Below are 72,089 nucleotides of genomic sequence, written 5' to 3' on the forward strand. Positions count from 1 at the left end.
CTACATATTTGCTCTTCTATCTCCCAAAGAGAAGAGATGTACATTGAATCATAGAATCAAAGAATGGTTACAACGCAGAAGGAGGTGATTTAGCCCATCGAGCCCGTGCTGGACAGTGAATATGTCTGGCATGGGTTCAAGCCCAGGTTCCAAAATGAAGGAAGAGTTTTCTAGCACGTGACTCCATCCAAGAACATAAGATGGGAATGAGAAAAGGCCATTTGGCCCATTCAACTCAACCTGCACAAACCATTTCCACCTCCTTCTTTGATCATGACCCATAACATTACACTTCTATTGGATCAAGAATCTGTCCATTTACTCACTAAATTCTTCAACTCAGCCCACGTTCATTGTGTTGGGTAACAGTATATTCCAGAGGCTAACAGCTTTAACTACAAGGAAGCTATGTTAAGCTCCTTTTTCAACTCTCTTCTTACTCCATGCTGTCATAAAGATGGCAACTCATGCTGTACATGTATTCACAGGGAGGAGAAAATTGGTTAAAATAAAATGACCTGATAAATTAGGGGCTCAGGGCCATTATGCAGGAAAGGTAGGGAAGTGACTATCGTAACAACTTGTTACATTTACATTGCTGGTTTGGCACCTGTGCCAGCTACTTAATGTAAATAAATGGCAATATAAATGGGCTGGGCTGCTGTCTCTGGGAGCTGTGTGCACACCACCAGAAGAGGTGATTTCTGTGAGTGCTTCAAGTGGCAATTTTCCCTGGCTTTGGAATGTTTGCAGAATAATACCGCAAATATTAATTTGGGGAATTGGGGTGGACCTTACAAATGTTGCCCATTCAGATTGGCACGTAAGTGATATTTGCAAAGCGCTGAAGACCTGCAGATCAGATCATTGTCGAGCTGTTTTTCGTTTGCATAAAGCTTTATTTGTCCTTATTTTTGTATTGTTAAGAAAAAGTGAAAATCGGAGCAAACTTAGAAACCCTGAACATCAGCTTCACACTTACTTCCTAGAGCAGCAACCATTAAAATAAGGAGGCACCTTGGAGCATGAAAGTTGGGGATGAGAGCTTGAGTTGAGCACCAGGCAGGCAAGGGCCTCATTGAAATTCAAAAGTCAGGGTCTGATGATGTCATTCAGAGCCCAACTATATTTTAACTCTGGGCAGCCGTGTTTGGTGCCAGGAGCAGCAAGCTTTGAAGAGGGCTGAAAATGTAAATAATTCCCACAAGGAAACCTAGGGCCCTGGGCTTCCCTCCCCTGACCGCGATCGTCTCTGCCCTCTCCCCCACCCTCCCAAACACCCCACCCCTTATTGGTGAATAAGTGTCGTCGACAGTGCTATCAAGCGACACTTACTCACCAATAACCTGCTCACCGATGCTCAGTTTGGGTTCCTCCAGGACCACTCGGCTCCAGACCTCATTACAGCCTTGGTCCAAACATGGACAAAAGAGCTGAATTCCAGAGGTGAGAGTGACTGCCCTTGACATCAAGGCAGCATTTGACCGAGTGTGGCACCAAGGAGCCCTAGTAAAATTGAAGTCAATGGGAATCAGGGGAAAAACTCTCCAGTGGCTGGAGTCATACCTAGCACAAAGGAAGATGGTAGTGGTTGTTGGAGGCCAATCATCTCAGCCCCAGGACATTGCTGCAGGAGTTCCTCAGGGCAGTGTCCTAGGCCCAACCATCTTCAGCTGCTTCATCAATGACCTTCCCTCCATCATAAGGTCAGAAATAGGGATGTTCGCTGATGACTGCACAGTGTTCAGTTCCATTTGCAACCCCTCAAATAATGAAGCAGTCCGAGCCCGCATGCAGCAAGACCTGGACAACATCCAGGCTTGGGCTCACAAGTGGCAAGTAACATTCGCGCCAGATAAGTGCCAGGCAATGACCATCTCCAACAAGAGAGAGTCTAACCACCTCCCCTTGACATTCAACGGCATTACCATCGCCGAATCCCCCACCATCAACATCCTGGGGGTCACCATTGACCAGAAACTTAACTGGACCAGCCATATAAATACTGTGGCTACTAGAGCAGGTCAGAGGCTGGGTATTCTGCGGCGAGTGACTCACCTCCTGACTCCCCAAAGCCTTTCCACCATCTACAAGGCACAAGTCAGGAGTGTGATGGAATACTCCCCACTTGCCTGGATGAGTGCTGCTCCAACAACACTCAAGAAGCTCGACACCATCCAAGATAAAGCAGCCCGCTTGATTGGCACCCCATCCACCACCCTGAACATTCACTCCCTTCACCACCGGCGCACCGTGGCTGCAGTGTGCACTATCCACAGGATGCACTGCAGCAACTCGCCAAGGCTTCTCCGACAGCACCTCCCAAACCCGCGACCTCTACCACCTAGAAGGACAAGAGCAGCAGGCGCATGGGAACAACACTACCTGCACGTTCCCCTCCAAGTCACACACCATCCCGACTTGGAAATATATCGCCGTTCCTTCATCGTCGCTGGGTCAAAATCCTGGAACTCCCTTCCTAACAGCACTGTGGGAGAACCGTCACCACACGGACTGCAGCGGTTCAAGAAGGCGGCTCACCACCACCTTCTCGAGGGCAATTAGGGATGGGCAATAAATGCCGGCCTCGCCAGCGACGCCCACATCCCGTGAACGAATAAAAAAAAAACCCCTGCCAGCACCACCACCTAGACTGCCTAGGACTGTTCCCACAGGTCCATGGGCACGGCCTCTTCATTGACGTCAGGTTCAGGTGGGAGTTAGGCCTGGTATATTTAAATGAAGCCCGGGAGATAAAATATCCCGGGTCTCACATCGACAAGCTGGGGTGAGTCTGACGCTCGACTCGTAGGCCCTTCACTCGCCTTTCGCCCCGAGTTAAAATCGGGGCTAACGTTTTTAATCTGCTGTTCCTTCAAATCAAGATTAAAAGTTTACAGGAAAAATATATCAATGATCAACTGTAACATGCAGTATTTTGTTTTTTCAGTGTTAATGAATAAACACTGATTCAAAACTTTTCACCTGAAAGTCTGGAACTCTTAATAACCAACAAACAACAGGAGAACCGCATGGTGCTGACACTGATTATATTAATGACAACTCTACAGCAATGGCACTGACAATAAAACACTTTTATTGCAGCCTCATAAAAAGGTTAAAGTACCAGTCTGTAAATTGACACTTTAATAAATAATACATTGCAACACAATAAAGAACCAATCCCAATCTCACAACAAGCAAATACAAAAAAAAAATTAATAGCATATGGTAGAAAGAGGTCATTTCAAATGCTTGCATCAAAGCAGACCTTATAATCTCACTTATCGTTAATAAAGGCACTTTTTACACAATGGTTCTTCCTCTGTCAGCTGTACTCCTAAGCATAAGCAAACCAAGATTTGGGATGCTGACAGTATCTTAGGCACAAAAAACTGGCTGTATGACTGTGCCATCAGGTTAAGGCCACTAGTTTCAGTTAAGGTAACACAGAGAGTTCGTCTCGTGTGCTTGCAGTGTAGGGCTCTGCATAACATGGCAGAGTCCAACCTATCCAAAGTAACTAGCTCCCAACACTGTCTAACAATGGGAGAGTTCAACACGGAGGTCGTTGCCCTGAACAGGATTCCAGAGCAAGCACCACAGTGAAAGTGTCTTAAGTGACAACTCTCCTCTATGTGAGTTGTGGGAGCAGGGCTTCTTTAGGGTTCAGCAGGCTTCAAGATGATGAGCCTGTGATACATCTGGAGATTGCTGATAGGAGATTGACCCTCTTTGGCAGATTCAATAATCTGATGGTGGTGATGGTGCTGGTTGTGATTTTGCTTATGTCAGACACAACTGACAAATGAAAACAATGATGCAAATATAATGAACTGGCACTTTCTTGCTTTAGTTTTTGAAAAATGACTCAGACATCTATGAATACCCGTTTGCCCTCTCAGATGGCATAAAAGAGTTTTCCCCGGTGTCCTGGCCAATATTTATCCCTCAACCAATATCACTAAAAGAAATTACCTGGTCATTATCACATTGCTGTTTGTGGGACCTTGCTGTGAGCAAATTGGCTGCTGCTTTTCCTACATTACAACAGTGACTACACTTCAAAAAGTACTTAATTGGCTGTAAAGGCCTTTAGGACGTCCTGAGGTCATGAAAGGTGCTATATAAAAGCAAGTTCTTTCTATAAAAATAACTAGAAGTTACAATATGAAAATGGGCCATTCGGCGCAACCAATCCCTATCAGTATTTACCCTCCATGTGAGCAAATAGTTCTAATCACATTTACCCACCCTGTTCCCAGATCCTTTCAATCCCGTTTCCTTCATTCACCTATCCAATCTAATCTGGAATGTTGACATAGTTTCTGCCTCAACCACTAACTCTGAATTCCACAGCCTCACAACTCTGTGTGTGAAGAAGTTTCTCCTGCTGTCTGTTCTAAATCGCTTACATTTAATCTTGCATCTATGGCCCCTCGTTCTTGGCCCCTCAACCAGTGGAAGTAGTCTGCTTCTGTCTATCCTGTCCCATTCCATCATAATTTTAAAAACTTCTATTATATTGCCAGATAATGTGCATTGTTCTAACGAAGAAAGACCCCATTGCTCAAGTGGTTCTTCATAGCAGGCATTATCCTAGTGAACCTGTGTTGTACTCTCTTTAAAGCCTCAATATCCTTCCTGTAGTGTGGACCCCGATACAGTACTCTAATCGAGGATTTTATACTGGCTCGTCATTACCTCTTAGCTTTTATATTTTAGACCTCCTGAGATGAAACCTAGAAATCTATTAACTTTTTTTTGTACGAATAAGAAAACGATATCCAGAGATGCTCATGTCATTATGAATTGCTCTAAGCAAATGAAAAGTCACTTTATTGAGCTTCATATGACAGTCATTAATTATTTTTGCATAGTGGGTTTCCTGTTACCCATCATTAATTCTGAATAAGAGTTGCGTGTTTTCAAGTCTGCTAACTCAGGCCCACTTCCACCTCAAACCTAGATTAATTATTTCAGGACTGCAATAGTATTTTTGCTCCAGCTTCTTATAATTTGAGCTGTGAGAGGCCGAGTAAGTGAGGTGCTGGCAAAGTGTTTCTGCTGAGATAACGTAAGGGAGTGTATTTGGCCTAAACAAAAGTTGGTGATTTTGTGTATGTGATGGTTGTACTGATTAAACTTTTTTTAATTAAGTAGATTAACTGGACTGGATTGTGGTGTTTGAACTGAGGGTGTGTGACGTTTGAACGGAGGCAGTAGATGGGAGTCGCCAAAAGAGATGAATGGAACCAGAGTGAGTCATCATGTGGAGTTAGGGCTGCCGACCATCCCGCTTTGGGTGGGAGTCTCCCAGAATGGGCGATTGGTCAACCGAGCGCTGCTGCTGACCACCCAGGAGAAACGATCCTTGTGTGAACGGTTCGTGCATGTGTAGCACCGCGACTGTCATGGCGCGCAGCCAGTCCACACGGTCCGGGCCCTGCTGGTCTCACCGCTATTCGGAACGCATCACTTCCTCACCGGTTGTGAGCATGGCGGCTTCGCAGCCAATCAAAATCACCGGGAAACTCCATGAGTCCTGATTACTGAAAGAGAGAGAGAGAGAAACCTAAACTAGGGGGGATGGAATGTGGGGGTGGAGGGTGTTGGGGGAGAGAGAGAGAGAAACCCAAACTAGGGGGGATGGAATGTGGGGGTGGAGGGTGTTGGGGGAGAGAGAGAGAGAAACCCAAACTAGGGGGGATGGAATGTGGGGGTGGAGGGTGTTGGGGGAGAGAGAGAGAGAAACCCAAACTAGGGGGGATGGAATGTGGGGGTGGAGGGTGTTGGGGGAGAGAGAGAGAGAAACCCAAACTAGGGGGGATGGAATGTGGGGGTGGAGGGTGTTGGGGGAGAGAGAGAGAGAAACCCAAACTAGGGGGGATGGAATGTGGGGGTGGAGGGTGTTGGGGGAGAGAGAGAGAGAAACCCAAACTAGGGGGGATGGAATGTGGGGGTGGAGGGTGTTGGGGGAGAGAGAGAGAGAAACCCAAACTAGGGGGGATGGAATGTGGGGGTGGAGGGTGTTGGGGGAGAGAGAGAGAGAAACCCAAACTAGGGGGGATGGAATGTGGGGGTGGAGGGTGTTGGGGGAGAGAGAGAGAGAAACCCAAACTAGGGGGGATGGAATGTGGGGGTGGAGGGTGTTGGGGGAGAGAGAGAGAGAAACCCAAACTAGGGGGGATGGAATGTGGGGGTGGAGGGTGTTGGGGGAGAGAGAGAGAGAAACCCAAACTAGGGGGGATGGAATGTGGGGGTGGAGGGTGTTGGGGGAGAGAGAGAGAGAAACCCAAACTAGGGGGGATGGAATGTGGGGGTGGAGGGTGTTGGGGGAGAGAGAGAGAGAAACCCAAACTAGGGGGGATGGAATGTGGGGGTGGAGGGTGTTGGGGGAGAGAGAGAGAGAAACCTAAACTAGGGGGGATGGAATGTGGGGGTGGAGGGTGTTGGGGGAGAGAGAGAGAGAAACCTAAACTAGGGGGGATGGAATGTGGGGGTGGAGGGTGTTGGGGGAGAGAGAGAGAGAAACCCAAACTAGGGGGGATGGAATGTGGGGGTGGAGGGTGTTGGGGGAGAGAGAGAGAGAAACCTAAACTAGGGGGGATGGAATGTGGGGGTGGAGGGTGTTGGGGGAGAGAGAGAGAGAAACCCAAACTAGGGGGGATGGAATGTGGGGGTGGAGGGTGTTGGGGGAGAGAGAGAGAAACAAACTGGGGGAGGGAGAGAGAGAGAGAAACACAAACTGGGGGAGGGAGAGAGAGAGAAACACAAACTGGGGGAGGTAGAGAGAGAGAGAAACACAAACTGGGGGAGGGAGAGAGAGAGAAACACAAACTGGGGGAGGGAGAGAGAGAAACAAACTGGGGGAGGGAGAGAGAGAGAAACACAAACTGGGGGAGGTAGAGAGAGAGAGAGAAGCAAACTGGGAGAGGGAGAGAGGGAGAAACAAATTGGTGGAGGGAGGGTTCATGTTGACCTGTGATGTGCTCTATTGTATAATGTGTTTTATTATGGGAGTCAGGCAGGTTTGGTGCTGCTCCCTGAGGACTGAGCCTCAACTCCCTGAAGCTGGGTTTCAGCAGTGGGGTGTGGGAGTCAGTGAATTGAATGAAGTTTGGTTTTGGTTTTATTTATTATTTTTATAACTTGCTGTGTAATATAAAAATTGTACGAAAACTTTAGTTACCGATGATGTTTTTGTTGAATCAGTGGAATTTACTTGGTGCTTCTCATTGCGGTCGATACTGTAGAAACATCACAGAATAGTTTTAATTCAGACATTATTTATCCTTAAATCATTTTATTATTTTGTGTTCTTTCTTTGATTTATAAATTATGTTGTAGTTCATCTCACTATAAATCAAAAGGTCAAATATTTTATCCGGGGTTTGGTAATACTGAGATACCCAACTAAGGTAAACGGAATAACTTTTGCAATCTGTAGGCAAATGTCATGTGATCAACTGTCATATGATCGGATGCCATGTGATCAAATGTCACATGATCAAATCTCCAGGAATATACCAAATCAGAGTTGGCAACCCGATATGGAGTAAAGTACATTTGTGCTAAGCAGGAGGCTTCTTCGGTTGTGAGTGGCTGACTGGCTGACTGAGAGAGTTGACAGAGACCAGCTTCTTCCTGCAAGACACTCCCTACGATCTGAAACACAGAAGTGGTGTTTAGCTGTGCACATAGTGACATTTGCCCTTGTAGAAATAGTTGCTGAGTGTAAGGGCATTGCAATATTTTGAAAAACCACATGAGGCTGAGACAACGGATCATGAGCATTCCCAGCTTTTACCACCTTGCCTCCAAATTTGCCATCTCCCACAGCCTCCCCTGTCTGTCTGCCTATGATGTCTAAGACCTTCAACTCCTGAGGTCTCAAGAGTTTTGAAAGATGCCACTCCTCCCCAATTGCATGTCTCATTCAATGATTATGGGCCAGCTTCTTCTTTGGAGGGAGAGAGCAGAATGTTAAAGGCATACGTGTGTCATGGACACTCAGTCCATATGAGTGCATACATGCCATGGTGGTGATAGGTGGAGATGCATTGTCCTTTGAAGCCCTTGTGCAGGTAATGTGAATTGCTGGTTCATATGGTGCTTGAGTGTTTGATAGGTTTCCCTTTGCATTATTGTGTTTCCCAGGTGCTGAGAGATAAAGAGATTGATAGTAAGGAAGTGAGTGAAGGCAGTATGAGTGGTAGAAGATTTGTAAAGGCAACAGTGCCTTGTCTTGCCCTAGCTACCTTGTGAGGTCACTGAATCTCTTCCTGCACTGTGTGGCTGTTCTTGGGGTGGTGGAGATAGCACTGACTGCCTTTGCCATCTCCCTCCATACAGCCTGAACCACTCTCTTATGGGGCTTTCTGTCCGCAGTGCCCAATAATCTTGCTCATTTGGTGATGATGTCTGCCGAAAGGACCATTACAGATGTGTCCAAAAATCTGGGAGCTCTTCCAGCTGCTAGCACCCCTGAGGCTGCTGCTGCTGCTTGAGACATTCTTGCAGTAAAGTGATGCTGCCATTTGACTGTCCGCAGCCTTTTAAAGGCTGCACCAGAACTGTATTTGCCTCCCTCCCAGTGGCAGTAAACCTGTCAAATACTACTGATCCAAACCCACTCTGCATAGCAAATGTGGACCGTGGTAGATTCATGTGGGTGGGCAGTATTCCCGCTCCACTCTTAATCCACCAACAGTAGGAGAATTCAGCCCAAGAATTCCACAGCCTCACAACTCTCTGTGTGAAGAAGTTTCTCCTGCCCTCTGTTCTAAATCTCTTACATTAATATTGTATCTGTGGCCCATCGTTCTTGACCCCTCAACTACTGCAAATAGTCTGCTTCCATCTACCCTGTCTTACCCTTTCATAATTTTAAACACTTCTGTTATATCGCCCCATAATCTGTGTTGTCGTAACGAAAAAAGACCCAATTTTTCAAGCCTTGAATCTGTGTTGTACCCTCTCTAATGCCTCAATATCCTTCCTATAGCATGGAGCCCCCAGTAAAGCTCCCTCTACTCTTCCACAATGCTATTCCTTTGCTCTAGCCCCAGAAGACCATCGCCTATTAATATTTTTCATGTCCCAGTCCAACCATACTTATATCTTAGCAAAATTAACAACTTTGTGTCAAATTAAGTGGAATGTTGTATTATGAACTGCACCTTGCAGGAACTGGGTTGAGACCGTTCCATACTAATTACTAATAAGGAATCTTACAGCCACATCATAGAGACATTCATCTCACCAGTCTAGGCTAAATTTAGTCCAAGTCAAAAGGCAAAGCACATGCAACAACCAGTTTCCAGTTTTGCAGACTTTCATTCAATTGCACTAATTGTAAGCCATTGTCTTGTTAATGGTTAGGAATGTAAAGCTTTTAACTCATGACAAACACAGAATGACTTCATCTGAAACACAACGCTCAAGATGTCTCTACTCTGTGTGTGACACACCATCCATCAATACTCCAATACATACAGACAACCACGGTCTTTCAAACATCTGCTATCTACTCACATTGAACACTTCACTCAGAAATAAATGCTGGCCTTGCCAGCGACGCCCACATCCCATGAACGAATAAAAAAAAAACATGCCCTGACCCTGTCATTTGTTCCCAGTTGAGGGTCACTACCATATTGAGGATGGGTTCCAACTCCCGTAGCACACGCTATTGGGAGTTTGCCTCTGGGTTGAGGGGGGTTGAAAAATGGCACTACTGCAGTAATTTATCTGGCTGCAGCAGCTTAAAAGGGCAGGCTATCCATTTTAAAACTAGGAGCAAAGACATGCATCGACCAAAAGAAGCATGCCAGGGTACTACAGCAGTGTACAGTCCCCTCCACCCCTCAGGTTTCACACTACTTTGTAGAGATTTTACTGGCCCAAATAAGGAGAAAGGAGGGGGCCGTTATTTGACACCAAGGGAAGGAAGACAACCACAGTGAAAGGGGCAGCCTTGGCAGACAGTGCCACCTCTACCAATGCCTACTTGGCAACTCAATGTCAGAAGAAGTTCAATGATCAGAGAGTAAAGAAACATCTGCCCTCAGCTGAGGAGCCTTGGGATCGAGATCTCAGGGGTTCCTGAATTTAAAAGAAGATGCTTGTAGAATATCAACCATATGTATAGTCAAGGTAAGAGGAGACAATCACATCATGTAACAGTGCGATGCAAGAAGCATGTTTCACATTTCCAACCACCCTGCCCTCACTGTGTTGAAGGGAATCTACAACTGACCAGAAATGTCCACCAGTTACCACGGGACCCTTGGAATCTCATTTTTCCCTTGCAAGTGTGCCTTCACTCACAGCCTGACATGAAGGGAAAGCAGTAAAAGCCTCACATGATATGTGTAGTTGCTCATTTCCTGCATTTGTTATCAGCCCCATTAAGGAATGCTTACTGACACCTGAGTTGCGTTCCTCAGCGAGCAGACGGACCTTCACACCGTATACAGTACTTTCTTCTTAAAGTAGAAAGTAGCCAATAACCAATGGCAGACAACAGGCGCTGATGGTGGTACCCCCAATCTTCAGCCTCTCATCCCACACTAGAAGGAAGCCCTGGAATCCCTGGGCAGGCAAACAAGAGAAGCAGTGGGAGATAGGGAAGTAGGCGGGCTGATGCCAGCTACGGATTAGTTTGAGCCATCATCTTTTCATGTCTCTAGTCCCTGCAGAATACATATATCTGTCATCGCAATGTATTCTGAAAGTTAAGGTACTGAAAGTACCGTAGACATTGTGCTTCCCATATACCCTCTACCTCTCTTTTCGTGCTCTTCTAGGTGTGTCACAAGAGGCAAAGGAAGAGGAACCTGACCCCTCTGCTTCAGGGTCACCCAGCCCCTCTTCATCAATCCCATTATTCATACTTTCCCTCCCAAGCATCAACCAGAGACACCTATCTGGGGGCAAGTATTAGCCTAAGGGACGTGTAAAGGATGATGTGCAGAGCACGAGTGGCCTGACGTAGCTGGAGATTGAAGATGACGAGGCAGCCATTGCTGACTAGGGAGTAAGGAGATGTCTGACCTCAGCTGAGGAGCTTCAGCACCCAGATCTCAGGGGTGCGTTTAAAAGAAGGATGCCTGCAGATCATCAAAAATATGTACAAGCACTCTGAAAGGCATAGAAGTTGAGGGCGGTTGCCATTTTCACTAACACTGGCACTGTGGTGTCTCTAGTCGAGGTAGGCGTCAGGTCTGAGGCACAACTCCTGTATGACCTCGCGAGCAGAGTGCAGCCTTCTGAAGCACTGCTTGTAACTGAGGTTGAGGTCGATGTGCCTTGGTCTGTAAATACAGGGGCCTGGGTACCTGCAGGTAAGTGTCAGATCTGCCTGGCCTCTATGTGTTGCATCTCCTCATCCTCTTCTTCCTTTCCACAGCATGGATAGAGGACAATCCCTAAGGGAGATACCATTGCCTCCTGTGGCGAATGCCCAATGATACAAGAAAGAAAACCCCACAGCACTAAGAGCAATACTGAACCTATCAGCAAGGTTTAGATGGAAGAAGCAAAAAAAGAAAGAATACCAGTGAGCATTCCCAAATAAAATTACTTGGTACAAGTACAAAATCCTCACAAGGTTGTCTTTAAATCCACTTTACCTGTCGGCAGCTGCCCAGCGACACTGAATGCCTCTTTTATATAGTGATGGATGGGCCACAGGCAGTAAGGTAGGAAAATCAGTCACTGGACATTACAGGACCAATTAAATTGCGCACGCAAACAGTGAGCAGTATTTCAGCAGGCGGTTTATACGGGAGGTGTTAGAGGGAGGGATTCTGTGTAATGCCTCACTGACTTAGCTTCCTCTTTCCTCGAAAATATACGGCAAATGAAGGGAAATCTAGCCTACAAAGCATGTTTTCTCATTTATGAATTCGTGACCAATATTTAATATGTTATGCAGTTGTTAGTTAACGAATCTATAGCAGGGCACCTGGATAAGAATCAAAAGCATCCAGTCTCAGCTTAGAAGCAAATCATCCCCCAAACTGATCCTGAGTAATCAGCTTCATCTGATGGGCGTGTTTAAAAATAAGAGAAAAAAAAGACTTGTAACTTTAGAAAAGTAAAATAAAGAACAAAGGTGTTGATCAAATGTCACACTTCACCCAGTGAAGAAGACCAAGCTTTTTGTACCTTGTCTTTAACAGTGTGGCATGTTTTTGAGTGAGTTTACATTAGATGTCACAGGGAGGGGGTGTTTCCCATACAGATGGTGTTTTAATAGCCTCTCTATGGAGACTATTACTTACAAAATAAGCTTAAATTAACACAGCTTGTCTTTAAAGAATAAAGCCAAAACAAATCTCTCTGTGATGCCTTTCAGCACTGACACTCATGCTTGAAGCCCATGCATGTAAACACCTTGCATCCTCACTTTAGATAAACAGACCAGTCCTGCATTCTGGAAGACCAGAAAGGTGAGATGTTTCTCCGGGATATATTTCAATAGTCTTTTTACCAGCTCAGATAACCTTAATATAAACAGATTTCAACAAGCCAACTAGTACCTTAAAACTTTAGCATTACAATACATTAACTGTATTACTCGGTAGGGAGCCAAGCAGTTCTTAAACAAACTCACAAATGACATCCTATGTCACTATGACCGTGGTGAACTATCCCTCCTCATCCTTCTTGACCTATTTGCAGTCTCTTTGATACGGTTGACCACACCATCCTCCTCCAAAGCCTCTCCTCCGTTGTCCAGCTGGGTGGGACTGGACTCGCCTGGTTCCATTCTTACCTATCCAGTCGTAGCAAGAGAATCTCCTGCAATGTTTTCTCTTCCCACTCTCGCACCGTTACCTCAGGAGTCCCCCAAGGATCTATCCTTGGTCCCCTCCTATTTCTCATCTACATGCTGCCCCCTCGGTGACATCATCCAAAAACACATCAGATTCCACATATATGCTGACAACATCCATTTCTACCTCACCGCCACCTCTCCCAACCCCTCCACTGCCTCTGATTTGTTACGCTGCTTTTCTGATGTCCAATATTGGATGAGTAGAAACTTTCTCCGATGCTTTTCGTCCATGCTTTTGTTACCTTCAGACTCAACTAGTCCAATGCTCTCCTGGTCGGCCTTCCATCTTCAACCCTCCGTAAACTTGAGCTCATCCAAAACTCTGCTGCCCAAATCCTAACTCGCACTAAGTCCTGTTCACCCACCATCCCTGTTCTCGCTGACCTACACTGGTTCCCGGTCCAGCAACACCTCGATTTTAAAATTCTCATCCTTGATTTCAAATCCCTCCCATGTCTCGCTCCTCCCTATCTCTGCAATCTCCTCCAGTTCTGCAACCAGCTGAAAACTTTGCGCTCCTCCAATTCTGGCCTCTTGCGCATCCCCAATTTTAATCGCTCCATCATTGGCGGCCGTGCCTTCAGCTGCCTCGGCCCTAAGCTCTGAAATTCCCTCCCTAAACCTCTCTTCCTCTCTACTTCTCTCTTACTTTTGGTCACCTGTATGTGGCCCGTGTCAAATCTTGTCTGATAAAACTCCTGCGAAGCACCTTGAGACGTTTTACTACATTAAAGGCGCTATATAATTGCAAGTTGCTGATGTTGTTTTGGAAGGTGACTCAATGGTGATGATTTTCCTGCCATTTATTTCCCAGGCATAAGGCGCATGATAAATGGGCAGAGATCTGTGATGTTGGTGTCTAGCCCTTTACATTGTCCTGGGATTTCCTGGGCTTCTTCCAAGGGGGTGAAGTGCCTGTACCTAATAAGTGCAGATGAAGCATTGTCCTCTCCTACCTTATTGTCCTCTAGCATCGCTGGCCAGTTGCCCATTTCAAAGGTAGCGCAATAAAAGGGGCCAAAGGCCCTGCTCTCCGCCCCTCTCTCATCCGAGAGGGACACGCAGCAAATGCAAAGACCCGAAAGGGGAGTCTGTTTCCATTGTAAAGAGACACTGGGTCAAGAATCTCCTGGCTGCCGTTATCTTTTGGACCGGGAGTGCTCAGCAGGTCGTTTGAATCAGCTGGAGGTCTCTGCCTATGACAGCCATTGCAGCTGCTCCATACCTAAAGGCCTGTGGCAATGGTGGACTTTCCTCCCCCACTTTCAGGCATTAGGCTCTGTCGGAGGCAGTCCCGCACTGTCTTGGAGGAGCGCCAGGGCCATTTAGATGGCCTGACCCCATAAGTCCACGGGGTTCATGTCTGTACAGGCCCAGTACACTTTGGGTGCGTGGCACTTGACTAGCACCTGGGCGCAGGGGCCATAGGAAAATGCATCCAGGCTCCAGATGTGCTACAGTCCATCCGAACTTGAGATTTCTCAATCCATTTATGTTTTTTGTTTTGCCCAGTGAAATTCGAGTAAAATGCTGAGATTTAAGTATGACAGGAATATTCTGTAAAAGCGGTCACCAAGATACGTCTTTCTGCCCCGGTCAGCAAAGACTTCAGGAGAGTGACAAGGCTCTCCTAAGAACATAAGAAATAGGAGTAGGAGTAGGCCATTCGGCCCCTCGAGCTTGCTCCGCCATTCAATCAGATCATGGCTGATTTTCGACCTCAACTCCACTTTCCCGCCCGATCTCCATATCCCTTGATTCCCTCCTCTCCTTAAACCTCCTAATTAAATAAAACCGCTGATTTTAAGCAATTATGACAGAAGCATAAAGCGTTCTTGTTGGACTGATCTGTGTTTCTTTTGCAGCAGATACACATTTTCTATAATTCCCCATGTCCACATACTTCACAGAAAGTTATTTTATTATACATATTGTACATCTAAATAATAAGTAGGAATGGTGACTTTTGCTGGTAATGATTATCATGTGGTAAACTTGCACTGATTAGAGTACAGCCTTTTATCTTTCAGCGAGGGTCCCATCACACATGAACTGCGTGCAATATTCCAGATGAGGCCCACCACAACATCTGCCACTGGCAAAAAAAATGGATCAAAGCAGAATAAAACCTAAATCAAAAGCAAAATACTGCGGATGCTGGAAATCTGAAATAAAAATAGAAAATGCTGGAAATACTCAGCAGGTCAGGCAGCATCTGTGGAGAGAGAAACAGAGTTAATGACCCCCCCCTTAAAAACTGTTTAATCTTCAACTTCTTCCTGTTCTGACGGAAAGTCAACAACCTCAGACCGTTAACTCTGTTTCTTTCTCCACAGACGCTGCCTGACTTGCTGAGTATTCCCCAGCATTTTCTGTATTTATTTCAGAATAAAACCTACACATTCCACATTTTTAATGGTGAAATATAGTGGGTGTTAATTTTCAACTGCCTGAGAAATGGGCGACCAGCAGTGGGGATTCGGAGTGGGGTGAGAAGTGGGGGAGGGGACCCTCAGCCACCCCTTGGATGCCCATCTGATGTAATTTTCAAGCGGGCCTGTAAATGGGCCCACCTGAAACAGGCTGCTGAACTATGCAAACCGGGGTCCTACGCCAGTTGTAGGACCCTGCTTGCAATTTTCAGGTACAAACGGGTGGAGTGTGATCTGCCAATTTATAGCAGACAGTGAGCGACCGAACCAGCTGGGCTGCTCCAGAAAAGGCCGAGTGCTTTCTTTGCTGGGAATTTCTGCAGGGCTATAAGGAACAGGGATGCTCCTCCTGACCCCGCTGGGTGGGCTCCCCCCGCCTCCCAGGGCACCTCACCACCCCTTTTTACTACTCACTTCTGGCTCGACTCGCCTATAGAGCCGTCAGATTTCTCCCCGCCCACCCTTGTGTGATGAGCTGTCCGCTAATGCTCAGGGTGTGCTGAATTATGCTGATGAGGCCAGAGCCTGAAAATGGTTCCGGCCTCCCGACGCTGGCCTCGGGCAGGCAGCATAGCCTTTCCGAACCCAATTCACGCCCGTTTTGAGTGGAAGTTAAAAATGCCCCCCAATTGCTACCTGGGGGGAGTCATACTGAGCATTCTGATGATGGTTATAAACCACCCTGATTTCACTTTCGTAGTCTGTGACATTACCTGAAGCCCTTGAAGAGAATACTGCTTCATAAATATCCCTGAGTATCTCATTCCCCAAATCAAAACAAATAATAAATTACAAACACTTGCCCCAAAATTGTAAACATTTGTACAATTCCAAGTTCCTTATCAACCAGAATGTGCATGAATAACTTGCAAAATCAACAATAAGATGTATTAATTTATATAAGGTTAAATTCACTGATCCTGCGTTTTCAGCATGGAGCTATACTCAAAAAGTAAACTTGAGCTCATCCAAAACTCTGCTGCCCATATCCTAACTCGCACTAAGTCCTGTTCACCCATCACCCCTGTGCTCGCTGACTTACAATGGCTCCCAGCCTGGCAACACATCAATTTTAAAATTCTCATCCTTGTACTCAAAACCTTCCATGGCCTCGCCCCTCCCTATCTCTGTAACCTCCTCCAACCCCACAACCTTCCGAGATCTCTGTGTTCCTCCAATTATGACCTCCTGTGCATCCCTGATTTTAATCGCTCCACCATTGGTGGCCGTGCCTTTAGCTGCCTAGGCCCTAAGCTCTGGAATTCCCCCCCTAAACCTCTCCGCCTCTCCACTTCTCTCTCCTCCTTTAAGATGCTCCTTAAAACCTACCTCTTTGACCAAGCTTTTGGTCACCTGTCCTAACATCCCTTTCTGTGGCTCGATGTCAAATTTTGCCTAATAACCCTCCTGTGAAGCGCCTTGGGACATTTTACTACATTAAAGTCGCTATATAAATGTAAGTTGTTATTGTTGTTGAGAGTGCAGTTTGGAGAATCGATGCCAGTGTTGTAACCCTATCTCTGATCCACAGTCTCTTCAAGTGCAGATTTGTAGTTTAAAGTTCAGATCATGGATGAACCAGATACTAAAGGTATAGCCACAGTTCTGGATTTTCTCAGATGGAGATCAAGAGATGCGTAAGTTGAGGTCAGAAGCAAGTGGGCTCTGGTGTAATCCAAAAAAAAACGATGGCTTTAGTTCTGCTGAGTTTGAGCTGGAAGGAAATTGCTACTTATCCAGGGCTTCAAGGGGGAAAGCACTGGGAAAGGGGAATGAGACAGCTTGTGTGGTTGTTTGAAGAGAGCTAGTGGACTGTGCCACAGTGAGCATAATGGCGTTTACCCAAGTTTAAATAGAGGGAGATCGTGGCCTGTCCAGAGCAGATAAGACCTCGAGATGCTGAGCATGGTAGAAATTTACTGGGATACTTGGGATAGATCGATGTGGACCTGGTGCAGTGCATCTGGGAAGAGGGAATGGAATTTTGAGAGGCAGGAACCAGGGAGAGGAGGGGAGCATGAGATGAGGTAGGGGAGCAACACTTGGTAGAAAGTAGATAGATGGAGAGGCAGAGGAGCTTGAATCTGGAATGGCAATCAATGTGTATACATGTGGACAAGGAGGAATTAGTAGTTCAACATTAACAGATTCAGCTGATGTGTATGGAGAGGTTGGGAACACTTTGGTGACTGCAGATTTTGATTTAGCAACCATTTGGAGAGCAGTATCTGGGCGTACCTGGGCAGCTGAGTCAAAGCCTCCTGGACATTGGAGCTTGAAGCTTGCATGGAAACTATGGCCAGGATCTTGCTCAGAGGTTGTTCTCCAGGGCCTGCCTAGAAGGTAGAGATTTAGAGTGGGCATGATGGTGGTGCTGGCCAGGATTCAAAATCTGGAGGTGAGGGTTGACCTCCAGACTTTGAGGCATCATACAGGTATGTAATTCATTTACTGACCGTCTTTTATTTTGTCTAAGAAGTACAAGGCCCATCAATTCCTGAATTCCATTTGTAAAATAATGGCCAGTATCATGCAAGCTAATGTGACTAGACTCGTAGGTGAAGAGGACCGTCAGTAGTGTAACAGTGAATTACAGGGAAATAACCTGTACTGATTTCAAGTTGTTCAGTTTATAGGAGCATAGCCTAGAGAAAATAAAGACAAAAAGATACCACTTACAGTAGAAGAGGCTTAGTGCAATTACCCTCAGAAATTCCCAATTTAATAACACAAGATGATGAATAAGATTGAAATAAACTTGAATTGTGTGTGAGAATCATATTTAAGATTTACCATGCACAATATATTCCCTGCTGTGATCGCCTCTACCATGGAAAGGAATTGGAAAAATGATCGTGCCAATGGGACACTTTGTGATCTTTAAAAGCAGACCAGCCCTTACAAAATTGATCCAAACTCAGCGGATTTGAGTATCCACTAACAAACACAAGTCACAATACTAAGCTCCTGAACTTAGATGAGGTCGCATTGTTTATACTGATTCCGGCCTAAAACAGTGTACAATATAAAGATCTCATGAAGAACCAAACCTTTTACTCTGCTGAATACACGCTATTGTAGGAATATTTTACTTCAAAGTAAAATGTTCAAGTGTGTTTTCACATTGCTTCTTTAATTTTTAAGCCAAGTTTGGGGAGGAATAGCTGCAGATGGCGTTGGGAGATAGTGGGGGAGACTTTCAACTGTTAGCCGCTCATTTCTCACTTTAAAGTCTGGTGGGGGCCATGTGTGTCCATTTGCCCACCTGAAACAACATTCAGGCAGGCCTTTAGATGGGCAGAGTGTCTATTGACACCACTGTGTCAGCCAATGAATTGCACCGTGTTAGCCAATGTGTTGGAGGCAGAGCAGGACTCACAGCAAACAATCTATTTTACAGCAAACAAAGTCTATTTACTCGGCAAACAGACTCTGTTTAAACAGCGCACTACAGCACTCTGCAGAGTCTATTTAAAAAGAGTCTCTATGAGCTACAGCAAACAGAACTCATGACCCAAACTGCAGCAAAGTCTCCCTATAAGAGCTGGGCGATTTCTCCAGCAAAATGCAGTGAGTGGAGGATAGTTACATACAAATTATGTGCATAAAATCAATCCCAGTCACTTACAGCAGTGCGGTCTCCAGGTGTGATTGATGGGGAAATTACCCAATCATCTCCATTCTGGCCGGGAATAATGGACCTCTGGAGGCTGCTCCAGAAAAGTACATTATGTATTTTTATTAAGATTTTTGTGGGGCCGGAAGGAGCAGGAATTCCTCTGACCATCTGTTGGCCCATTCTCATGCTTCCCCCTGCATCTGCTACCACACCCCCACTCCTCCTCACCCCCAAAAGGCCTTACTTGTCAGCCAGCTGTGTGCTTCTTTGGTGCCTGCAGCTTGCCACTGTTAATGAGGCCCAATCCGGAAAGTGGTTTGGGCCTCCTGACTGCCGTGTTCGGCGGGTGTCATGTTCAGCACGTGCCGTGTTAGGCGGGTGCTGTATTCGGCGGGTGCTGTGTTTGGTGCGTGCCGCGTTCACGGGTGATGTGTTTGGTGCGTGCCGCGTTCACGGGTGATGTGTTTGGTGCGTGCCGCGTTCACGGGTGATGTGTTTGGTGCGTGCCGCGTTCACGGGTGCTGTGTTTGGTGCGTGCCGCGTTCACGGGTGCTGTGTTTGGTGCGTGCTGCGTTCACGGGTGCTGTGTTTGGTGCGTGCCGCGTTCACGGGTGCTGTGTTTGGTGCGTGCCGCGTTCACGGGTGCTGTGTTTGGTGCGTGCCTCGTTCACGGGTGATGTGTTTGGTGCGTGCCGCGTTCACGGGTGGTGTGTTTGGTGCGTGCCGCGTTCACGGGTGATGTGTTTGGTGCGTGCCGCGTTCACGGGTGATGTGTTTGGTGCGTGCCGCGTTCACGGGTGATGTGTTTGGTGCGTGCCGCGTTCACGGGTGGTGTGTTTGGTGCGTGCCGCGTTCACGGGTGATGTGTTTGGTGTGTGCCGCGTTCACGGGTGATGTGTTTGGTGCATGCCGCGTTTGCCAGGTGGTGTGTTTGGTGCGTGCTGCGTTCACCGGGTGGTGTGTTTGGTGTGTGCCGCGTTCACGGGTGATGTGTTTGGTGCATGCCGCGTTTGCCAGGTGGTGTGTTTGGTGCGTGCTGCGTTCACCGGGAGGTGTGTTTGGTGTGTGCCGCGTTCACGGGTGATGTGTTTGGTGCGTGCCGCGTTTGCCAGGTGGTGTGTTTGGTGTGTGCTGCGTTCACGGGTGGTGTGTTTGGTGCGTGCTGCGTTCACAGGTGGTGTGTTTGGTGCGTGCCGCGTTCGCAGGGCGACGTGTTTGGCATGTGCCGTGTTGGGCGGGTGCCGTGTTCGGTCTGTGCCACGTTCGGCAGGTGACTCGTTTGGCGGGTGCTGTGTTTGGCACGTGCCGGGGCCGCATTGCCGATATCGCTCCCACTCAGCGCCCAAACTCCAAGTCTCCCACAAAAGAGACCGTTTTAATTTGTTCACTCAGGCTATTATTTTATGATGGTGGTGACATGACCCCTTTGCTAAGTTCACCTCCAACATAACACTGTTGCTTTACAGGGCCAAAGCCTATGCATTACTGGAAAACAAATGACAAAATATATTTGCTGTGGCTGGCACGCCATATTATTGGGGATTTGCCTTTCCCTACCCCCTATGTAGAATGGCACGCAGGTACAGGTACAATCATGCACTATCTTTATGATGTATCTCCTGGACCTGGCCTCATAACTTTTTTCATGTCACATCTGCGTTCTGGCACATTCACTATAGCACGCATCTCATTTAAAAATAAACACAAAATGTTTGGCTCCCAAAGACCGTGTCATATAACAAGGGTGGAGCATATTAAATAACCTGCTCACAATAACTTGTTGCATTGTGAGTGAATACTATAAAACATCGTCTTCCAGATGGGGAGGGGGTGGAATTTCTGGCATAAAAGCTGTGAAGCAGAAACTTGACCTTCTCACAAATCGCACCGAATAAAGGTTACTGACATTTTTTACACAACCGCCTGTCTCAGTGGGAACTGTTTGTGACAAAAAAAACCTAAGCTGTGACAGGTATGAAAACATCAACCGACCTACAGTACATTATCAAGCCTTCGATTTGTAAGCAGGGCGCATAAAAGAATTGCTGCAACAAATCAAAGTTAGATACGCAGGCAGTTTATAAAAACATAAGCATTCAGGGACTAAATGGCCTGGCCTCACGCATAGGGCACGTGCATGCTTTGACAAGTCTTACATTGTAAATGAGATGCATGTCATGTAGTACAGTAAGTTCTCATTTATTATGTTTTATTGTTTAGCACCAAGCCACAGTGTCTTTTTAATACATAATACCTGGGTTGTCAACAGTGCTGTGATTTCTACAATTAGCCCTATTTGAATATTGGAGAGGCAAGCTCCAGGCGTTAGAAACACCAGGCAAAAATAGCGTGTTGCTACAGGCTTTACAAGCCCGCAGCAGACTGAAGGGCTAGGCGTTATCAGAAACCTTTTTACAAGTGACCACAACAAATTTCACGCCTCACGCAACTTCTGAGACGTCTGCTGCAGGATACAGAGCCCTGCAATTTGCTGATGCCAAGGTGGAAGTGTTCCTGCAGGAGGCTAGAAAGAGAAAGATTTGCATTTCCATGGCGCCTTTCACCATCTCACGACATCCCAATGTGCGTTACAGCCAACAAAGTACTTTTGAAGTCTAATCACTGCTGTAAAGCAGGAAACGCAGCAGCCAATTTGTGCACAGCAAGGTCCCACAAACAGCAATGTGATAATGACCAGATCATTTCTTATTAGTGATGTTGGTTGAGGGATAAATATTGGCCAGGACACTGGGGATAACTCCTATGCTCTTATTCAAACAGTGCCACGGGATCTTTTACCTGAGAGGGCAGACGGGGCCTCGGTTTAACGTCTCATCCGAAAGACAGCACCTCCAACAGTGCAGCACTCCCTAGATTATGTGCTCAAGTCTTTGGAGTGGGGACTTGAACCCACGACCTTCTGACTCAGAGGCAAGAGTGCTACCACCGAGCCATGGCTGACACGCGAGAGAGGCCCTCTTTGGAACGACATGATAGAGGACATCAAGAACGGCTGCTCAGGGCCAGCGGAGGAATGGGGCAAAGCAATGAGTGCAAACTTCATGACTCCAGACATTGCCTTTCAATCCAGAAAAAGTGGTTTGATGACCTTATCAGATCAGGCAAAGCAAGAGGAGTCAGCCACACCCGCTAAGATTGCAATCTCCTAAGCATGTTTGCCATTTACAATGACCTCCCCTCACATAATGCTAAAGTATTCAATTACTTACCAGCTATTCCCAAAAGACAGAGTGGGGCTTTACACCCCACCTTCACCTGGAGTTGTTCTTTCACACGCATCCTTACATGAAATGGCCCCACAAAAAGCCTCATATGGAATGTAATCACTTGTTGAATGTGTCTGTCGTCGAACTCATTCTGGGTTGCATGTTGACACTCGGGTGACTCTCCATTTTTTTTTATTCGTTCATGGGATGTGGGCGTCGCTGGCGAGGTCGGCATTTATTGCCCATCACTAATTGCCCTCGAGAAGGTGGTGGTGAGCCGCCTTCTTGAACCGCTGCAGTCCGTGTGGTGACGGTTCTCCCACAGTGCTGTTAGGAAGGGAGTTCCAGGATTTTGACCCAGCGACGATGAAGGAACGGCGATATATTTCCAAGTCGGGATGGTGTGTGACTTGGAGGGGAACATGCAGGTGGTGTTGTTCCCATGTGCCTGCTGCCCTTGTCCTTCTAGATGGTGGAGGTCGCGGGTTTGGGAGGTGCTGTCGAAGAAGCCTTGGCGAGTTGCTGCAGTGCATCCTGTGGATGGTACACGTCACTATGTCATAGTAACACCACTAGTCACTCCAACACCCTGTGCTCGACCACCCTCTGTCTCCTTTGATGAATGTAATTGCTAATCTACTTCAACAACTGCCCATATACTCTGTGCTTTCCTACCTTATGGGCCAATCTTCTATGTATCACGGTATTAAAAGCCTTGCTGAAGTCTAAATAAATATTGTTCACAGAGTTCCTTTATCTACAAGCTCCAATACCTCCTCGGAGAACTCTACCGGTTTGCCAAACATGACCATCCCCGTATGGGTTCCGATAAAATAATGGCAGCAATAAAATTGTTTCCCTTGAAATTCAATGGCGCCACGCTCATTTTTCAGGCGCAAAACAGGAGCCTAAGCAACCAATCTGGTGGGCGGGGCGCGCGTGCTCATTACTCGCTGTCTGCCATTCTGGTAAAGGCAGAAAAAGAGGCGTCTAGGGCCTGCGCCTGAAGTAGGCGTTGGTACTTTTGCGTACACAAATAGAGGGCCTGACATCTGTTTGAGGTGCACTTTGCAAAATTGGGTTGTCCTGAATATAGCCGGGGCTGGGCCGGCTGCATTCAGGGAAACGTGGTTAAATGCGGCCTAATCAGCGGTCCTTAACAGGACCACTGGAGGCCGTCACCAAAAAGGTACGTTTTAAAAAAACTGAATGTGGAGCTGGGAGGAGCCGAAAACCATTGCTGACCCCCACTCGGACAATTTTCCTGATCGCTTCCCCCCCCTCTCTCGATTGCACCCCCCTCCCTCCTCCTCCCATTCGCCTTGACCCTCTCCCAATGCCTACCTGACGGCCGCTTCCTGCGATGCAGCAGCCCCAAATTGAAATTCTCTTTGTCGGCGAGCTGCCTGGGGAGGCCCAGCAGTCATCTGCGGTTTGCCGGTCTCGTATAAATGTCCCACCACCCAATATCGGGTGTGCCTCGAGCCTACCCGTCTCGCCGCAGGGGTCAGGGCCAATCAATTTCTAAGCCGTTATTTGTACCATCAACACGTCCACAGCTCACTGGTGTCATCAGTCATGGCTCAGAGAATTGCCTTTATTTCCCAGGAGCCCCAGAGAGGAGCCCTTTTTTTGGGCTAAAAAGTGTTGACACTGTGGAATTCCTTAAAATAATGGTTTCTGGGGCAGCTGCCAGAGAAATGAGTGTTTGCTTGTGTGATGATGTACTGTGGTCGCAGGTAAGTTGCACATTGAGAAGTTTTCCTATTTGATGTACATTAATGAAAGCAGCACCTGTAGCCATGTGGGTGCCATCTATGACTCTTTGGTCCTTGGTGAATCCTGCCACTCGGCACAACAACAACAACAACAACAACAACAACAACAACAACAACAAAAACAACACGTTTATACAACACCTTTAACGTAGGTAAAGTTGCAGTCATCTGCCATTTTTCCATGGGGAAGCTGATGAAATTGTTGGCTCTGGAGAACAATGTATCCATGACCTACTTGGTGCATCTATTTCAGCTGCTTAGTTTTTATTGCCATTTATCGAGTAGCAGCCTGGAATGACTCCATGACATCGAAGTTAAAGGCGGCGGTGGCAGAACGGTGCATATGATGGAAGTGGGCTGCAGGTCTGCTTGCAGCGTGCGGTATAACTCTGTGACAGCTTCCTTAGCAAATGGAAGCCTCTGTAGGCACTGCTGATTGGCCAAACGCATGTAGGAGTGCCTTTGTTGTTGAGTTACCGTTTGGTGAATGCCATTTTGCATTTATACACTGAGCCACCAGGGCTGTCCTGCTGTTTGGAGACATTGGTCATCAATATTGTTTGTGAAGTAGAGAGGATGGGGAATGGTATTTATTCAGTATATTCTTCTGAATATGTACTGGTCCAAATCTTTATTCATTGATAATTGAATACAATAAAAGCTCATAAAATCAGATAAATTACCGCAGAGGCCATTCATCCTTCATGCCTGTGCCAGTTCTTTAATCTCATTTCCCTGTCCTTCCCAAATTCTTCCTTTTCAAAACTTATCCAATTCCCTTTTAAATGATATATTATAGTTTCTGCTTGTTCATGTTCTAATGACCCTGTGTGTGAAAAACATTGCTAACAGTGAACAATCCTGACTCTAACCAATGGGAAAATCTTTCATTATATACGATCTGAAAACTTATCATCATTTTGAAAACCCCTGTTAGATCTCCCTTAACCTTCTCTGTACCTCATTTTCTCAGACCTTTCTTCATAACTATAAGTTCTCATCCCTGATATAATCTTAGTGGATCTTTCTTGAATCCATGGTTTCACTATCCTTCCTATAATGGAACTGCAAGTAATATGTCTAACCAATGTCTTGTACAAATTCGACATCACCTTCTCCTACTCCTGCTCCTATTTCTTATGTTCTTACCACTTAATTGCTTTTACATTCAATGTCCCAAATTATAAAATCCAGAATCCCATTTGCCTTTTTAATGTTTTTTTTTCTACCTGTGGCACAGTGTAGCTGCATTCCCAGTTCTCTCTCTGTTCCTCCACTCTGTTAAGAATATTACCATATAGGGTACACTTTATTTCGCTGTTCACTGTCCCAAAACATGCTTCACGTTTCTCCATATTCGGCTCTTTCTACCACCCACCCGCCCGCCCGCTCTGCTAACTTGTCTCTGCCCTCCTACAGTTTCCTGCTTTCTTCCTCGCGGATTGTCTGCCTCCTCATTTGGTTTATCACCGCAAACGTAAAAATAATTCAACCCTGTTCTAAATTTATTGAAAATTTGCCTTTAATTACATAGAGATTAATGTACATTAAAGACAGATACAGAATGAAGACCTAGAGTAGAAGTAGGGGACCTATAATTGGCCTCAGTGCCCCTTTATCAAAGAGGGAATAAATTAGACAGAGTTCTCACTCCTGATTCCTGTCCGATGATCCATAACTACACGATTGGATTGGACTCATCTGTGATGCATTCTGTGGTCGAATAGCCTGCCTACAGTCACTGTCTGGGCGAGCTAGCACTTGTAGAAGAGTATCCTAGCAAGAGCTAATGCCTTCAGGAGAGAAAAACTGTGAGGAAAAAATTAAAAAAGAGTCACGGCTGAATTTTATCCTTGACTAGTACGTTGACCTATTTCAGAGCTTTGAGGCATGTCTTTTGGGAGGTGTAAATGTCATTGTGTAGCATCGGAGAAGTAGTTGTTTACTCGTTTAAACACGTTCCAGCATCATTAAACTGGAATTTCAAGCCGGGGCACATTAGCGCACGGGCCTACGGGTGTTGCGTGCGCAGAGCCCTGCCATGGGAGCAGCGAGCTTTACTTTACTCAGAGAGTGGTGAGAATGAGGAGATTGCTGCCACATGGAGTGGCTGGGATGAATAGCATAGGGGAAACAAGATAAGTACATGAGGGAGGAAGGAAAAGAAGGATATGTTGCTAGGGTGAGATGAAGTAAGGTGAGAGGAGGCTCGTGTGGAGCATAAACACCGGCATAGACCAGTTGGGCCGAATGGCCTGTTTCTGCACTGTAAAATTCTATGTGATTCTATGAGCCATGTCCCATAAGCAGCCCGCCTGTTACAACCCAAGGATTCAGCCTTCCCACCTCCGATAAGATTGTGACAAGAAGCCGCCCGTCACAATGCCTGGGAGTCCGGCAGTCCAGCCTTCTCTGTAGGAGTAGGTTTTAATGGATTAGATGGATTTTATTGGAGCCCAGGGCCCCATGAATTTGAATTCAGCTCTGGCTTTAAGAGCATGAAATGTCCTCACAAGGTTGATACAGTCTTAAACTAGTTTTTCTGCCTGGGATCAAAGGACAAAGGTCTTTATTAAAAAAATAAAAGATACAAAGACTTTTGGAATATCTGACACATCACAATCAGGAGCAACCAACTAAAGAAATTATGGGCATCATAAGCAGTCCCCTCTATAGGCCATTGCTATGTTAGATTTTTTGTAAGGCAAAGGTATTAAGGGTTACAGAACCTAGGCGAGTAAATGGAGTTAAAATACAGATCAGCCATGATAGAAACATAGAAACATAGAAAATAGGAGCAGGAGTAGGACATTCGACACTTCGAGCCTGCTCCGCCATTCAATATGATCTTGGCTCTATCTCAATACCATATTCCCGCTCTCTCCCCATACCCCTTGATGCCGTTTGTGTGTAGAAATCTATCTAGCTCCTTCTTAAATATACTCAGTGACTTGGCCTCCACAGCCTTCTGTGGTAGAGAATTCCACAGGTTCACCACCCTCTGAGTAAAGAAATTTCTCCTCATCTCAGTCCTAAATGTCCTACCCTGTATCCTGAGACTGTGACCCTTTGTTCTGGACCCCCCCAGCCAGGGGAAACATCCACCCTGCATCCTTGATCTAATTGAATGGTGGAACAGGCTCGAGGGGCTGAATGGCCTACTCCTGTTCTTATGTTTCTACATAGTGGCACATCTCAAAATCAATAACATGTCGCTCACAATATCTCAAACAACGCACTGATATGGTCTCCGTCCCATTCTCATTATATAATGACTATTTAAGCTACAAGAAATTAAAATATACAAAAGGCCATTACAATTCTGTTTTTGAAAGACTCCAGTGGTGAAAGTGTTCAAGATTCTGATTAGAAAAACTCTCAGTTAAAACAGGGAACAGTAGCCTGATTGATGTGATAAATTTGTGTAACAAGGTTGGATAAATGTGTTTTTTATATATGATATCTGTGATATTTTGCTAATCTGATAATGTAGTTGACGGTGCTGGTTTGGTTTCTTTGAAACCACTTTGGTAGCTGAATAAAAATAGTTGTTTTAACCACACCTGAGTGACTTTTGCATCTATCTGTGAGACAGATAGAAGATATGCTTGCAACAGTGTAACTGACTCGCTGTGAGCAACAGCGAGGAGATTTGATACAATATATAAAAGTCGTGAATCTAGTCTGAATCCATTGCACCCCAGATGTCACACACTAGGGGGGGACAATTGTGACCTGACACACCCAGCAGAAGCTCAGTTGCTTAAAAACAAGCAGGTTACTTACCCACTCGAAATTAAATGCATTCGCACCATTCCCAGTTTTAACCCACAGGATTCTGCAGACGGATAAGGCGGCCATCTAAAGCAGGCAGGGGCCTCGTGAATTCATGCAAATCGGGGTCCTATTACATTAAAATCATGAAGGGTTTAGATAAAGTAAATAAAGAGAAACTGTTCCCATTTGCAGAAGGGTCGAGAACCAGAGGGCACAGATTTAAGGTGATTGGCAAAAGAACCAAAGGCGACATGAGGAAAACTTTTTTGCGCAGTGAGTAGTTATGATCTGGAATGCGCTGCCTGAAAAGGTGGTGGTAGCAGATTCAATCATGGCTTTCAAAAAGGAATTGGATAAATACTTGAAGGGAAAAAATTTGCAGGGCTACGGGGAAAGAGCGGGGGAGTGACACTAACTGGATAGGTATTTCAAAGAGCCGGCACAGCACGATGGGTCGAATGGCCTCCTTCTGTGCTGTTACCATTCTATGATTCTATGATTCTATGAAAAGGAGCCCAGATTGCATTTTAACTGGGGCCTGAGCAGAGAAGCCGCCACAGCTTTCCCTCCGTGCTGAAGCAGGTCTGCAGACTGGCGGAGCAGGAGTGTTCCTTTGGACCCCACGAGGGAGCGTCGCAGTCTCCCCATTCCCCAAACTCCTCCCCATTTCCTTCCCGCGAGACCCTTTCAACACCCCCTCTTGCTCACCTGCTTGCCAGTGGGCCTTCCCTTAGTGCCCTCCTGCGGTCACCGGCTGCCTGAGCTTCCTCTCCCGCCTATTGGCCAGCTGCCTGAGCTTCCTCTCCCACCTGTTGGCCAGCTGGCCATGCTTCCTCTCCCACCTATTGGCCAGCTGCCCGAGCTTCCTCTCCCGCCCATTGGCCAGCTGGCCATGCTTCCTCTCCCACCTGTTGGCCAGCTGCCCGAGCTTCCTCTCCCGCCCGTTGGCCGGCTGCCCGAGCTTCCTCTCCCGCCTGTTGGCCGGCTGCCTGAGCTTCCTCTCCCGCCTGTTGGCCGGCTGCCCGAGCTTCCTCTCCCGCCTGTTGGCCGGCTGCCCGAGCTTCCTCTCCCGCCTGTTGGCCGGCTGCCCGAGCTTCCTCTCCTGCCCTTTGGCCAGCTGCCTGAGCTTCCTCTCCCACCTGTTGGCCTGCTCTCCGAGCTTCCTCTCCCACCCGTTGGCCGGCTGCCTGAGCTTCCTCTCCCACCTGTTGGCCAGCTGCCTGAGCTTCCTCTCCCACCTGTTGGCCAGCTGCCCGAGCTTCCTCTCCCGCCTGTTGGCCTGCTCTCCGAGCTTCCTCTCCCGCCCATTGGCCTGCTGCTGCTTTCCAGCTGGCCAGTGGCATGTAGATGAGGCCCAGGAGTTAAAATACCCTGGACCTCAAGCTTAGGCCAGGGAGAGCATTTCACAATCACCCTGCCTCCCCCACCCAGACCTGAAACCCGTTGGGGATTAAAATCGACCCTTAGATTTCACAGTTTGCTACAGATATAAAAATAAATCTTTAAAAGAGAAAGAAGAAAAAGAAAGCCAATCATTGATCCGGAAGCTAAAAGTTACAAGCAATTATAACTGCCCTCTGATTGACCTCAGCAGTTTATAAGTGACTGCAATAACCTGGCTTTGCCTAGTCAGAGCAGAGGCTTTAAATACTCAGGTGAGGTCAGCAGTTAAATATTCTCAATGAAATGGAGGTACGGTCAATGAGAGTCAAAAATGTTGAATGGAAATTACATGTATTGAAGAGCATGAGAGCTATTGTGATGTCCTCGCTAAAGAATATTGACCAAAGACTGACAGAAGGATATGTCAAGGTGATAAGTGAAAAAAGAATAAAGCTAATTGATAGAGCACGGAAAGAATAAGGTATGTATTATAAAACATGGAAAACTCCAGAGAATGAGCTCAAGGGAACTGCAGGCTCATTAGTAAACTTGAGCTCATCCAAAACTCTGCTGCCCGTATCACACCAAGTCCCGTTCACCCATCAACCCGGTGCTCGCTGACTTACCGGCCCAGCAACGCCTCAATTTTAAAATTCTCATTGTTTTCAAATCCTTCCGTGGCCTCGCCTCTCCCTATCTCTGTAACCTCCTCCAGCCCTACAGCCCTCTGAGATCTCTGTGTCCCTCCAACTCTGGCCTCTTGTGCATCCCTGATTTTCTTCGCCCCGCCACTGGCGGCTGTTTGATACATTCTTGTGAAGCGTCTTGGGATGTTTTACTATGTTAGAGGCGCTATATAAATGCAAGTTGTTGTTGTTGTTGTTGTTGTTGTTGTTGTTGTTGTCTTATTTCCATTTCAGGTAACATAATGGAATCAATTATCAGGAATCTTTGAGGTTCATCATCTGTACAAAAAAAATCTAGTTAACAACAGTCAGCGTGGATTCAGAAGGGGAAGATCCCATCTCGCCAATCTCCTCGACTTCTTTGAGGAAGTGACAACCCAAGTGGATGGTTGTAAGCCCTATGGGTAAACCTTGGAAATGGATCAGAAACCGTCTGTAGGGTAGGAAACAATGAATACTCATCAAAGGAGTTATGTAATGGGGGGAAGCACTGAGTGGTGTGCCAGGGCTCAGTGCAGGGCTCACTACAGAACTAGTTGGACAAGATATGCAAGTGGGCACATCAAAGGTAGAATTGATATTTATTGATGACCTGGACTTGGGTATAGAGCGTATAATTTCAAAGTTTGCAGATCACACAAAACTCGGAAATGCAGTAAACAATGTGGAGGAAGTAACAGACTTCAGGAGGACATAGGCAGACTGGTGAAATAGGCAGACACATGGCAGATGAAATTTAACTCAGAGAAGTGTGAAGTGACACATTTTGGTAGGAAGAATGAGAAGAGGCAATAAATCCTTGAAAGTGGTGGAACAAGTTGAGAAGGCTGTTGAAAAAGCATATGGGATCATGGGCTTTATTAATAGAGGCATAGAGTACAAAAGCAAGGGAAGTTATGCTAAACCTTCATAAAACACTGGTTAGGCCCCAGCTGGAATATTGTGTCAATTCTGGGCACCGCACTTTAGGAATGATGTCAAGGCCTTAGAGAGGGTACAGAAGAGATTTTCTCAAATGGAGAGACTGGAGAAGCTGGGCTTGTTCTCCTTAGAGCAGAGAAGGTTAAGGGGCGATTTGATAGAGGTGTTCAAATCATGAATGGTTTTGACAGAGTAAATAAGGAGAAACTGTTTCCAGTGGCAGAAGGGTCGGTAACCAGAGGGCACAGATTTAAGGTGATCAGCAAAAGAGCCAGAGGTGACATGAGGAAACATTTTTTTATGCCACGAGTTGTTATGATCTGGAATGTACTGAAAGGGTTGTGGAAGCAGATTTAATAGTAACTTTCAAAAGGGAATTAGATAAATACTTGAAGGGAAAAAAATTACAGGGCTGTGGGGAAAGAGCAGGGGAGTGGGACTAATTGGATAGCTCTTTCAAAGAGCCAGCACAGGCATGATGGGCCGAATGGCCTCCTCCTTTGCTGTACCTACTATGATACTATGAAGATGAAATATAATGCAGACAATGTAAAGTGCTACAAATGTAGCTGTTGTATATTAAAAAGGGTGACCAGTAGGTAGCACTGTAAACGTATCATTAAATGACACATTGGAAATAATTGGGAAGCACCGAGGGGGTGATTTTAAACCCCAAGAACAGGTGGGTTGGGGACGGGTGGGAATTGAAAATTTTTTGGGTCGTGACCACAACCCGGGTTTATTTCCGGGTTTAACGTCGGCCCGGAAAAGTCCAGGCTTCCCACTGGGAACGCAAAGTCCGAAAATTTTGCGGTTGCGACCCAAAAAAACAACTATTTTCAACTCCCGCCCGCCCTCAACCCACCCGTTCATGGGCTATAAAATCACCCGCAATGTAACATGAAGCCCCCTTCTGAACCCCCATAAGTACTAAAGCATTCCCTACCTCAAAACAAATTACATAGAATGTACAGCACAGAAACAGGCCATTTGGCCCAACTGGTCCATGGTGGTTTTTATACTCCACACGAGCCTCCTCCCACCCTTCTTCATCTAACCCTATCAAATTGTGGTACTAGGCCCCCTAGAACGGATGCTGGAGAGATTGCATCCTTTGGCCCAAACGCATTGTCTGCAAGTTAAATCTGGGCCGAGTGTTGTGTGAGTTTACGAGACTAAAAATGGTTTGGTGGCAACCCACCCCCTGCTCAGGCCAACATCATGCACCAGCAACCCACCAGCTGTGCCCAAAAAACATCATTCCCCCCTACTCAGGCTGAAAGTATTCACAGGTCCCTCCCACCCCTCCCCCTCACTGCGGCCAAAATACATCCAGTGATGGTCCACTGCTTCACTGAGGCCGAAATCGGTCACCACCCCACCCAACTGAGGTCAGAATTATGTGCCAGTGAAACCCCCTACCCTCGCAGAAGCCAAAAGCTGCTGCAAGCAACCCATCCCCTGAGGACTAAACAGGCTGCAGACACCCCCACGCCCACTGAGGCAAAGTCCTCCTTGCCATTTTCAACTCCCTCCCCATGCTCTTCCCCCCTCGCTTCTCTCCTCCACTCCCTTCCGGCCCCTCCACTTCCTCCCCCATTTCCCCCTTCTCTTCCCTCCTCTCCCCCTCCCAGTTCCACCCTTCCTCTCTCCACTCTCCCCACTCCACCTCCCCTCTCCCCCCCCCCCCATTCTTCCCCTCTTCTCCCCAACCCCCATTCTGCCCCTACTCTCCCCATCTCTCCATTCTGTCCCATCTTGCCTATCTTATCCCTCTTCTCCCCATCCCACCATTCCTCCCTTCTTCCTCCACTCCTCTTCCCTTGTCCAATCCTCTCCTCTCCCCCTCTCCATTGCCCCATCCTCTTCCCCATCTCCTTTCCCTTCTCCCCTCCTCTCTTCTCCCCTCTCCTTTTTTCTCCCCTATCCTTCCTCCTCTCCCCTCTCCTCCCTTCTATCCTCTCTTCTCTTCTCCCCTCCTCTCCTGGCCCTTCCTTCCCTCTCATTTCTTCTACTCCACCCCCGTCCTCTCTCTCCTCTCTTCTCTTGAAAAGCACCCTTGGTCTTGATTCCCCATGAGCAATGTCATAGGAAATCGACTAATATGAAGAAACAATAGACAACACGTGCATTCCATGAATTCTTGAAATAGGTAAGGATGAAACTCAAAGAGACCTAGGAGTCTGGGTGGACTCCATGCTAAATATGTCCAACCAATGCAGAGCAGCAATCAACAAAGCAAATAGGATGTTGAACTATAACCAAAACAGTACAGTGTAAGTCAGTAGAGATAATGATCAAACTTAATAATGCTTTAGTGGGACTGCACCTTGAATACTGCGTCCAGTTCTGGTCACCAAGAAACAAAAGAGACATTAAAGCATTGGAGGCAGCTAGAGAAGAGCCACCAGGCTAATCCCCAGTGTCAGGGGTCTGAGTTATAGGGAAATATTGGAAAAACTTGGGCATTTCAGCCTGGAAAGGAGGCAGCTGAGAGGTGATCATATAAAGGAATATAAGATTGTTAAGGGTGTAAAACCGGTTGACCTGGAATATTACTTTAAATTAAACTGTTGGACTAGAACTAGGGACATAGGTTCAAAATAAAGAAGGGTGCCTTTAGGAGAGATATCAGGAAATTCTTCTTCACATAAAGAGTGTTCAAAATATGGAATAAACTTCCAGGTAAAGTAATGGAGGCGAAAACCCTGGAATCAATTGAATGCTGTAAAGGATGACATTGGAATGAGATAGGCTTGAAAAAAATATTGGTAGCTTGACTCCTGCTGGTGTCCAAAACCCAAAGCCTTAATTTCTTCCAAACTCCTGACTGGAAGCTAAATACCAGAGCTGCATAGATCGTATTTCTTCCCAAGTATTGGTATCCAGAAACAATCCATGACTATGTCACAGTGTGTAGTGATATCAATGGGTGGTACCATGAGTAATTTTTATGAGTAATTTGAGACCTGACATGTGGTAAGTGTAGCATGCTTGGAAGGAGCAGGTGACTTAGGAAACTATGGTTCCCAAAGCTCTCCACCACTGGAGTCTTCCTCATTTCATATCTGGGTCTGTTGTAGACTAATTGATAGAGATTGATTGCCATGATTAGTCAACAACTCCATTATCATTGTATCATGTGTCTACCAGGTTGGTAGAAGGCAAACTAGATGGACCGTGGTCTTTTTTCCTGAGTTCCTATTGTACCACCTTGATCTCAGTCCACAAGTTGAGAACACAGCAGTTCATTCCACTGACACAGAGTAATGTGAGGTGAGTTTTTATCGATACTATTCCAATGATAAGTACTGATGCTGCACTAAAGATACAGAGGATACCGTGAGACAGCCAGAGAAGGTCAATATTTGGACATCAAGGCTCAAATTTTAATTTTAAACAGGATGAATTTCCCTGTTCCATCAAGTTTCTTTGATAAAAAATAAAGGAAACCGTCAAATCTTTAATTATCCTCCATAAGCTGAACTTTCCAACATCAACTATAAAACAGCATTGAATCATGCTAAGGATCCTGAAGCAACTCTTATGGTATCACAGATATTACTCTTCCCTCAGCACAGCAAAGTTCCTCATAGATCACATTACTTACTCAAAACCATGATAAATTGATTTAAAAGTTTTCTCTGGCATAAGCAGGATATCGAATGTCTATGAAAGGCAGACTTATATTTCATTACTGGTGGCCTAAATGACTGACTCTTGACTCTGTTGCTCGTGAGCTCTGAGGGGAAAGAGCTGGAAAGTGGGACTAATTGGCTAGCTCTTCCAAAGAGCAGGCACAGGCACAATGGGCTGAATGGCCTCTTTCTAAGCTGTATCACCCTATGATTCTATGATATTATGATTCATTGACATTGCTGAATTATAACACTTTATTACAGACAATATCCTTTATATCTGTCTCAGGTAATTATCGATGTGTAGCACAATCTCTAATTTACATTCTGAAATGCAAAAATTTCACACGGGAGAACATTGTTCTGTTATGAATGTCAATGAACAGATAAAAACCTCCTAGAAAAATGGCAATAATAACAAGAAGTGATTGAATGAATGCATTTTTCATACGGGTTAATAGTTTAATAAGTAACACGGAACGGGACGACACCTGTTAAAACCAAACAGTAAGCTTCATGGTGTCTGACAGGTGCTTGTTCAAAAGGTCAAACAATACCTTGCAGCTTTAAGTTTGCTTGACAAAAAGAAGCAAATTGTTTTTGCTGTAAAAAAAAATCACAGCCTTCCACTGTGCCCAAGGGAACACCACTTAGAGATGTAACTGTCAGGTTAAAGCACTGCTTAGTAAGCCATTAGTACCATGCAGAGATGATTTTCTGGAGAGGCAACTCTAACAAGACTCTTAGGATTTCATTCATCAGAGTTGAAACAAGGCAACAGGAAGCAGATAATGTTACACACTGATGTCTTGGTACAAGAAGTCTCACATGAAAATACTTGTAAGTCTGAAGAAGATGAAACAAAGCTCAAGTGACCTTGTTTATTTGCCAACAATGGACCTCAAACAAGAGGATTCAGTAGGTTAACTCTGTTTGAAACAGGGAAGTTTAATTGCACACATGCTGTACCTTTTTTGAAAGCTGGCAATAGGACAGGATGTGAGGATGTTTTCTTTTCTTTGTGTTTGTCAAACAGGGAACACAGATTATTTTTATCCATGAGAGCGAGACAGAACTAGTGGAAGGGACCATGCTGGCCAAAGACCTGTTCTATAGTGTCGCGTCAGCAATAGGAAATTAACTGAAGTGGACCATGCACAGGAAGGAAGCTTTGATTTGATGATGCTTTATCAGATAATTCAGTGCTCCAATGCTTACAAAGGCATCAATCAAGTAACAGGAACTATACCACTGTCATTTTATTGAACTTATCTTCAAAACGGTTCCTTGATGTAAATGATTGATAAACCCTGAAAATATACACAGCTCCCACTGACCCTCTCCTCTCTCTCTGTATCACACACAGCTCCCACTGACTGTCACCTCTCTCCCTGTACCACACACAGCTCCCACTGACCCTCTCCTCTCTCCCTGTACCACACACAGCTCCCACTGACCCTCTCCTCTCTCTCTGTACCACACACAGCTCCCACTGACTGTCTCCGCCCTCCCTGTACCACATACAGCTCCCACTGACCCTCTCCTCTCTCCCTGTACCACATACACCTCCCACTGACCCTCTCCTCTCTCCCTGTACCACACAGCTCCCACTGACTGTCTCCTCTCTCCCTGTACCACATACAGCTCCCACTAACCCTCTCCTCTCTCCCTGTACCACATACAGCTCCCACTGACTGTCTCCTCACTCCCTGTACCACATACAGCTCCCACTGACCCTCTCCTCTCTCCCTGTACCACACACAGCTCCCACTGACTGTCTCCTCTCTCCCTGTACCACACACAGCTCCCACTGACTGTCTCCTCTCTCCATGTACCACACACAGCTCCCACTGACCCTCTCCTCTCTCCCTGTACCACACACAGCTCCCACTGACTGTCTCCTCTCTCCCTGTACCACACACAGCTCCCAGTGACTGTCTCCTCTCTCTCTGTACCACACACAGCTCCCACTGACCCTCTCCTCTCTCCCTGTACCACACACAGCTCCCACTGACTGTCTCCTCACTCCCTGTAACACATACAGCTCCCACTGACTGTCTCCTCTCTCCATGTACTACATACAGCTCCCAGTGACCCTCTCCTCTCTCTCTGTACCACATAGAGCTCCCACTGACACTCTCCTCTCTCCCTGTACCACACACAGCTCCCACTGACTGTCTCCTCTCTCCCTCTACCACATACAGCTCCCACTGACTGTCTCCTCTCTTCCTGTACCACACACAGCTCCCACTGACTTTCTCGTCTCTCCCTCTACCACACACAGCTCCCACTGACTGTCTCCTCTCTCCCTCTACCACATACAGCTCCCACTGACCCTCTCCTCTCTCTCTATATCACACACAGCTCCCACTGACTATCTCCTCTCTCCCTGTACCACACACAGCTCCCACTGACTGTCTCCTCTCTCCCTGTACCACACACAGCTCCCACTTACTGTCTCCTCTCTCCCTGTACCACACACAGCTCCCACTGACTGTCTCCTTACTCCCTGTACCACACAGCTCCCACTGACTGTCTCCTCTCTCCCTGTACCACACACAGCTCCCACTGACTATCTCCTCTCTCCCTGTACCACATACAGCTCCCACTGACTGTCTCCTCTCTCCCTGTACCACACACAGCTCCCACTGACTGTCTCCTCTCTCCCTGTACCACACACAGCTACCACTGACTGTCTCCTCTCTCTCTGTACCACACACAGCTCCCACTGACTGTCTCCTCTCTCCCTGTACCACACACAGCTCCCACTGACCCTCTCCTCTCTCCCTGTACCACATACACCTCCCACTGACCCTCTCCTCTCTCCCTGTACCACACAGCTCCCACTGACTGTCTCCTCTCTCCCTGTACCACATACAGCTCCCACTGACCCTCCCCTCTCTCCCTGTACCACATACAGCTCCCACTGACTGTCTCCTCTCTCCCTGTACCACACACAGCTCCCACTGACTGTCTCCTCTCTCCCTGTACCACACACAGCTCCCACTGACCCTCTCCTCACTCCCTGTACCACACACAGCTCCCACTGACTGTCTCCTTTCTCTGTACCACACACAGCTCCCACTGACTGTCTCCTCTCTCCCTGTACCACACACAGCTCCCACTGACACTCTCCTCTCTCCCTGTACCACACACAGCTCCCACTGACTGTCTCCTCTCTCCCTGTAACACACAGAGCTCACACTCCCAGATGAGATGAAACTCGGAAAGGTAGTAAACAGTGAGGAGGATAGTAACAGACTTCAGGAGGAAACAGACTGGTGAAATGGGCAGACACATGGCAGGTGAAATTTAACACAGAAAAGTGTGAATTGTTTCATTTTGGTAGGAAGAATGAGGAGAGGCAATATAAACTAAATGGTACAATTTTGAAGGGGTGCAGGAACAGAGAGACCTGGGGGTGTATGTACACAAGTCTTTTGAAGGCGACAGGACAAGTTGAGAAGGCTGTTAAAAAAGCATACGGGAATCTTTGGCTTTATAAATAAAGGCATAGAGAACAAAAGCAAGAAAGTTATGCTAAACCTTTATAAAATACTGATTAGGCCCCTGTGTCCAATTCTGGACATCACACTTTAGGAAGGATGTCAAGGCCTTAGAGAGCGTGCAGAGGAGATTTACTAGAATGGTACCAGGGATGAAAGACTTCTGTTATGTGGAGAGACTGGATAAGCTGGGGTTGTTCTCCTTGGAGCAGAGAAGGTTAAGAGGGGATTTGATAGAGGTGTTCAAATCATGAACGGTTTCGATTCAGTAAATAAGGAGAAACTGTTTCCAGTGGCAGAAGGGTCGGTAACCAGAGGACACAGATTTAAGGCAATTGGCAAAAAAGCCAGAGGTGATGCTAGGAAAAAAAATTACGCAGTGAGTTATTACGATCTGGAATGCACTGCCTGAAAGGGTGGTGGAAACAGATTCAATAATAACTTTCAAAATGGAATTGGATAAATACTTGAAGTGGAAAAATTTGCAGGGCAATGGGGAAAGAACAGGGGAATGGGACTAATTGGATATCTCTTTCAAAGGGCCGGCACAGGCACGATGGGCTGAATGGCCTCTTTCTGGGCCGTATCATCTATGATTCTATGATTCTATAACATTTTTTTCTTGCAAACATAAGATGATGGAACAAGTATTGCTTAAAATATAATTAACGTCATGAACATCCCAAGCAGCTGAAATCAGACTTCTGTTCAAGGTTTGCATTGTTTGGGTAAATGGCCTGGAGTCAAGATTTGTTTTACCTGAGAGGACTAATGAGCTCCTCCAACAATGTGAGCTAGGGCAACATCCCTGTGCAATTCTACACTGGAACAGATGTTACCATTTCTAAATCATTAGCTAAAATCCCCATGGTGAACATAATATGTTCTGTACAGGACATTTCCTTGTATTCTCCCCCAAAACACTGATATACAGGGGCAATGGTACCAATGAAGCCATGTAACTGCTCTATAACTTCACCGTTAATTACGATTTTATCCGTGCGACGCTACCTCTATCATGACTTCCATATGATGGTTAAAAGAAGTGTTTATAAGATACTAGCATTTAATAATAGATTACATTGCAGACTATGTAAATCAATATTGTCATGAGGCTTAGACAGAAAAATTGTACCTAAGCCAATTAACTTCAAAGTTGTGCTAAAATGCTCCTTGCTCACCACCACAAATTGCTTGCACTATTATCACCACTAGTGATTGCTCTCTAACCAACAGTCTAGGTTCTATAGTTCAAAATACTTTCTCCAGAAAAAAAAAATCATGTTTGGAAGAACACAATCAAAACTGTACTGCTGGGTTGCCTTTTATAGTTTGCGGGTAATTTTGACTTTGGGAGATATCGGATCAGCTGCCCGTTATACATCGCTCCCAATTTTAATTTCAATTAAATTTCAATTCTCTCCTGAGCGTAACGAACATGATTGACAGCAAGAATAGATATTCACAAATAAGTCAAAAGCAAAATACTCCGGATGCTGAGTCTTGCTGAGCTTCTCCAGTATTTTCCATTCACAAATAATGCAGGAATTGCTGTTTGTAAGTCCTGCCCAGTCCCTCCCCTGCCCAGTGGTTGAAGTAACTGAGTTTATTTTGTATAAAGAACTCAAAACAAGCTTTTGGCATTTGCTGAGGTGAATTATATAAATAACTATATGCAATGGATTGTTTGTTTATGCATTTTATGATTATTAAAGCAGTCATGTGTTTGTTTCCTATTCCAAAGACTGATTCCTGCCATTCCCCCAGTCACTTTCCTCACTTCTATCCATGTGGCTGTATTCCTTTCATACCATGCACCTTAATTATCTACTCCTTCCACACACAGTGGACAATGTACTTATGTATTTATTTAATCTCCTCATTGAAAGTCTATAAAATTTCTCCCTAATAATCAAGCAAAAATCTGGAATATCCTTCTGCACTTACCCTTCCGTTATTCAATCTCGAAGACTTACATTCCACAGATTGCACTTCCACGTTCCAGCAGCATGGGAGCCATTGGGGGTGATTTTAAACCCCAAGAATGGGTGGATTGGGGGCAGGTGGGAGTTGAAAATAGTTGGGTTTTTTTGGACCACAACCGCAAAATTTTCAGACTTTGCGTTCCCAGTGGGAAGCCTGTACTTTTCCGCATCGACGTTAAACCCGGAAATAAAGCCGGGTTGCCGTCGCGACCCAAAAGACAACTATTTTCAACTCCCGCCCGCCCCCAACCCACCCGTTCTTGGGGTTTAAAATCACCCCCATTGTATTCCATAGTTGACTATTGTGTGTCCATATTTGTCCCTTTAACTTTTATTCCCATTCCTAACCATGTATTTATCCTCTTTTTTTTATTCATACTATCAATTGTTTTTGATGTGGCAGATTCACACCTCAAGTCATTCCCTAAGCCAAATATTTAATTCTTCTTTCATCACTGAGATTACCAGACAGATCCTTTATAACAGGGGAAGAGGGGAACTGTCCCAAAGAGATTACAGCCAGCCTCAGGAAACTATTGCTTTCATTATCCCAACTGAACAACCACCTGCCTGCCTGAGGTGGGAGTTAGCAAACAGTGGTCGGAGAGTCTTCGTGAACGTGGGCAACATTTTCAGTATTTGTGAATTTAGAAACATGACCGCCAGATTCGCATCATTTGCATATTGAATAATGACACAGCTACAACTGAACACAAGTTGTTCCAAGTTCCTAAAAAGTTCTTGTTAATGACTGCATCATATTTGTGAATATAACTTTAACTTCGCAAAGCAGCTCGTCACTGCATCTGGAAATCATGGCTAGAAGGCACAGATGTTCCTATTTTTAAGTGTAGCAATGTGGGATGAAATTTTAACTGTTTAAAACCGTGGCTAAAATCATAACAAAGCTTTATTTTCCACTGGGGTGCTTATGATGAGGTTGAATTTCTAGAAGTTCTGTAATAGGAACGTTGCATGGCCCTCCATGTTGGCTGCTATATCAAGTATTTTTTACAATGGCTTAGAAAATGCATGGGATGGAGTTCACGGGGTCAGTGGATGGGTACCTCATTTGCATGGGATCAGCAGGCACAGATGCCACCACAGGTGCATCCCTGGTGCCCACCTGCCCAGTGCTGCCGGAAACACTGGCACCTGGCTACCATTGGGTAGGATGCCCAAGCCCTCCCTGCCAAAGATCCCATACAGCAACCCACCCCACCCCCCACCCCCGCCCCTTGGACCCGTGTGTAAGGGGGCCTATAGTAAAATATTTTCCAAAATGTACCTATCTTTGGGAGTCCAGGCCTCATCGTGAGCATGGACCCCCTTGTTGGTGAGGCCCACTTCCACTCTCCTGGAGCTCGGTCTGATCTCACTTTATCTCACTCAGCGTACTAGCCTCCAGTGTTGCATTGGGCCTCTTATTGGACAGGGAAGCAGAAATTTCTAGCGTAGTGAATCCCCGCCCCCGTCCCTGCCCCATTCCCAGAGAACCTCCACCCCTTATAAGGTCAACCATGATCTCCCAAGTGAAATCGGGTCCTGGCGAACCTGAGCCGATTCGCTGGACTCCCACCAGAGTAATGCTGGAACGGCCCAGTGAATTTGCGTGTTTTTCTGAAAACAAATTACGCTAATAAAAAAATTAATTTTCTTTGTAAATTATCCTTTACCTTCAGTCTCCCTGGCCTAGCCGCTGTTATAACTGGAGAGCCTGGGGGTGAAGGATAGAATACTAGAGCCTGGTCTTCAGTTGCTTCCAAGCCTTTATTCACAGAGCTCCACATTATACACCCTCCTATAAATGGATACAGGATACCCATCACCTGAAAACAATTAACACTAATTGATACAAATCACAGATACAATTAACAGCTGACAGTAAGCCTGTTTCCAGACACCTTACAACGCTGTCTGAATCTGGCTACCACAATGTTACGCATCGCTAGACATGCCCACCAACACCCACCCCCTCCCTCACCAGCAAGGGACTATGCTGCAAACTTCACTCAGCATCTCCCTCCTTTGCTCTGATTGGGAACTGAATGGGCAGAGGATTGGACTGTTGCTCAAGCCTGGCTCCCTTCCTCTGAGTCACTCACTGTCACTGCACCGTTGCACATCGAGAGTGGAAGATACAATCTTTACATTGCCAGTCACGTCATGTCATTACTCTCCCAGTTTGTCAGCTGCACTCTTCTATAATGAGAGGTTAATAGATTTCTTTATTGTTTTTGAAAATAACATGAATGCCATATAGTGGATACAATCAGTGCTGCTTAATGATGGGGCGTCCATGCTGTTGGATAGTAGACTGGGTCAGCACACTGGCCTTTTATCTCTGCAGCGTGGGTTAAAATCCAGCCTTGCGTACTACGTCCCAGCACAGTTCTCATGAAAAGCTGTCTCCAGTTGTTCAGCACATGCTGGGCACTGAGTTTGCAATCTGACTCAGTGAGACCATAGGGATGACGGGCGTGAGAAATGGAAAAGCTCACAATGGAGCTCTTTGGAGGTTGGAGTTAAGATACATCGTGAAGGCAGAATAAGAAAACAAAGCCCCCCCCCCCCACCCCACCCCCACAAAAAAAAACACTTGGCAGCAGCTTTGCTCTACATGTGACTGTCAAAAATGATATACTGACAGTTCTCTCTAAAATATAACACTTTAAAAAAATCGTCAGTAGCTTTCCATTGTTTGCAATCTCATTGCTGTTTACTTAGCACTTTTAAACTATGTGATAAATGGTCTGGTATTTTGTAGTCTTTTAGGACCTGGATTAAAATTGATTTTTTAAGATCTACGATTCTCCCTTTCCAGGATTACCCTAAAGGTAGTAACTCATTCCGAAGTACAGTCTCATGGGGGTTGGTGGCCCTCTTAATACGTTTCCGAGTGGCCTTTCCTTATGTGTGATTCTGGACAGTGAATTTTGGAGACATTTTGACAATAGCTGAGCCCAAGGGGTGAATTTCCTTTCTTTGTTGTTTTAACAAAGCCGTCAATCTCTTAATTTTAATGACGACGTTAACATTTTATTTTTCATGGTTTATTAACACCACAAGTTTAACCTTGGTGCAATGCTAATCATGCAGAGGGTAAGTTTGGTGTCAAAGCTTCAACCGACTCCAAAACAAAGTGGAGCAGGACTACCTCCTCCGGGGAATCTCACTCTGATCTGCTCTGGCGTCAGATCCGTTCTTGACTCCGGATTGAGCTGACCGGCGGAGCGTGCCAGCCGCCTGCCCGATAGTTGCTGACGGGAGGGCCAGTCCATTACGAGGGCCGGGCTACATTACCATATCGCTGGCCGGCTGGGGGTGGAAATCGAGGTACACTGGGGCAGCCCGACGGTTCCAGGCCAGCACAACATCGGGCAGCCCAGAGACCACCCGCCTGGCATCTTCCCGCTTTCTGTGGGCCAGTGCCATTCTGGATGGTGTCACTTACTGAGCCACTGGGGGAGCTGTTGTTGATTCTTAATGTGATACTTTACAACTACAGTGAGGCCATTTGAATTAGGTTTTTTTAACGTCATCCTTAATTGTTCAGGGATCAAAAAATAATCCAACTGGAAGAAATCAATCCAGCAAAAGGGACCTGGTACTACAAGTACTTCCACTGTTACAGGATAAGGTGCTCTTGTAAACAAGAAAAACCTATCAATTGAAAAGCAAAGAGTGACATAACCACTCTAGGCTGCAGCTGCAGATAGTAACTTAGGAAACATGTTGTTGTTTCATTGTACCAGATATTAAAACAAATCAAATTAAAATTGACTTTTCACGGAAATTAAAATACTGTGTATTACTTGAAGCTTTTATCTGCTAAATGTTTTGAAACTGATAAGGCACTAATTTACCTTAATGAGGTATAAAGGTCAGGGATTACCTCTGGAAGGGAAACGGCCTCATTATTGATATTAGACAACTTGGCATATCAAGGACACAGAAGCAGCTGCCTGACATGACTACTTGCCTGAACTCACTGGGACCTCGTCAAAATATCTTGGAAACTGCTAGCTCTCAATCAGAAAAATGTTATATTTTTGATCTGATTTTAGAAATCTAACGTTCTCTATGACTCTCGCTGGTACATCACAACCATAGATATAATGGAGGGAATTTTAAAGCCTCACCCACCCTCTGCCTCACCACCGCCCGGTTGGAACGGGGCGGGCACTTACAATAGCTGCGCAAAGACTTCCACCCTGTTCCTGTTGATTCCCCCCTACCGCCATATTAAATGTGCCCTTTTTTTAGGCGGGTCAGGCACCTGCCTGCCTCAGGTAGGAGCCTCATTAATACACGTGTGAATATGATGTGAAAACTGACATCGAAACTGCAGTATAACAGGCTTATAATAGAAAAAAAGCACTTGAAATACCTTTGATTCAGGCAAAGAGCGCGGCATCGAAATGGGCATGGTGCGACCTCCCGAGGACCTTCAGTAAGGTATCATAGCAATGGACTGAGAAGGAACCAGTTTGCTGGACCTTCTATACTTAAAGAGGTGAAAAAAAGGAAATAATTTGTATGTACATAGCTCCATATCACATCCTAAGGACATCCCAAAATTGCTTCACAATTAGTGAATTACTTTTACAGTGCAATCGCTGTGTTATATGGAGAATCGCAGCAGCCATTTTGCACAAACAAAATCCTACAAACAGTAAATGGAATGAGCAGCTAATTTGTTTTTGATGTTGTTGGTTGAGGGAAGAATGGTGTTCAGGACACCTGGAAAACTCTCTGTTCTTCTAATAGTTCCCTGGGACCTTTAACGTCCATCTGAACCAATGGAATATGTTTCGTCTGAAAGAGGACACCTGCAACAATGCAGCACTCCCTCAGTACTGTGCTGATGTGATTATATGCTCAATCTTGGATTGGGGTTTGAACACACAACCTTCTAGCTCAGAGGCAAGAGTGGACCCCTGACATTTGGCTAAGTTAATAGCACCAAAGCTGAAATAACTTGAAAGAAACTAAAATTATTTGTTCCACCACAATTTGGGTTCTAATTTGAAACAATGTCGATGAGCAAAGCAGAAGTTGTTTTGACTTTAAGACCAGCCAGTACTGCAACCAGCAGCTGTTGCATTCAGCAAATACTTTGCTCACTGGTATCGCAGTGCAGTTACACAGGGCAGGTAGAGGATGCATCAGGAGGCACTGTAGTGACACAAGACATGGAACTGCAGTGGGAGATTCTGTAAAGATGAAAGTTGTGCAGCTGCTGTGTGATTATTTTAAAGTTATAAGTGTGATATAAATTCCTGACTCACTGACCTCCAAGGGATAAATCGGACAACCTCTTTTACTGGGCAAAACGCAATGTAAAACCCTGTACGTCCAAAGTGCCTTACGCTGTGTATTCAGCAAGATTTCTGCAAAGATCCTTCTCTCATTGCTCTTTGGTGGAAACGGATACGGCTCCTTGTCTTTCCATTCATTTAGGAGATCAGGTAGATTCTTCAGTGTTGTGTGCCAGAAGAGCCACAGGCACAGAGGGACTGCGGGATTGCAAGGGCAGACTCTGTGTCCATTTTCTGCAGTCTGCTACATTTGGTGCCTTAGCCTCATTAAGGTCCCAGATTTAAATGAACACAAGATTTACTCTGGGTTCGTTCCTTGCATCAAAATAGTAGCAAGAAAAACTTTATGGACAAAGGAGCTCTTAAATTAATACAGATGTTAGTGTCCTATTGTTCAATGTTTTTAGTACAGTTGTTTTTATTAGATATTGGGGGTGAAATTCAAGTTCAGCGGGGTTGCAAGTTGTAGTGGATCAGCCGCCCATTATATACCCCCTCGATTATTATTTCCATTGAAGCCACTGAAAAGGAAAATCGGGCGATGTGTATAATGAGCAGCCAATCCGTGATCACCCATTTTACGCCCCCACCGAAATTGAAGTTCGGTTCTTACTTAAAGTAAATTTGTTTTGAAAGTGCATCATTTCACTGTTGAGGTGGTACAAAATGAAAAAATATCGAGGAGATCAGCAGGCACCAGATCATATTTGTAGACCATGGCCACCTACCCGGCAATGACTGAGGACAACTGCCTCAGCTCGATCGAGATCAGAAGGGATAAAGTTTCAGAGCTTTGCCATCTGCCAACTTACAATATCAGGATAGCACGGCCAGTGACTGGCACTACCTTTCATTGTAATGCCGATAGTGGACTGATACATCAGTCAGTATTAGCCACTACTTGTACCTTATTTCCCATTGAATAGCATGACATGGCTGCCCAAAGTAACTGCATTTTCCAAAGTATGGGGCGGCAGGGGGTGGGGCGGGGGTGGTGGAGGTAACTGATAGCCATCATATGCCCAACATGAAGGCTATCCTGGGTGTCAGCAAGTGACCATGTTCCTGTCAAAATATTTTGAAGCTCATGGAAAATTGTAAGTTGCAGCTTGAATGGGTGCCCTGCATCGGTATGCATGAGATATCATGAAAGAGCTGTAAGGTTCTGTGAGAGCTTGGCATCAGCAAGCGGTAAATGTGAACAGGTTGACAAGCAACATTTTGTGGCATTTATCCTTGGGCTACCGTATTGTTGGGGTAGTTTGACCTTGCCAGAACCTTTAATAGTATGTTGTCTTTTCCTGCATCTATTCCCAGGTATACATCATTGAGCGAGGTCACCACTTCCTGCCTGGCATAGTGTACTGTCACCTTGTGGGGTGGTGCCCCGGAATGCCAAGCAGGGCAAACCCTCCTTGCAAACACCTCACGCAGCAACAAGTCCACCTCAGCAGGCATCAAACAGGAGGTTGGGTGCTGCCCCACCCTGTCATTTGCCCACAGACTCCACAGCATTTGGAAAGGCTGATGAATACTTAAAAGCTATTGTCAGCTCCTTAAGGAGCTGGAAGAACATTTTCCCTCGTAAATGACCACTTACCTCTGAGTGGCTGCATCCTTTTAAAATTTGCCAACAGCCCTTTAAAGGGTGTTGGGTTGCGCCAGATGTGCCACCCACATTTCAATCTTGCTCCCTGCGCCTGGGCCAATGTGCACAGAGAGTGTATTGCAATGATTTAAATGACCTGATCCCATGAACGCTGGCGAGGTCAGGTCACCACACTACTTGCATACTGTGTGTGCGTGGAGTACAGCAGTACTGCCACCACTGCGATAGGACTGCATAACCAGCCCGTATGCCTATGGTAAGATTGAGCAAACCTGCTCAAAACAGCCTAATCCCACCTTTATATCTCGCGTATACTGAGAAGGAGGCCAGTGAACACATCCTACAGAACCGACCCAGCTCTTCCACCATACACAGCAGTGTAGACCTACCCAACACTCTTTGAAAGGGACATAGGAAGGAGCATAGGAACAGGAGTAGGCCATTCAGCCCCTTGAGCCTGTTCCGCCATTCAATTAGATCATGGCTGATCTGTATCTTAACTCCACCTATCCACTTTGGTTCCATAACCTTTAATCGCACTACCTATCAAAAATCTATCAATCTCAGTTTTCGTTAACTGATATATTTCACCTTCGACTGAATGGAATAGTTTATACCTGGAATATTTTTGATCTTGAGTGGGATTTAGTGATATCTAGGTGTTAGCCGTGATGCAATGATAGCACTCTCACCTCTGAGTTGGAAGGTTGTGGGTTCAAGTCCCACTCCAAGGACTTGAGCATTAATCCTAGGCTGACACTGCAGTGCAGTACCGAGGGAGTGCTGTACTGTCAGCTGCGCCGTCGTTCGGATGAAACATTAAACCGAGGCCCCGTCTGACCTCTCAGGTAAAAGATCCCATGGCACTGTTCGAATAAGAGCGTAAGAGCTCTCCCCGGTGTCCTGGCCAATATTTATCCCTCAACCAACATCACTAAAACAGATTATGTGGTCATTATCACATTGTTGTTCGTGGGAGCTTGCTGTGCACAAATTGGCTGCCGTGTTTCCTACATTACAACAGTGACTACACTTCAAAAGTACTTCGTTGGCAATTAAGTGCTTTGGGACGTCCTGAGGTTGTGAAAGGCGTTATATGAATGCAAGTTTTTTCTTTTCTTTTTCTTTCTTTCATTCTTTCTCTCTTTATTGGAATGAAGATTAAGAGGGCTTCACCACTTCTTTATATTTTCTTTTAGATTTTCTAAATTAGATAGATTTCCACATCTTTGGTTCACTGGTTTACTTTTAAACTGGGACGATGCCTGGCCAGTCTACAGATTTCTGTCTTCAGCTGCTAATTATCAAGAAGGAAATTATAGTGAACGACGCAGAAGGGGAAGTTTCCAAGTTTCATCCCCAGGCTCTGCTGAATTAATTGATCTCGGCAAGGGTGCCTTTAGAGGACGTCCATTAGACACAGCGGGGTTCCCACTCCTGCTTGCTGTCCAGGACTTCTGGAAGACGGAACCCTGCATGTTGAAGCAGTGTCTCTCCTGGTTGAATAGCCCACCATTGATGTCTGGACGAATACATGAAGAATACCATTTGGTTAAGTACTGGAAGGCTTTCAGCTCTATGGAATCCAATCCCTGCACAAATCAGCACTTTCCAGGCAAAGATTCAGGGAAAAAACAAAAGCAAAGGGATATTAACCATCAATTTATTTGAATGATTAAGTTCAAACTAAATATTTACTAACCAGGGCACTCTGTGGCAAACTCTCTGACAAAATTCATTAGCAGTAGGGTGGGATGGATAACTGAAGATTAAAGCTACTTCGTGTTTCTTTGTGACGTCTGTTTATCTAATTGTGTTTAAATAATTCAATAGAAATGACTCGACGAGCAGGAAGAGAAAGGTGGATAGATATAAACAATCACATGCGCCTTCAACAGAACAAAAAGGAGCATTACGTTCTGTCCATTGCCCACAGACAAATGAAAAAGGCCACGCCCAGGACAGGATTTCATGAGTGTGTTTATGAGGAACTGTCCGTGATGGGAATATTGGGTCCATGCTGAGCTTGCACTGTCTCTTAGGTTCAGTACGGAGCAGGTGTAAAGGCTGCAGAATGGGCTTCCTGGATAGCTCACGCAGATCACACTGACATTGGAATCCTCGCTCCACCCATTCCCACACTGGGCGTGTATTCACATTTATCTCAGAACGTTTCTTTAATATAATTCTTACATCAGAGGTCAGAGTTGGAGTCACACTAATGCCACTGCACGCAGTGAGCTGGAGGCTAACCAAACTCCCACTCAGGCTGTATTCAGACAGCTCTCTGGGAGCCCACCAAGTGCTGGAAGGTAAGGGTTCATGGATTTAACTTTCACACGAGTCCAGACCATCTGCAACATTTTACTTTCATCTGTACATGAGACTTCAATACTGTGACGGTTTACTGTAAGGACATATTAGCTCCACAAGAAAAGATTCCTCTGCACAAGATGTCCTTATAACATCATTCTTATTTAAGGTCAACTCAAAAAAGACACACACCAAATTTAGCATTAAACAGACATTATTCAAAACTCGGACTTTATTTTTAAAGTAAAGCATTACAACACCGTAATGTTACATTGTCACACATATATCAAGAGTTCTTGTAGAGGGGAGGATTCCGAAACTTAACAATCCTGTCCATAAGCAGATGTCTGACACTATGTTTATGTTGCAGAACCATTTCCTGTGAAAGGAGAATTCACCCAGTGTACACTGCAGGGCAGATTCAAGCACTGGAGGCAACATCAAAGCAACTTCTCATGTAAGATTTTTGCAGGCACGCAGAAAAGATTTTCTTTTCTCATAAAATTACTTTTCTGGCTGCAGGCGTTCCCTGGTATTGGGGGCAGGTCCGTACAGCCCACCACCACTGATCGGTACTGACCATCTGAGCCAATTAACTACTGACCATCTGAGAGCTCAGCCCACCCGTGAGTAGCACAAATTGGGAGAGCGGGGGGGGGAACCAGCACCATAGCCAGCAGCTATTTATATTTAAAAGCAAAATACTGCGGATAGCTATTTATATTTGCTGCCACAAGTCCTCTGTCTCCAGAGGCAGGGAATAAAACAACATTGTAAGGTGGTGTTCTGCGCTTCCATGCATTTGGAGGCTGCCTTATTTATATCGTGGAAGTGCCTCCGATGGCCCAGTTTGCCGTCATTGGCATTTCTGTAGCGTAGATGGAGTGTAAGGAAAGGTTGGACAAATTGGGCCTGTATACGTTGGAGTTTAGAAGAATGAGAGGTGACCTTATTGAAAGATATAAGATCCTGAGGGGACTTGAAGGGGTAGATGCTGAGAGGATGTTTCCCCTGGTGGGAGAGACTAGAACTAGGGGCCACAGCTTAAAAATAAGAGGTCTCCCATTTAAGACAGAGATGAGGAGAAATTTTTTCTCTCAGAGGGTCGTGATTCTGTGAAACTCCCTTCCCCGGAGAGCGGTGGAGGCAGGGTCATTGAATATTTTTAAGGCCGAGTTAGATAGATTCCTGATTAACAAGGGAGTCAAAGGTTATAGTAGGTAGACGGGAAAGTAGGGTTGAGGTCACAATCAGATCAGCCATGAACTTATCAAATGGCAGAGCATGCTCGAGGGGCCGAATGGCCTACTCCTGCTCTTTATTCGTATGTTCATATGTATGTATGCAGCGTAAAAACATAGAGCAAAAGTTGAATAGTAATGTGGAAAGGTCATGGAAGTAGTGACTGTGTTTCTAAAGTGTGACAAAAGGTGCTGCTCAGTACAGATGCAGGCTGGGAATATCCTCAGGGTTTTCCCAATCAGGTCCCATAACATGGTCGGAAGGTCGGTGGAAACCCTATTTTTGTGTCTCTCCGGGATTTCCGCCAATCATCGGCCGAAATTAAGGCGGCTGACTGGGTCTAACCCTAAGGAAATTCCGGGCGTAAGTATTAGAAATTAGAAATGACTCAGTAGGCAAATGCACTGCTCCCTGTGGAACTGATCTGTGTAGAGTTAGCTGATCTCAGCAGGGCAGGTGATAGGGGCACCACAAGAGATCTAACTATCCCTAGGCTATGGAGCGGGTGAGTGTTCCTGCTGCTGATTGCTGTCCAGTGACTCCTGCACATGTGCGGATGTTAGGTGAGAGGATGGTATCAGGCTCAATTGCGATGTCCCTCTCGCCCTAGTCAAATAGACTGCCAAACATCACTGCCTAGATTCCCACGTGAAAGATGGCCTCTTGAGCGAGGTGCAGGAGCATGGGTAGTCGGTGGAACTGTAGTCCAGCATAAGTGAGCCAGTTGTGGAGAGGAGGGGTGGAATTAGGAAAAATTGTATATTTCCTTTGGAGGGGGGTGAATTTAATACTCATCATAGTGAGAGAACAGAACATTTTGCACTGGGTCAATGGGGCAGATTTTGACCTTGGGCTCCTGACCTGCATTGCTCTGGTCGGCTGCCCATTCCCGCAGTAAAGAGGCCCTCGTCATTTTGAGGCTTCATTTAAGCTTGGCAGGCAAGCAGGGGGGGAGCAGCGGGGCGTTGCCTGTGAGCAGGCATTCTGGTGCAGCGTGCCAGATTGAAGACTGGAAATTGGGCCAGAGCTGCCGCCAGCAAGGTAAGTTGTGGGGAGGTGGTTTTGCTCCTAGATGAGCCCACAAATATAATTCAAGATTTAGAGGGCCTCTTCTCTTCCATTGTCCATGGAACTTATCGGAGCCTGCGCTGCACAGGCTTCAATCAGTTCTCTGCGTTCCTCCAATTCTGGCCTCTAGCGCATCCTCGATTTCCATCGCTCCACCATTGGCAGCTGTGCCTTCAGCTGCCTGGGTCCTAAGCTCTGGAATTCCCTCCCTAAACCTCTCCGCCTCTCTACCTCTCTCTCCTCCTTTGAGTTGCTCCCTGGTCACCTGTCCTATTATGTGGGTCTATGTCAAATTTTGCCTGTGAAGCGCTTTGGGATGTTTTACTACGTTAAAGGTGTTATATAAATGCAAGTTGCTGTTGTTTGTGTAAAATGGCAATCAGGGTCCTATTTATGTCATTGGACCCCGATTTCAATATTAATAGGGGTCTGAGGAGATGAATGTGGAATATCTGAAGTATGGAGAAAGGCACTGTCCATTACAGACAGGCACACAGAGAAATATATACAAAGAGGCTGGGACAAATTGGGATTTAAAATAAATATTTTTTTAAATATTGTATTCTCATTTCTCGAGAGAATTCTTTAAAAAGTTTGGATTTGAGACTCAGCCTAGCATCCACTGGTCTTGTCTCCCTCCAGATTAATCGAAGAGATAGATGTGATAGTCATGGTCACAGCTGTTGCACAAGTAAGTCGTGAAATGAAGGTCAGGATGCAGGTGGGTGGGAAAATGCACCCATAGCTCAGCCAGGTCCCACTGAAAATGGTTCAGTGTCTCCCTCTGTGTAGTCTTTCTCTCTCTCTCTCTCTCTCTCTCGCTCTCTCTTCAATATATCCTCTCTTTCAGCGATCTTCTCTATCTTTGCTATCTGTGTTATCTTCATTTCTTTCTGATCTCTGTATTCTCCTTTCTTCCTATTTTCCTGCTCCCTCTATGCTTAATTGGTCACGAGCTTCTTAATACCCCTCAAATAATGAAGCAGTCCGAGCCCGCATGCAGCAAGACCTAGACAACATCCAGGCTTGGGCTCATAAGTGGCAAGTAACATTTGCGCCAGACAAGTGCCAGGCAAAGAACATCTCCAACAATAGAGAGTCTAACCACCTCCCCTTGACATTCAACGGCATTACCATCGCCAAATCTCCCACCATCAACATCCTGGGTGTCACCATTGACCAGAAACTTAACTGGACCAGCCATATAAATACTGTGACTACAAGGACAAGTCAGAGGCTGGGTATTCTGCGGTGAGTGACTCACCTCCTGACTCCCCAAAGTCTTTCCACCATCTACAAGGCACAAGTCAGGAGTGTGATGGAATACTCTCCACTTGTCTGGATGAGTGCAGCTCCAACAACACTCAAGAAACTCGACACCATCCAGGACAAAGCAGCCCGCTTGATTGGCACCCCATCCACCACCCTAAACATTCACTCTCTTCACCACCGGCACACATTGGCTGCAGTGTGTACCATCCACAGGATGCACTGCAGCAACTCGCCAAGGCTTCTTCAACAGCATCTCCCAAACCCGCGACCTCTACCATCTAGAAGGACAAGAGCAGCAGGTACATGGGAACAACACCACCTGCACGTTCCCCTCCAAGTCACACACCATCCCGACGTGGAAATATATCGCCATTCCTTCATCGTCGCTGGGTCAAAATCCTGGAACTCCCTTCCTAACAGCACTGTGGGAGAACCGTCACCACATGGACTGCAGCGGTTCAAGAAGGCGGCTCACCACCACCTTCTCAAGGGCAATTAGGGATGGGCAATAAATGCCGGCCTCGCCAGCAACGCCCACATCCCATGAACGAATAAAAAAAATACACTGCTCCCAAGCACTAGGAAAGGCGAAGAAATGATATAGAAAAAAATTAACACAGTATATTAAAAATTACCACAATGTATTAAAAATATCTGGGTGCGGTAAATGACCACTTAGCTAAAAATTAAGAAATATTCTGGTGGGGTATAGTGGGATAATAGTTGAATAGACCTGACCCTATCGGTTCAACTCAATGGAAAGAATATTTATCAGTAAGCAGCACTCCGAGCAGTCATTTGAGTGCACATGCTTGGAACTCTGTGTATCCAAAGTGAAGTGAACAGGCACTGTAACTGTGGCTAGTGAATGATTAATAGTCCAGGCCAAAAGGACAAAAAGCTGCAAGATCACCTTGGGTCATTGGTTTGGACTGCAGCTGGAGAGAAAATTGTTTATAACTGCAACAGCCTTTCACCGAGTGGGGACATGAGGCCAATGAATCAAATGGGGGGAAATAAATACAGAACCAGGTGTTATTTAGAAAGTTTGTTTACCCAGAAAGCTCTTCAGAGGAATAGTCTGCATATTGAAACATGGTTATTGTGACCTTTCATAGCAAATTACTTACCGTAATTATACCGTTTAAACGAATCAACATGGGTTTCCAAAATCGGATAGTTTCAGGACCACCAGCAATGGGTTTAAAATGATGGTGGTGGTTTGTCCTTCAGTGGCGATGATGGCAGCTGATGATTCATCTCCAGTTAATACAGGTTGTGGGTTTTCAAATGACTGTAAGGTCCGAGTTTTGCGAGGAATGTCTCCCCAAACACAGGACACCGGATGTCAGATTAACCTGAGGGTTGATCGTTCCTTGATTTCCTTTGGGCTCTCTTCTTCAGCTAGCTGGATATGCTTTGTCGTGCTGTCGTGAATTACCTTTTGCCACTTTTTCCTGTCACAAGCATCAAGGGGGTGCAGAATATTTTGAGGTGGTGGGGGAGGGGAACGGCCAGAAGTCGTGGTCCATGTGGGAACCAATGACGTAGGAAGGAATAGGGTTGAGCTCCTGCAGTGAGAGTTTCAGGAGCTAGGGAGGAAGTTAAAAAGCAGGATCTCAAAGGAAGTAATCTCTGGATTACTCCCAGTGTCACGCATTAGTGAGTATAGGAATAGGAGGATAAGACAGCTTAATGCTTGGCTGGAGGAATGGTGCAGGAGGGAGGGCTTCAGATTCCTGGGGAATTGGGACCAGTTCTGGGGCAGGAGGGATCTGTTTAAGATGGACGGGTTGCACCTCAACAGAGCTGGGACCAATGTCCTCATGGGGAGGTTAACTGGTGCTGTGGGGGAGGGTTTAAACTAATTTGGCAGTGGGGGGTGGGCACCAGGATAAAACATTAGAGAGGAGAGACAGGGTGAACAGAGAACTGGGAGGGACAAGTAGAACTGGAGTAAAGAATAGTTCAGAAATAGGAGGGATCAGACAGGGGGCAAATGTGAGGCAGTCTAAGATGGGTTTGGAGTGCATATGTTTAAATGCACGTAGTGTGGTGAATAAGGTTGGTGAGCTGCAGGCTCAAGTCGTCACATGGGACTATGATATAGTGGCAATAACAGAGACCTGGCTCAAAGAAGGGGAGGATTGGGTACTTAATATTCCTGGCTACAAGGTATTCAGGATAGATAGGGAAGGAAAAAAAGGGAGTGGGGGAGTGGCAGTATTGATGAAAGAAACTATTATAGAACTGGAAAGTAGTGATGTAGTTGAAGGGCCAAAGACAGAATCTATTTGGTTAGAATTAATGAATAATAGGGGAGCTACTACACTATTGGGTGTATACTATAGGCCACTAAATAGTGGGAAGGAGATGGAGAAGCAAATCTGCAGGCAAATTACAGAAAGATGCAAGAACTATAAGAGTGGTAATAATGGGGAACTTCAATTGTCCCAATATAGACTTGGACAATCACAGTGTAAAGGGCAAAGAGGGAGAGGAATTCCTGAAATGTGTTTATGCGAACTTTCTTGAACAGTATGCTTTCAGCCCAACGAGGAAGGAAGCAGTGCTGGATCTAGTTCTGGGGAATGAAGTGGGGTAGGTGGAGCATGTTTCAGTGGGGGAGCATTTGGGGAACAGTGATCATAATATCATTAGGTTTAGAATAGTTATGGAAAAGGACTAGGAACAATCAAATGTGAAAATGCTTAACTGGAGGAGGCTAATTTCACTGAGTTAAAAAGGGATCTTGCCCTGGTGGATTGGAATCAAAAATTGGGAGGCAAAACAGCAATTGAACAATGGGAGGTCTTCAAGGAGGAGATGGCTCAGGTCCAGAGTAGACACATTCACACGAGGGGAAAGCTAGAGCTCCCTGGATGACTAAAGATATAGAGATTAAAATGAAACACAAAAAGGAGGCTTATGACAAATGTACGGTTCATAGAACAGAGAAGGTTAAGGGGAGATTTGATAGAGATGTTCAAGATCATGAACGGTTTTGATAGAGTAAATAAAGAGAAACTGTTTCCAGTGGCAGAAGGGTCAGTGACCAAGGGATACAGATTTAAGGCGATCGGCAAAAGAGCCAGAGGCGTCATGAGGAAACATTTTTTTAACTCAGCAAGCTGCAATGATCTGGAATGCACTGCCTGAAAGGGTGGTGGAAGCAGATTCAATAGTAACTTTCAAAAGGGAATTGGATAAATACTTGAAGGGAAAATATTTACAGGGCTATGGGGAAAGAGCAGGGGAGTGGGACTAATTGGATAGCTCTTTCAAAGAGCCGGCACAGGCACGATGGGCCGAATAGCCTCATCCTGCGCTGTACCCACTATGATATTATGTTACTATGAAGCTCCCATGTGTAAGTTGAGATGCCACATTTTTTTTAGATTGATCTTTAGGCAATCCTTATATCGTCTGAACTGACCACCACGAGAGCATTTACCAAGCTTCAGCTGGCCATAGAATTCCTTCTTGGGTAGTCTAGTATCAGGCATTTGAACTAGGCGACCAGCCCATGTTAGCTGCGCCTTTACTGTCATTGTAATAATTGTAAGGGTTTAAAATAAACTAATCTTTTAGCACATGCAATTGCTTTGTATTATTCACAAAGCCAAAATATCTCCTATAAATCAATACAAGTACCAAAAAAAGGATGAAATAGAAGTTAGTGATCAAAGGGGCAGCATTATATACCTTGTCCAAATGGATGGGGATTTAGTTGTTATTTTACATGGTGATTGGCAATAACAAGTTATGAAAAGCAAAACTTCCTTTGAATTCCTTGATGACAGAGCATGATTCATCACAGTGTTGTTATCATTGGAAAATTGCTCCTGGAAACTGGTTTGGAAACCAGTAAAAACTAAACAGATTCAGCTATTGTGAACTGCATTGTCTAAAAGGCTTTTCAAGTTCATAAACAGAGTGACTTCAAAGGGATTGGTTTTAATAATGTTCTGTAATATCTAAATATACACTGTGACCTTTCTGTGACAACAGTGGGAAAACGGTGGGCCAGATGATGCCAATACTTCACCACTTCTAGAAAGTGTGAAAAGTTTGGTGTCATCCTCAGCCTCCCGTGCACTTATCCAAAAACGATTGAAAGTAACTCGCATGGCAGGTCACAGAATATCACAACTTGCAACACAATGTGGCAATGACATCATAGTTGATGTAGTGTTTGCTTTTTTTTTCCCTCTGAGAGCGAAATCTCTACGGATTCTAGTTACCATGATGAAACCAGGTTTGCTGGGTCTGTATGCCCTGCCTGTATGAATCATTATCCCCAGGGGAATCATCAACATACAAATCAGTTTATGCTTTGAATGAAGGCAAAGTAAGAGAATCATTATGGCATGGAACTGGATGGAGCATCCCAGCGAAAGTAGCAATGTTGGTCCACATGTGTGCACTATAAGTAGAGCCTGGGTCCAACAGTAGATGTACTATTATAGTACATGGACAGTCCTAATGTATATGCTTAAAGAGAAGTACAGTGGAGGGATAGTTACAAATGCATAATATGTATTTACTTTAGCTCTGTGTCAACATTTTCTTCCTAACTTGTTTTTGATATCATAATTCTAGGACTTCCCACAAGACTGGGCCAATGTATCCATCCATTTTAGAGAGTGAATAAGGGACTCCCTGCTGCAAATCTATTTTATTATTTGTTTTTCCTAAATCATTGAAATCAATGGGATGAGAATCGAACGGGTCCGACAATGGGCAAAAGATCGGCTCTGCCAGATCACCACCCAGGTGGTGAAAGTGAAAATTACCCACACATTGTTTGTATTCCAATGGAGTTGGAATCTTTTACCCCCACAAGTCCACCCACCGATTTAAAATAGGATCCCTTCATCGCTCCTCCCTGAATTTTAGTTCATAGAATCATAGAATGGCTACAGCAAAGAAGGAAGCCATTCGGCCCGTCCCACTTCCCCGCCTGTTCCCCGTAGTCCTGCAAATTTTTTCCCTTCAAGTACTTATCCAGTTCCCTTTTGAAGGCCACGATTGAATCTGCCTCCACCACCCCCTCGGGCAGTGCATTCCAGATCATAACCACTCGCTGTGTAAAAAAGTTTATCCTCATGTCGCCTTTGGTTCTTTTGCCAATCACCTTAAATCTGTGTCCTCTGGTTCTCGGCCCTTCCACCAATGGGAACAGTTTCTCTCTATCTAAAGCAAAATACAGCAGTTGCTGGAAATCTGAAATAAAAACAGAAAATGCCGGAAAAGCTCAGCAAGTGAGGCAGCATCTGTGGAGAAAGAAACAGAGTTAACGGGCTTCATTTTAGCACCCGCTATCGGGTGCGTTTCTGGCGGGGGGGCCTCCGAAAATCGGGGAATCCCGGAGCGGGTTCGGAGCCTGGCTCCAACCCGCCCACTTCCGGGTTCCCCACAGACGCGCCGACTTGCGGGCGCAGCCCCCGCTGGTGGGAATCTCGCAGGCAATTAAAGCCAGCAGGGTTCCACTTGACAGTATTTACCTTGGTCTTTCAAGTCATTAACAGACCTGATGAAGTGAATATGTGAGGAGGGGTGGGATATATTGACAACTGGGACTGTTTCCCATACTGTGGGAAACACTTCCAGTTGAAGTGGACGTGTTGCAGCTGTCAGCCTGTGGCAGCTGCAAAGGTCCATTTGACAGGTGGCGGGGGGAAACCCTCACTCATTGCAGGAGGCCACTCTGTCACTTGGGACAAAGTTTGGCCTCCACCACCCTCCTCCTGACAAGAAAATTCACCAACTTGCACACTTACCCCGGGGTCCAGAGACATGTACCTACCTTGCGGACCCCCTCAGATGTACATCTTCCGGATGGGGGCCGCCGTAGCTGCAGTCATGACCTCCTCGGAGGGCGAACAGCCTCACCAGCCTTGCCATCCACGCCGTCCACCTCTGACACGTGGAGCTCCACAACACAGTGCTGTGACACATCCACCTGCACAGCAGGAGGGAGGGCAACGGCAGAGAGAGATGCGTCGCAGAGGGCACTACCCTCGCCACAGGGTCCACAGACCGAGGCTCAGCTTCCTGGACCTCTCTGAGGAGCAGTGCACACGGAGGCTCAGAGTCACTCGACATGTAGTCGTGGACATCTGCAGCCTCCTTCATGCTGAGCTGCTCCCGGTTGTCCCGAGCACCATCTTCTTACGTGTCGCTGTCAAAGTCACCACTGCCCTCAACAACTTCTCCTCAGTATCCTTCCAGGGTGCCACCGGGGACATCGCCGACGTCTCTCAGTCGTCTGCACAAAAGAGCCCTGCAAATACACCGACACCCACTCTGCAGTGACACAATGGGTGGCATCAGTTGTGGGTCTTCATTGTGATCCTCAGGAAAGGGCGTTATTGCACAAACCAGACAAGATTCGCAAAGACGTGACAGTAGTGGTGCCAATATAATATGTGATGTGAGTTGCTCAGAAATTAAATATAAGTAAAAACCATGACAAACCCTCAAACACCCTTGTGCATCCCCTTCATGCTCACGACACGTTTGCCTTACGCTGCCTACTGCACATATGTAATGCACGCCCTGTGTCTGCAGCACAGGTAATGGCAGGTTGAGTGAGGCTGACTGTGAACGAGATGCACGAGAGGGTGAGTATGAGATAGAGCCATGAGATTGTATGAGGATTGGGTTGAGTGGTAGTGGTGGGATGAGTACTGGCGAGGTGAGTAAGTGCAGGTAAGATGAAGATGAGCTTTGAGTGGGTATGAGGGGCGATGCGACAGAGTAGTGTTGGCAGTGCAGAAGGAGATGTGGGGTGGGGGCGGTGATGTGGCAGATGGAGTGTAGGGGAATGAGTAAGTGTACTCATTTCGGCTGACCTACTGAGGTCATTGGCGCGCCTCCTGCACTGTATGCAGGTGGGCGATATGTTGGTGGCGCTGGTGACCTCCTCTGTCACCTCGAGCCAGGCCTTCCTGGTGGCAGAGGCAGGCCGCTTCCTCCCGCCCGCCGGGGGGATGATCTCTGTCCTCCCCCTCCTCCTCACCCCATGTATTGATACCTGGAGTGAGGCATTATTAAACTGGGAGCAGCCTTCCCCCCGGGCTGCACATGCTGTAATTTTTGCTATTTGTTGCAGCATCTGTCAGTGGAGGACTGTCCCTTTAAATCGAGCTCCTCCAGCTGACAGACCTTACTGCGCATGTGCAGTCCACCCGATGTGCAGATCAGCAGTGGGGAACCCGGAAGAACAGGTAATTGGATCCAATTAGGCTGCGATCGCGCGGGGGGCAGACTGATTTCACCGGGCGCGTTACCCACGTGCCCAATAGCCCCCCCGCCGCGAACCCGCAGCCCTGCTAACATCGAGCCCAATGTTTCAGGTCGAAGACCTTTCGTCAGAACTGGAAGATGTTAAAGAGTTAAAGTTTTTAAGCTTTGACGTGAAACTTTAACTCTGTTTCTTTCTCCACAATTTGGAAGTTGTGTCCTGTACACCCAAGTCCAAGTCATTAATATGTATCAGGAAAAGCAGTGGTCCTGGTACCGACCCCTGGGGAACACCACTGTACACCTCCCTCCAGTCCGAAAAACAACCATTCACCACTACTCTCTGTTTCCTGTCCCTTAGCCAATTTCGTATCCATGCTGTCACTGCCCCTTTTATTCCATGGACTTCAACTTTGCTGACAAGCCTATAATGTGGCACTTTATCAAACGCCTTTTGGAAGTCCATGTACACAACATCAACCACATTGCCCTCATCTACCCTCTCTGTTACATCACTCCTTTAAAAGTGAAGCACTTGAGTGTATTCTTGAGGGGCCAGGCTTTACATTAATACTGCTATGGCCACAAAATCAAATCCATTGATTCTGGTTTGTTATTTTATTTTTATTTTTTTTGTCTAAACTAGATTGGGTGGGCTATCCAACCCTGTAATTTTGGTTGTACTATCCCTTTAAGGGGAGACGCTTGATATGTCCTGGTGGGGTTGGTCTTTGCCGAATCTCACAGTCCCACTGGCTAGTCTAAAGTAGAATTGTTTGTAAGGGCACCACTTAAAATTTTGGTTTCAATTCCCCCTGATTTGCTGTTTTACTTTAGTTTGTCATTTTAGTTAATTTATTATTTAGTTAATTCTGGTTTGAAATCAGTTTGGATGGGCCAGCCCAAACCCAAAGTATTTGTGGTGGCCCCCTTTAAGGGGAGGCACTTGAATGTTTCCCTGTGGATCAAGGCTAGCCTGACTCTACATTAGACCAGCTTATCTCAAAATGGGACCCTTTAATGTTATATCATTTCTTGTCACCCAATGTATGGGGCAGCAGATCAAAGGATCTCTTCCTGGATCTGCCATCCACAGGATCACCAGGAGGCTGGTTTCCTCCACCTGTTCTCCTATGTTTTGGGGAATAGTTCATACCTGGGTGACCCTTGAACACCAATTGATTTACTGGATGCCCCTGTACCAGTGGGGACTGAATGGACTATTTTGTTTTATCAACCCTGCATTACTGTATTGATTTCATTTTGTTATTTTCGTCACTTTGCTTGAGTGGGCTCCCACCTCTCTGGAATTTTAGTGATGTCACTCCACATTCTCTATATCCTGGTGGGATTGAATTTAACCTTAAGGCCTTAAAATAGGCCGCATTCATTGTGGGGGCACCCTTTAGTATTTTGGTTTTGTTTCTCCCAGTTTTACTGATTTGATTTGATTTTGTTATTCTCGCTACGTTTGTTAATTTGTTTCCTTTAATTCCCTGAAATTCTAGTGATGGTGACCCTTTAAGGAACGCTTTTTGTTGAATTCTGATGGTGTTGGCCTTTGCCCAATCAACAATCTCATCAGCCTAATTTAAAATAGAATCCATTGTGCCTTACTTAATATTTATCCATATTCAAATCATTCTGCCATTTCTTAATCTATTCATTTTGAATGAACTTACAAAATTAAAATCACACCGCAATTCTGAGTCCCACAATCCACCCCTTGTGTCACTTGCTTTCTTACTCCCATGTACCAGTTCAGATACTTTCACCTGGGGCAATTAGATAGTTTTCATGAGGATATGGCACCAGGTGATTCACCGAGCACGAGGGAGATGGAGGAGTGGGGAATGGGTCACCGTGTATCTCCTTCCCAATGGAGATTATTGAGAAGGTTGCCCCTTGACTTCAGAGTCATGGGACGCAGATCTCATGGGTACTCACCTGAAAACAATCTGACGGTAAGAGTGCATCTTGTGAATAATGACCATAGTACGATTGAATTTGAAATTAGGTTCAGGAGGGAGAAGGGAGAGTCACAAACCAAGCTTTTACATTTAAGTAAGGCAAACTTCAAAGAGATGAGAAATAAATTGATCACAGTAAACTTTACTAATCTGTTAATGGGTAAACCTGCAGACAAAATGATTGGTTGGTAGGTAGGAGACAGATAGTAGAGATAAAAGGAACAATCTGACTGGCAGGATATGACAAGTGATCTTCCCCTGGGATCTATTCCAGGGCTTCAGCTTTTCAACATTTATATTAATGACTTGGATGAAGGAATAGAGAGTCGCATATCCATGTTTGCAGATGACACTAAGTTAGGAGGCACAGTAAGTTATGTGGATAAGAACAGAGAGTTGCAAAGGGGACATAGTTAGATTATGTGAGTGGGCAAAACTATGGCAAATGGAGTTCAATGTGGGGAGTGTGATGTCATCCACTTTGGATCTAAGAAAGACAAGTCGGAATATTTCCTAAATGGCGAGAGACTAGGAACTGTGGAGGAGCAGGGGGATTTAGGTGTCCATGTACACAGATCACTAAAACCCAGTGCATAGGTACAAAAAGTAACCAAAAAAGCTGATGGAACATTCGTCTTTATCTCAAGAGGGTTGGAATACTAAACTGAGGAAGTGATGTTTTAGTTGTACTGAGCCTTGGTCAGACCCCATCTGGAGGACTGCATTCAGTTCTGAGCACTGCACCTCAAAAGGATACATTAGCCTTAGGTCCCTGGTAGCAGTTGGTGATAGATTAGACAGCACAATGTACAATGCTTGCATTCCCTAGGGGCCAGGATGCAGGCTGCTGTATCTCAGGGCTTTCATGATTTTAAAGCAGCCATTAGTCCAGCCAATCTGCAGTACCGTGGACAAACAAATCCAAGGCCAATACAACGGCAATGGTTTGTTAAGAACCTCGCTGAGGCTGTCATTTCTCAGGTCAGTAATACCTGCCAGGTATCCAGCCTTCCCCCTCAGAGTATCACACAAGTGGCCTGGTGGAACCAATGACAGGCTGACCAGACAGAGGCCCAGTAGATGCAGCCAGCAATGGCATCCCTCCCAGGATCAAACTCTCATGAGAAGAGGGTCACTTCTGACCTATGAGCCGTTTGTATTACAGAAGCAGCCAACCACCTCTCATGACACTGACCCTCAGGCTGCACCAAGAATAAGAGAAAAAAAAGATGCGTTTAGATACCGAGGGGAGGTACAGTTTAAGGATGGATTAGGATGGTTTACTTTTGAATTGCTTGGAGTGAGGAAGAAGATGCACTTGGTTTGTGCTCAATTATTCATGGAGATTATAAAGACTGGCATCATCAAGTAGGGTCAATCCTATTAGATTCTAGGATGGATACTGCATTGAAGAATTGGAATTTATATGAAGGTGGGAAAATGGAGTAAAGACAGTGGTTGCAAAAGGAGACTGTTAAACAGATGAGAACACTTCATTGAGCAGTTGGGTTCTGATACCCTTTCCAGCCGTCACAGAGTCTGCTGAGTGACGGTCTTGACGATGCTCCACTCCCTGATCTTCTACCTCCAAAGCAGCTGAAGCACTTCCCTAGGAATTGCCATATCCAGGCCTATCTCTGCAAAGGCATGCAGAACACAACAAGTTACCACTATGCAGGATACTTGCTCGGCAGCATATTGCAAAGCCTCTATAGATCTATTCTAGGCAGTGAAAGCACCCATGTTAAGAGTCCTATACTTCTCTCAATAACAACTCTTGTGTCTCACTGTAGCATTCACTCAGCTGCTGTCCTTGCAGCTCACAGAGGGGTCGTGATCCATGGCAACAGAGGGTTTTGCTTTGTCATCCACAGGCCATCTGGTTACTTCAGATTCTTCCTTGAAGAGATCAGGGAGGGCAGACTTCCTCAGGACAGGAGCGTCATGGCAACTTCCTGCAAATCTGCCATTGACATGCAGAATTCTTTGCATCTGGTCACTCATGATCCGTACGTTGAGCGAGTGGAAGCCCTTTCTGTTCAGAAAGTTTAAGGGGGTTAACTGTAGGACCTTCCAATGTTACATGAGTGTCATCTATTGCACCCTGCACTTTGGGGATTCCAGCAACGCATAAAATGCTATGGCCATATGACCCTGCTGCCTGGCATCAATTTGAAACTGTATGAACTCCCCAGCTCTCCTAAAAATGGTGTAAGTTATCTGATAACTGCATGCCCAGATGGCACCCTGGCTGATATTACACAGGACTCCTGGAGCTGCTTGAAATTAGTTTTTTTTATTCGTTCATGGGATGTGGGCGTCGCTGGCAAGGCCAGCATTTATTGCCCATCCCTAATTGCCCTTGAGAAGGTGGTGGTGAGCCGTCTTCTTGAACCGCTGTAGTCCGTGTGGTGAAGGTTCTCCCACAGTGCTGTTAGGAAGGGAGTTCCAGGATTTTGACCCAGCGACGATGAAGGAACGGTGATATATTTCCAAGTCGGGATGGTGTGTGACTTGGAGGGGAATGTGCAGGTGGTGTTGTTCCCATGTGCCTGCTGCCCTTGTCCTTCTAAGTGTAGAGGTCACGGGTTTGGGAGGTGCTGTCGAAGAAGCCTTAGCCAGTTACTGCAGTGCATCCTGTAGATGGTATACACTGCAGCCACGATGCGCTGGTGGTGAAGGGAGTGAATGTTTAGGGTGGTGGATGGGGTGCCAATCAAGCGGGCTGCTTTGTCCTGGATGGTGTCAAGCTTCTTGAGTGTTGTTGGAGCTGCACTCATCCAGGCAAGTAGAGAGTATTCCATCACACTCCTGACTTGTGCCTTGTAGATGGTGGAAATTGTAGTTGAATGCAGTGGTAACTTTTACTGCAGTTCGCAGGTTTTAGAACTTCTAATGTCAGTCATCTGCATTGTAGTATATGCTAATGAGCTTCCAGCAGCATAGGCAAGTGATCATGCAAGGCTCCAAATTGATTCTGCAACACCAACATAGCAGAAATGGATCTCACCTCAGGATGGACCTCAGAAAATGCTAGTATGCTCAAAAAACACTTGGAATTCACTGCAAAATGTTTGTAAATCTGGGGCCCGAGTGTTCATCTGCTTCCAGGTTACTTACCGATTTATTACGTAGTATTTACAGCACAGAAACAGGCCATTCGGTCCAACTGGTCCATGCCGGTGTTTATGCTCCACACGATCCTCCTCCCACTTGACTTCATCTAACCACATCAACATATCCTTCTATTCCTTTCTCCCTCATGTGTTTATCTAGCTTTCCCTTAAATGCATCTATGCTATTCGTCTCAACACTCTTTGCGGTAGCAAGTTCCACATTATAACAACTCTCTAAGTAACCACTTACCCGCTCCATCATCAAGACCGCCTACTTCCACCTCCATAACATCGCCCATCTCTGTCCCTGCCTCAGTTTATCTGCTGCTGAAACCCTCATCCGCTAGACTTGACTATTCCAATGCTCTCCTGGCCGGCCTCCCATCATCCACCCTCCATAAACTTGAACTCATCCAAAACTCTGCTGCCCGTATCCAAAATCGAACCAAGTCCAGTTCACTCATCAACCTCTGTGCTCGCTGGCCTACATTGGCTCCCGGTCCAGCAACGCCTCGATTGTAAGAATCTCATCCTTGTTTTCAAATCTCTCCGTGGCCTCACCCCTCCCGATCTCTGTAACCTCCTCCTGCCCTACAATCCTCTGAGATCTCTGTGCTCCTCCAATTCTTACCACTTGCGCATCCCCGATTTTAATCACTCCGCCATTGGCAGCCGTGCTTTCTGCTGCCTAGGCCCTAAGCTTCAGAATTCCATCCCTAAACCTCTCCACTTCTCTATCTCTCTCTTGTCCTTTAAGATGCTCCTTAAAACCTACCTCTTTGACCATGTTTTTGGTCACCTGACCTAAAATCTCCTTATGTGCTCAGTGTCAAATTTTGTTTGATAACACTCCTATGAAGCACCTTGGGATGTTTTCCTACATTAAAGGCACTATATAAATGCAAGTTGTTGTTGTTCTCCTGAATTCCTTATTGGATTTATTAGTGGCTATCTTATATTTATGACCCCTAGTTTTGGACTCCCCCACCAGTGGAAACATCCTCTCTACATCTACCCTATCAAATTCCATCATAATTTTAAAGACCTCTCAGTCTTCTGTTTTCTAGAGAAAAGAGCCCCAGCCTGTTCTGACTTTCCTGGTAAGAATAACCTCTCAGTTCTGGTATCTTTTCCTATGAAGCTTTTTTGCACCTTCTCCAGTGCCTCTATATCTTTTTTATAACCTGGAGACCAGAATGAGCACAGTATTCTAAGTGTTGTCTAACCAACTATATAACTTTAACATAACTTCTCTGCTTTTGAATTCTATTCCTCTAGAAATGAATCCAATGCTTGGTTTGCATTTTTTGTGGCTTTGTTAACCTGCTTTGCTACTTTCAATGATTTGTCAATCTGTACCTCTAAATCCCTTTGCTGCTTTACACCATTTAGACTCTTATTTTCCAAGCAGTATGTGGCCTCCTTATTCTTCCTACCAAAATGCACCACCTCACACTTATCTATATTGAAATTCATTTGTCAATTACACGCCCATTCTGCAAGTTTATTAATGTCTTCTTATATTTTGTCACAGTCCTCCTCGGTATTAACATATCCTCCAATTTGGTGCCGATGACAAATTTTGAAATTGTACTTCCGATTCCCGAGTCCAAATCATTTATATAAATGGTGAGCAACAGTGGTCCAAGGACCAATCCCTTTGGAACACCACTTCCCAACTTCTGCCAGTCTGAGTAACTACCTTTAAACCCTACTCTCTGATTCTGATGGATCGCTAAATACTAAACCTAATTTATCACCTGTTCTAGTAGCCTGCTTTGCATGTTGTATTAAGAAGCTGTCACTAATTGCCTTGTGGTTTTATTACTTCTTTCTGCCTGTCTCTTGTCCATACACTTTAGTTGTGGGCTATTGAAATCCATAATGTTATTATACTGTGATTCATTATAATTGTAATGCGTTGGTAATACTAATTTTGAACTTGACGCCCCAAGTAAACATTGATGCAAACCCACACAACAATAAATTTAAATAATCTCTTGAGGACATACTCAATGCCAAAAACATTTGGTTAAGCTGGAACTATTTTGTTATGTTTTTAAGTTTTATTGTTTTTACTGCACCATATAGATTAACTGAATTGAGCTTATTGGGTCCAGCTGCTGACACCTTTATGTCTGTTAGGATCTAACTGATGAGATTGACTGACTATGGCTCCAGGCAAAATTGCATGAAGAGGCAGACAGCGATGTAGCGAAAGCTTACTAATTGATTGGCTCACCCAAATGCTTATCACTGTATCAACATAGTAAATCAAGCCATAAACCCAACTTTAACTCATCGAGTGCTTTGGGCAGATTTTATCAGGTGTCGAGCTTCTTGAGTGTTGTTGGAGCTGCACTCATCCAGGCAAGTGGAGAGTATTCCATCACACTCCTGACTTGTGCCTTGTGGATGGTGGAAAGGCTTTAGGGAGTCAGGAGGTGAGTCACTCGCCGCAGAATACCCAGCCTCTGACCTGCTCTCGTAGCCACAGTATTTATGTGGCTGGTCCAGTTAAGTTTCTGGTATAAGTGCCCACTTCTTGGTATAAGTTAACGGTGGATAGCTTTACCTGTTTTTTTTCAGGTCTGCACTCTTTTCCCATTTGTGGCTGGATCCTCTGGGTGGTGGACACCGTATTGACATGAGTGACATCTCCATCCAGGCACTTTGGGCTGCTCTCCTGTGGGAAGGGTACCTTGGAAGGCCAAACAGTGCAATCCTCTTGTGCTGCGTATTCTCATACTCTGCCATCCTGCAACTCCATTCTCACACTGTGCAGTGCTGTACCAGTGCAGGTAAAAAAAAACTTGAAAGAACTTGCATTTATATAGCGCCTTTCACCACCTCAAGACATCCCAAAGCGCTTTACAGCCAATGAAGTACTTTTGAAGTATAGTCACCGTTGTAATGAAGGAGATGCAGCAGCCAATCTGCAGACAGCAAGGTCCCACAAACAGCAATGACCAGATAATCTGTTTTAGTGATGTTGGTTGAGGGATAAATGTTCGCCAGGACTTCAGGAGAACTCCCCTGTTGTTTTCCATGCTTGAGACGATTAAGCAGGAAACCCTGTCTGTTAATTGTTTTTAGCGATTGGACCTCTGCCTTCATAGGATCTATCTCGTATTTGATAAGCGAACACAGCATCAAACCTTGAGATTCATTTTAAGTTTAAAACCATTGAGGAAATGGGATGAGGGACTTCAGTTACATGGAGAAGCTGGAATTGTTCTCCTTAGAGCGAAGGAAGTTAAAGGGAGATTTAATAGAGACGTTCAAAATCATGAAGGGACGAAATAGGGAGAAAGTGTTTTCAGTGGCAGAAGGATCAGTAACCAAAGGACACAGATTTAAGGTAATTGGCAAAAGAGTCAGAGACGAGGTGAGGAGACATTTTTTTATGCAGTGAGTTGTTACGATCTGGAATGCGCTGCTTGAAAGGGTGGTGGAAGCAGATTCAATAGTAACTTTCAAAAGGGAATCGGATAAATATTTGAAGGGGAGAAATTTGCAGGGGTGTGGGGAAAGAGCAGGGTAATGGGACTAATTGGATAGCTGTTTCAAAGAGATGACACAGGCACAATGGGCCGAATAGCCGCCACCTCTGCTGCAAGATTTTATGATTCTATGATTCTAAATTTAGTTAAGGAAAGACGAGCAAGCAAACAAGTAACAGTTACATAATATTGTTATATATTTACCGTGGACAGCTTTCCATCTCACCACAAGTGCACAAAATAATAGAGAGATTGCAACTTTCAGAACTAAGTCAACCATATGTAAGCAACTTTTAAATAATACGATGGGGGGAGTTTTAACCCCCAAGAGAGAGTCGGGGGGGTGGGGGGGGGAATCGCCAATTTCACGAAATCCAACCCTAACCCACCGCAAACGCAGCGGTTTCCGGTTTAACCGCAGCGTCTGAGTAACTCGCTCTGGAGAGGCAGGTCAGTGATTATAATATTTAAATGAGACTCCTATAATGTGTTTTTGGCAGCGATTTGGAATTAACGCCTCCCGCACGGGTTTCCCGGTTCGAGAAGCTCGTCAGTGAAACGGAGGCGAGATTGAGCGGCACTTTATCGGGATGGTTAAAGGTCAGGAGGCCTGATCTGAATAAAGGATCAGTGCTCAGTGCTCAGAGCTGCTTTCACAGTTCACTCTGGGACACAGTTTGCAGAGAGTTCTTGATGTGAGAGACTTATTTGTAGAGTTCGGAGATGTTCACACAGAGAACATCATGATGGGTGGCACCATGATTGCTTTTGATTGGAGTTCGGGCGAGGAAGAGAATGAGTATCATCAGCAGCAAGGGCGTGTTGTGGAGAGAGCTGCAGGTGGACAACAGAGAGGGGAGCAACAGAGGGGTCGAGGTTGCAGGAGGCACCACCCACCTAACAGGGTCTATAGACAGAGGCTCAGCTTCCTTGACCTGTCGGAGGAGCAGTGCTTCCGAAGGCCGAGATTGTCACGTCAGGTGGTCGCAGACATCTGCAGCCTCCTAGAAGGAGATGTGCTGCCTGCTGGACCTGGTGGCCACACATTACCAGTCGCTGTGAAAGTCACCACCACCCTCAATTTCTTTGCCTCTGGTTCCTTCCAGTTCGCTACTGGAGACATATCGAGGGTCTCGCAATCGGCTGCACATAAATGCATAAGGCAGGTGACGGATGGATTGTTTCCCAGGACCAGGAGGTATGTAAACTGCCCCTGTGATGAAAATAGTCAGAATGAGTGGGTACTGGGATTCGCGTCTCTGGCTGTCTTCCCACAGGTACAGGGTGCCATCGACTGCACACACGTGGCAATCCGAGCACCACCTGATCAACCAGGAGCATTCGTCAACCACAAGGGATTTCATTCCATCAACGTTCAGCTGGTGTGAAACCACAAGAAAAGGTTCCTGCAGGTCTGCGCCAGATTCCCTGGGAGCTGCAATGATGCTTTCATACTGCGGCAGTCCAACATCCCCAACCTGTTCAGACCTGGAACCAGCCTTAAAGGATGGCTGCTCGGAGACAAAGGATACCCCCTTCAAACCCGGCTGTGACACCTCTGAGGAACCCCACCGATGAACATCTGGAGCGCTACAACACCAACCATATGACAACCAGATGGGTCATCGAGTAAGCCATCGGCATGTTCAAGATGTGCTTCAGGTGTCTGGACCGGTCTGGAGGTGCCCTTTAGTACTCACCAGTGAGGGTCTCCACGATAATCGTGGTGAGCTGCGTTCTGCACAACATAGCGCAGCAGCGAGGACTAGAGGTGGAGGAGGAACAAGCCGTTCAGCACTCTTTATATGATGAGGATTCCAATGAAGAGGAGGAGGAGGAAGAAAATGAAGATGGGGCCCCCAACTCGAGACCATATTCTCACTTTGCTGCTCGGGATGCCAGGGATGGCCTAATAACTTGCAGGTTCAGTTAACCACTCAGGCTGGACCAAAGTAACTGTCACACCTCCGGCCCCCTCCCCCCCCCCCCCACCCCTTACACCCACTGACACAAAGCAATCCTGTAACCAACCATCCATCCAATGCAAATCCACCAATTGGTCTCAGTCAATTCATGTCTTCACATTCATCAACAAGCAACTGAAAACCCGAATTGTCACTTGCCAGGCAAGAATGGTGAATGCAAGAAAGTGGTGCAAATTAATACATTTGATGTGAATAAATAACTAAATTAAACTTAATAACAGAATATTTTCATAAACACCCATGTGCACACCCTCAGTGAATTACAATGTTTTTCCCTTCCTTTCTCTACCGCTCCTACGTGGTGCAACCCCTGTGGCTTTAGCAGAGGTAGAGGTAGACTGCTCAGATCCCAGCTCTGACTGCTGAGGTGCTCGCAGCCAACGACCTCTGGGTGTTGGAGCCCATGAGCTGCCCCATCCATGGAAGACATCCTCGCAACGGCCTGCAACATCACTCCACAAATGCTTGATCCGGACTCCTCCATCCTCTGGGACATTGTGGAGAGTGTGCCTGGCAGGACTGCCAGTACCTCACACAGTTGCTGCTGACCCTCTATCATTCTCCTTTTCAATGATGGCCCCCCCCCCCCCACACCCCCGGGCTCAGCATCTCTGTCCAGCTGAGCAGAGCTTGGAAAGGACTGCGCTCTCCGACACGAACTCTCCACAGCTGTCCCTGCCGCCACGCCCTGCTCGTGCTCACTTGTGAACTGTGACTCACCAGCTGAGAACCCATCTAACTGACTAACAAGACCCACCGAAGTGCGAGTAACTGCGCTGGTGCCTGATTCACACGTGTCCTGTGACGGTGCACCCTCAGAAGGAATCAGCTCCTCTGAGGAATCCTCATCAGCAAAGGGCGGGGGGCTGCTGTTCATCGTGTGATGGCCCTGAAGAAGAGAAGAGACAGATATGATTTAGTCATGGGAATGTGCAACATGATATGCACATGACTAAGGTGATCATATTTCACCTGGTGCAGAATTCAAGTCGAGATGAATTGGTCTTGTAGGAGGTGTGGGTCGGAGAGATTAATTCTGTCACCCTGCAGCAATGAAGTCCCAGTCTCTCCATCTCCAATGGTCAGGGATGCTGATATCCCGCTTATCTCTGTGGCCTTGCCCTCTGCAGATGCCAACGGCACAATCTGTGGTGGACCATCTCCAGTCCTCACCCTTTCCCTTGTATCTTGGGCTTTCTTCTCCTCTAAGGGGACACGACAGGTCTATGAGTGTCCGTAAGGCATGTGTGCATCCGATGGATGCAGTGCATTCAGTGAGGATGACAATCAGGCAGATGCATCACGAGTGTCACTGGCATGCATTTGAGGACGTGCGTTGAGAATCGGGTGAGAGGAATCAGCAATACAATCTACTCCTGCTATTGTATGCAATAAACAAATTGATATATATCCAGTAAGTTGAATTAACCAAGGTAATTAAAATGGCAACATTTAAAAATAAAATTCTCCAGTTATTCAAATTAATTGAATTAAGAGAAGACTGCATTCCTCTCGAAAGCCTGTGACGGGGCAAGCTAGCAACACCGTATCAGTATAGGCTTAGGTACTGTAAGTGGATTTAAAGGGACAACCACTAAATCAAAACTAGGCAAAAACGACCTAATTTTTGCCTCAGTTGGGCT

The 72,089-nt window shown here is 45.9% G+C and overlaps 1 protein-coding gene across 1 annotated transcript; it reads right to left on the minus strand.

The window, feature by feature from the left end:
- Positions 1–28,410: 28,410 nt before the first annotated feature.
- LOC137331783 (octapeptide-repeat protein T2-like) lies at positions 28,411–51,197 on the minus strand. Its single transcript, XM_067995744.1, has 2 exons — positions 51,146–51,197; positions 28,411–29,009 (listed from the first exon to the last, which is right to left on the minus strand). The coding sequence occupies exons 1-2, from the start codon at positions 51,195–51,197 to the stop codon at positions 28,411–28,413; spliced, it is 651 nt and encodes a 216-aa protein (XP_067851845.1).
- Positions 51,198–72,089: the final 20,892 nt, after the last annotated feature.

The sequence above is a fragment of the Heptranchias perlo genome, chromosome 2 (genome assembly GCF_035084215.1).
Source record: "Heptranchias perlo isolate sHepPer1 chromosome 2, sHepPer1.hap1, whole genome shotgun sequence".
NCBI lineage: Eukaryota > Metazoa > Chordata > Chondrichthyes > Hexanchiformes > Hexanchidae > Heptranchias > Heptranchias perlo.

Excerpts from the sequence above, each read along its gene's own strand:
- LOC137331783 (XM_067995744.1), bottom strand. The coding sequence starts at position 51,197 with ATGACGAGGGCCTCTTTACTGCGGGAATGGGCAGCCGACCAGAGCAAT. Across the intron at positions 29,010-51,145 it reads AGCCGACCAGAGCAATGCAG|CTGGAAAGCAGCAGCAGGCC; the intron begins GTCAGGAGCCCA and ends GCCACTGGCCAG.